Genomic DNA, 72,089 nt, shown 5'->3' on the forward strand with positions numbered 1-72,089 from the left:
GTAGTATCTTAGATAATACAAGTACACATATTATCAGTAGCAAAATTACCAGCATAGTTACTAGTACATAAAAAGCGAATGGTGACAGTATGTTAACATGCTGTAAATGAATAAGAGTTAGCAACACTTATAAGCAGCCGCGGGCCGTGGAGGGAGTTACGGTGGGGCAGGGAGGCGGGGAGGGGGAGGGGCAGGGTGGAGAGGGCTCCACCCTGCCCCTCCCCCTCCCCGCCTCCCTGCCCCACCGTAACTCCCTCCACGGCCCGCGGCTGCTTATATCTCACCCTCCCTAATACACATATTATATTATTTGCTAAGAAGGTCTCTTTGTGTTGGTTTAGGGCGTGCCCATACTTTAGTGTCTTAGATTTGAAGGAATCACATCAGCATACACCAGCTCTCTCTTCATGTGAACCGCATCAAGTGTTGTGTATGTGTGTTCGGCAAAGCAATATAAAACCCGCCTCATGCCCAGAATTGGCAGAAGCTGCACATATGTTATGAGTATGAAGTCGTGGAGATCAGACCTCATAACAATTCTGTATCGTGTTGTTCTTGAAACTTCAGCACTCGCTGTACAGATATAGTTTAACAAGTAAAGCAGATAGTAGAGCAATAACATATTATTCTCATGTAAATCACGATGAACTATTAGGTTGAAAGCTAAAGCAACAACTAAGTGTCGTGTGCAGAAGTTGCAAAAAAGGAAAAATGGCGTTTAAACCGGTAATGAGTCCATGCTAACTTAACACGGTGTAAAGATATATAGGATCTACATGACACCTCCCCATGATCCGGAAACGAACTGAATAAGATAATAGAAGTGCCATCTCATGAGAGCAGATTGCAACTTTATATGTGGACGGTCCGCAAGGTAAAACATTAAAAACTAGGAAAATTTAATGCTAAAGAAAAATAAAACAGCCAACTACTTTATCGAGGCTTAAGCCAATAGGCAAGCTAAATAATAAAAACTTGACAAATAAGTCAATGAATTGTCAATGAAATGCTAGTACTCAGCATATCAAACATGAAAAAGGTCTATGACATAACTGTGTATGCAAAATAAGCTGCAACAGCCTCTAATAGGAAGTCACCGTCTTCATCCGAAAAGAGTTCAGCCATCCAATTTAAAAGCGGAAAAGAACATACGTGCTCTCCCAGCACCGGATCCTCTATCACCATCAGAGGACAGCTCGGTGGGTTTTCAAGAAAGCTCTGTTCCAAGAAAGACTGTGTTGCCGCCAGTAAATTCCAGGGACCAATTAGTCCATGGATCAATGCCACAGCCATAATCCTTTCGCCAGGACAAACCAACTCGTGAGTAATGATAGGACTCATCAGCTGATTAAAGTCGACGTCAGGAGACACCGGTCCGCAGAGACACAAATCAATGGCCCAATCGAAATCACAGGTCAGGCAGTGAAATACAGGCTGGACACAGGTGAAGTAGGAGAATCGAAAAGATAATCCATATGCCGTGCTTAATATCGCCAACGGCATTGTGCCATAATATTCAAGCATGCGATTGCGGAACAGCGTGAGCAGCTGCAGGGCGGGAGCTTGCACAGGAGGGACATCCATATTTAAAAATGTAAAAAAGCACAAGAGCGTCCGCTGGTAATGCAAGTAAAAATGGGAATCCACCAAGCACAGTGGAAAAAATAGAATGAAAGAAAGCAGCGATGATTCCAAAGATTTTCTCAAATGAAGTCACGAGACCACTGGTAACAACTTTAAAAAAGTGTGCCAGGCCCTTTGTAGAGGACGCGTTAGAGATAGTCCGAACCATCTTGCTGAAATGGTAAGGCAAATCTGTATTTAAAAGGGTCTGCACCTCTGTACGGGTGTTCGCTATGTGAAGCACGAAAGTTTCACGGGCCGAAGTCAAGGCCACCTCTCTCTGAGACAAAAGAGCTCTTATTCTTGCCATGCCGTTGAAATGTGCTCCCAAGGTTGGTATTTGTGGCCAGATTGAAAACTCCCTATGTTCATGTGTGGGAGGAAATAGAACATTTGTGCAGCAAATAACCCGTTCACTTACTGTTATGATAAAAGGAATACTTTTAATTAACCCAGAACAATCTTCATTATTGAGCATCAAATAACTACCATTTTCCAACAACTTGAACGTGGGGATGATAGCAGGAACTGGCGTGCCTTGCAACACGCAAGCCATATTTGGTCGGTGTTTGTTGCATGAACCGTGTAACTGTATGTGCCTACACATTAGTGAATGATCTGGCGTCTCAGTGCATTCCTCTCCATTCAGATAAACTTCTTGATCATCTTTGAAAATCTGTATGTGTATGGAAGCGACCAGACCTCATGAAGAAAACCACTACCTAAAGGTTAATAACGACCTATTGGTATATATTTCATACAATTTGAAAACTTATATAAAGCAAAAGGCAGCGTTATTAAACCGTGGATAAGGCATGTTGCCAAAGCAGTCAACCTTTTGGATTTATACTGGAAATGCTAAAGGAAGAATTACGGAGTAGGGCCTGTAAATCTTTAATGGACAACGAGTAAAATTACTCCAAGCATTATATTCCTGTAACTCCGGGATAGTAGGGGTGTTTAATTTTTTAGAAGTAGCCAATCCAAAGCATTTGGTCTGGGAAATTGTTTCATTCACAAACAACATATGATTTGGGATGAGACATGCACGGTGCAAAGCCTCAGTGCCTTGTACCTGCCAGGTTCGTGAACCCCAAACTGATGTAGATCCTGGATATCTTTACTCTTTGTTAAGTTAGCATGGGCTCATTACTGGTTTAAACGCCATTTTTCCTTTTTTGCAACTTCTGCACACGACACTTAGTTGTTGCTTTAGCTTTCAGCCTACCTGCGTCAAGATCTATGCCTGCTTCAAGCAGGCGCAGGGTTTTGATGTAGCTTTGTCCTATCTGATTGTAAATGCGGCACACTGTGGGTGGCAGAGCAGCGGTGCATGTTAACTGGTGCATCCCTGGGGATGTGCTAGTTAATATAAATCTGCCCCTTTACATTTAATTATGTGCAGGGGACACAGAGTCGGTGAGGTTTATCCAAGGTTAAGAAGAGATGAGTCCTGTTCAGTGAAAAATTGGAGATAGGCTTCACCTCCTCTGCTCCTCAGCATCGTTGGACATGGTTAAATAATAGCTGCAAAATGTTACTCTTGTTAAACAATTTTACTATTATAATCTCTGAGAATTGTCTCTTACTGTGCAACATCTCATTGTTGTTATCTTTCTTTAAAGATAAAGACAACATCAACATGAGCGACAATCAGCAATCAGTTGATTTCGACCTCATCATTGAACTCGTAATTGAAACATCAGTGGATGTTGATCCCTTGGATGATTTCAATCCTGAGGATGAAGAAGAACGTGATGAGGATGCAGATTTGTCAGAATTGTATGACATAGGATGGGAAGCTGACTTGCTTGAGCCTATGGAACTATAAACATTTATTTTATAAATTTATAATAAATAAAAAGTAAATATGTAAACCGTTTAATTTAAAAATAAAGACACCTTCAAAAACAGGTTATGTGTAGTGTCTTCAATAAAATATTAAAATATGGTCATAAAATTAGATCAGATTCATATATAAAACAGGACAGGTAAAATGAATATAAATTCCATTTCTTTTCTGCTATTTCTGTATTCTAAATTTGCCATGTACAAAAAATTCTTCTATGTAAAAATGTTAAGTAGTGTGTTAAGTTTTTGATGACTGTTATTAATTTACTGTTGGGTAATAGTGGTTAATAACATTTTTTATTATATTTTACCACAGATTCAACTGCAGATTATTTCAAGATTTTAGGATGCCAAGCAAAGAAAGAGTGAGAAAGGCTGCAAAACGTCAAAGACAGCAGGTGAATGAAAAAAAGCAGCAGTCCTCTAACAAAAAGATTTGTCAAGTCACCAAGAAAGCACCGGGTAAGAGTACAAAAACATTCATAAGAAATATCTCTAGTAAAAAAAATATTACTACAGAAAATGTTTCAGTCCAGAAAAGGAGAAGCAATTCAAACGGTAAGGAAAGGCCAATGAGAAATGTTACTGCTAGAGTAAGAGATAACTCTATGCATGAAAGTAGAAGGAAACAACAGTTTAGGGACATTCGTAAACGAATGTTCCGCAACAGGATAATTGGCAATTTGTTAAAAAATATTAAGAAAGGTCAACAGAAAGTGGTTTTTTATAAGAGAAAAAAAATAGTTGAGAAAGTTATTGATCAGGCATTTGAAATTAAACGTAAGTTATTTATTTTGACAATCAATAGAATTAGGAAGCTAAACAAGGCAATTTATGATTTCAAAAGAAATAGTAGATGGAAGAGAATAGTTAATCGTAGTAATTTTTGTGAAGTTTTTTCTGGAGAATGGATGCATAGTTCAAGCTCTGAGGCATTTTTTAATGAGGAGAGTTATTTCCAGGATAATGATTTGGTGCATGCAGTTGACACCAGTGGTCGAGGTTATGAAGTGAAAGATGGTTGTCCAGTTGAAAAAGAAAAACTTGTGACAACAGAGATAGAAGAGGTGTTAGGTAATGAGGTTTTAGGGAGACGTCCTAAGGGTCCTGTGTACACCTGGAAGTGTAGTAGTATTTGCAGTGTACGACAGGATTCCATCAATTTGCTTTGTGATTTTATACGGTCATTTAATAAGAAAAGTTTGAAGCAGAAAATGAAGTTGTTGCAAGAATTAGATCCTTGCAGAGTGAGAGAAGTGATAGGTTTGCATGGTCATTCACTGGCTTGTCTTTCCAGGAGAGTATGCCAGAGTGTTTTTCATCATTTCAGGATGCTAGCAGTGCATCATAATAAAGTGAGGAAATTAGTTAGAATGTTGTATTATGCTAAGAGTCCAGCAATTATGCTTAAACAATTATGCGCTGCTCTTTTGCATGGTTCTGAAATAGATGTGAAGAATATATGTGAAGAAATTGAGTTTTGTTACTTTGGAAGTAAAGAGGAGAATGTTGAAATTGACCAAGAAGAAGAGAGTAATGTGGAAGATAGTGTACAGGTTTCCAGTACAGATAATTTCCAGAGGGAAATTGTGACGTTTGAGGTGAAATCAAGTGAGAGGCCAAATTTCACTTGTGTGTGTTGTCGACGCACTTATTATAAGAATCAGACTAAGTTAGTGGATTTATATGCAAAAAGTGAAAGGGAAAATAATAGTGAATGGAAGGATTTTACAACATACTTGATGGTAGAAAATTGTTTTGATTTGGGATTGGATCAACGTGTGTGTACTTATTGTTGTAACAAATTAAATCAAAACCAGATGCCTGCTAGAGCAGTTCATAATAATCTGGAATTGGTTGAGATTCCTTCTGAATTGAAGGATTTAAATACTTATGAATCTATTTTGATTCAAAGTATCCATCCCTTTCAGGCTATTGTAAGAATGGAGCCAAAGACAGGGAAATTGCCTCCATCAGATTTACAGAGAGGATTAAAGGGAAGAGTTGTTTATTTGCCTCTAGATTTGAAGAAAAACATTAACACAATTGGAGTAGAAAAAGTGGAAGAGGAACCTCTTGTTATCTTAGTTAATGGGGTTCCGACAAAGAATAAGAAAATATGGCAAGATTTAGTAGATGTTAGGAAAGTCAAAAGGGCAACATTGTATTTGAAAAAATATAATAAATACTATAAAAATGTATATGTTGCAGAAGAGGAAGTAAGTGAGGAAGAGGATAGCGATTTGTGTGCTGGTCAAATTGAGAAAGTAGAACCCTGTACTAGTGAAGAAATATATGAACATTATAGTGTTCATCCTTTGCATTCCAAGGAAGTCATGGGGAATGCTATTGAGTTGTTTCAAATGAAACAAGCGAAAGGGAGTCCCATTAGTGTTTGGGAGGAAAGTTTGGAAGCTCGGTGTTTCCCACAGCTTTTTCCAACAGGTCAGGGAGGAAGATATGATGAGCGACCTCATCAAATTCCTGCTTCTGAATACCGGACTTTGCGATTGTATGCAGGAGATCCTAGGTTTCGACAATGCATTCCTTATTTGTTTCATCTCCTGTTTGAAAGCGATCTGTCTGGACTGTCATATGCAGTGAACCACATCTCGAAAAGTGGTATACATATGCAAAACATCTCGGCAAGTGACTTTATGGATAAAGTCAATGTCCAAGACAGTATTTTGGATTCTCACCTGATTAATCTCATGGCGTGTCAGCGTGGTACTAATGAGTACTGGTACCGTCGTCATGGTGATTTAAAATGTATGCTGAGGAACTTAGGAACTCCCACATGGTTCCTCACTTTGAGCTGTGCTGAGTATGGCTGGGAAGACTTACTTGAATTTCTACGAGAGGCAAATGCTAACGTAGAAAACATCGAATTCAAGACACCCGGAGAACTGTGCTCTTTGGATCCAGTCAATGTATGTAGGTACTTCAATCATAGATTTGAAGGTATGATGTCTTTCATCATGAATAAGAAGAATCCACCTCTTGGAGAGGTGTTGGATTTCTTCTGGAGGAAGGAGTACCAAGCAAGAGGTGCCCCTCATATACATATGTTGCTGTGGATCAAGGATGCACCTAAATTTGGAACGGATGCAGAAGACTCAGTGATGAGTTTCATAGAACAGTATTCTACGTGTGCTGTTCCAAACGCAAAGGAGAAAAAAAGCCTAAGAGAAAAAGTTCTACGTTTCCAAAGCCATCGATGTGGAAAGTACTGTCGTCGTAAATTCCGGAACAAAGACAAGTTCTACACCAAATGTCGTTTCGGCTTTCCACGACCGGTGATTTCTAAAGGAAGAGTGAACAGTTTGATGTCTTCGCTGCGACATAATGTGATGAAGAAATCACCTAAAAACACATACAATTTGAAGAGGAACGAAGAGTCTAAGTACATCAACGACTACAACCCGGTGATTTTGTCCATGTGGAATGCTAACATGGATATACAGTTTGTGGCTGATAACTGTATGGCTGTGGCTCGGTATGTGACATCTTACATCACCAAAAAAGAGAAGACAGAATTGAAGGATATGTGGGAGGACATTTCCCATGAAAAGAGCCTCAGCAAGAAGTTGTACAGTTTCAGTCTGAAGATGTTGTCGCATCGAGAAATCGGAGCTTACGAATGTTCTGACCGGTTGTCTTCAGCAAGTCTCTATGCCAAGTCCAGGAGTATCGTTTGGGCGAGTGTTGGTCTTGCTGCAACGCGTAATCGAGTTCTGAAACCTGTGCGGGAAATTGAGTATTTGGCGGAAAAGGAGCCAAACAGTACCGACATTTTGAAGAGCAACATGTTGGATACATATTATCCAAATCGAAGCAGTCACCTCGAGAATGTTTGTCTGTATGAGGTTCTGCAAAATTACATATTCAAGAGGAACATCAAAGAAGATACTGAGAAAGGAGTGTATGCTGTAATAGGAAGTGAGGGATGTCTGGTCAAGCAAAGAAAATGCCACTTGATAAACCATCGAAAATTGAGTGGCGAATCTCGTGAAAAAAAGGAGTTTTTCTATTTAGCACTTTTGCAACTTTTTAAGCCTTGGCGTGCAGAAGAGGAACTGCTTGGAGATTTCCTTTGTTATGAAGACTCATTCAATGCTGCCAAGGAGACCATAGAATGTCCTGCTTTTCCCAAATATGTAGAAATGTTGAATGTGGAAATTGAGCAGGAAGCAACGATTGCAGCCGAGATTGCCAGAGACAGTTCTCAGGACAGTCAGAGTTCTGCTTCATTGAGTCAGGATCCACTAGGAGGACCTCTTATCGAAAATGAAGCTGCCACTGCTATGAATGAAGTGGAAAGAGCCATGGCACATGCTCAGGAGGATGCGGTTAACTTAGAAGAGTTGGAAAGACAACTCAACGTTGAGCAGAGGAAAATATATGACGAGATTACCATGCAAATTGATCATGGATTAAGTCATGACAAGAAAGAGTGCTCATGTACGTCGTTGAAGCCTGTCCGACTGTACGTGAGTGGAGAAGCGGGAACTGGAAAAAGTTTCCTTATTAAAGCAATTTCATGTTATTTGCAGGAAAGGACAGAGTCATCGCTGTCTTGTGTTGTCACCGCTCCAACTGGACTGGCAGCACATAACATTAAAGGGATTACTTTACATCGTTTACTGATGCTGCCAGTGGAGCATGACAACAAATTAGAATATCACAAGCTATCTGGAGATGCTTGTTTTGAAGTTTCAAGAGTCTTGAGGAAAATGAAACTTCTTATCATTGACGAAGTAAGCATGGTTTCCAATGTCATGCTTGCCTTTGTGCATTTGAGAATGCAAGAAGTTCTCAAAACAGAGTATGATGTGTTATTTGGTGGCAAACATATCATTGTTTTTGGAGATCTTCTGCAGCTGACACCAGTGAAAGGGCAACCTGTGTTCAAAATGCTCACGCATGAAGATACCAGGAAGTGCTTAGGGAGCATTGGCAACATCAATATATGGTTAAACTTCAATTATGCTGAACTGCATGAAAATATGCGTCAGGCAAAGGATGAAGTTTACAAGACTATTCTACAAGATGTTAGAATTGGAAAAGTGACCGAGCATGGGAAAGAAGCTTTACATGCACGATTACTGACAAATTTATATCCAGACGAAGTTGTTGTGCCTGAGAATATTTTTCAGAAAGTTACTGAGAAAAAATCTGGAATATGTTTGATGCCAACTCTTGCAGAATGTGCCAAATTCAATAACAAAATGTTGCATTTAGAAAAGCAAGAGATTGTGAAACTGGAAGCTATTGACAGAGTAGAGCATATGGGATCAACAATTATTTTGTCTGAGAATCTGAAAACAAAATTGGATTCATTAGAGAAGAGTATATCTAAAACTGCGGGTTTTGAAAAGACTCTGAATGTGTTCTTGAACTGCCGTATAATTTTAAGAAGGAATTTACATGTTGAAAGAGGTCTGGTAAATGGATCAATGGGTAATGTTGTTGATTTTGTGAAATACAGAAATAGAGATGGAATTGAATTTTTAAAAATTAAATTTGATGGCATTGAGGAAGTACAGCTAATTGGTCGTTGTTCTGCTAGATTTTTGCTTGTAAAAGACTTATATGTTCGTCGTAAGCAGTTTCCTGTTTGCTTGGCATATGCGGTGACAATCCATAAATCGCAAGGTTTAAGTGTAGACTGTGCATTGGTGAATATTGGCAGTTCTGTGTTCAAGGAGGGTATGGCATATGTGGCATTGTCACGAGTTAGAACTTTATCGGGATTGTACTTGATTGAGTGTGATGTCACAAACATTTGTGCGGATCTAGATTGTGTTAAGGAATACAATAGGTTAAGAAGAGAGTATGCGCCACATTTGCCTCAGTATCCTTTGTTTGAGAAACGTGTGGTAGGCCGGAAACGAAGAAATGTGACCAATACTGGGGAGGTTGTAGCAAAAAGACGAAAAGTTGATGAACCTGAAATTATAAGCAGAAACAAAAAGGATTCTGTTGAAGATGTTGTTGGTTTTCAATTTGAAAACAGTTCTGGTGTCAACTGCTATGCTAATGTAGTGGTTAATGTTTTGTTTTCTCTAGAAAATGTAAAAGAAGAGATTGTGGTCAATTCTGATCAAAGATTTTGCAGTTTGTTAAATTCTGTGTTAGAGAAATGTAGCACTGATAGAACAAACATAGAAAGTGTGTCTCAAATTCGAAATCTGTTAGACAGATGTTCAGGCCAAACACAATTCTCTCAAAATAGTCAGCAAGATTGTCAGGAGTTTTTAATGTATATGCTTGATGTATTTCATGATGAAGGTGTAGATGTAGATCACCTGTTTGGGCTTTCTTATCAATGGCAGCATGACTGCGAGAACTGTAGGGTATCAAGTACTACTAGTGTAGACTCAGAAAGATTTATATATTTAACTTTGCCAGACAGTAAATCAGTCTCTTTTAATAAGCTAGTAAAAGCAGCTGATCACAACATGGAGTGTAGCCAATGTAAATCTGAAATGATGTCCACATTATTTATACGAACATATGGCCAGTATGTCATTTTAATGTTCCAACGATGTAGGCCTGATGGAACAAAATTGACAACTTTAATTAAAAATTTTGTGGCTTCACAGTTGTCAATATCAGGAAGGACTTTTGTAACTGTAGCAATTATATATCATGATGGTCCTTCAATAACATCAGGACATTATACAGCTTATTTAAAGTGTAGAAATGGCTGGTCATTCTGCAATGATTCTGTTTTAATTTTCAAAAAAAAATTGCTGTATGACCTTAAAAACTCTTACCTGGTGTTTTTAAAACCAACATTTTAGGGAAAGAATCTCGGGATGTGCTCTGAGGAATTTCAAGAAGTTCTAATGGCTCCTACACGATTTGGCCTTGAGGATAAGTGTAGTATAGAGACATAACTTCTTATCATAACACTGGACGTCATGGAGAAATACGTGCACTTTGAATGAGTTCAGAAAAACTGTTTCTTTTTATAAGCTAATTGAAGCAGCCAATCAAAACATGGAGTAGAGGGAATGTAAGTCTGCAGTGCTGTCTACTGTTTTACATTGCTTTGTGATTAAAAGTGATGTAGAGAATTAAATAATTGTACTAGTCATAAAGGTAGTGTAAGTCTGCTTCATAGTAAGCACTATCAGTGTGATAGGAAATGTAGAACATGATTGAGCAAGAAGGGGAAGATATTACTAGTCCAGGATTGTGAAAATGATCTTCAACATTTTAATTGTGAAAGTTGCGGAAATACAACATGACGGGATTGGTTTAAAAGAATTCTAAGAGTTATAAATGGCTCAGACACGATTTGGCCTTGTGGAAACGTGTGGTAGAGAGCGAGAAGTCATTTATTGTATGTAACATGTTTTTGAAAACGATGGAGGTTTTCTTTCAGAAAGTGGCGGGTTGAAAGTAATAACAGCACAACAGAGTGTAAGCTGTTCATAGGACATCCTTGGCCGTCATGGAAAGTAAGTTAACTTTAAGGAGTTCTGAATTCTGATTTGTTATGTTGTATGGGTTTTTTAAACACAATCATTTTGATTGTGTTTTTTTTTCCCCGCTGTTATATGATGAATACCTTCAAGTCACTGTTTTAGTGAAATTTGATACATTCTGAGAACAGCAAAAATAAACCATTTAACATGTATAATTAATTCTGTTCTGTTTGCATTTATGATGTACATGTAGAACTGTGTAGGAGGCATGGAGAAGGTGAGGCTTCTGTAAGTGTCAAAGTTGTTGCATACAGTGCTTATATTGTACGTAGTCTTTTGTATTTCATTACTTTCACTGTTTCTGACTGATCTAAAACATTTTTTTTTAAAAGAACAGTAAGTATAAGGGAAGGAAACAGACAGTTATGTTAAAAGAAACACAGCTATAGGGAATAAACTAGGGATACTGTTACCCGCAATCCTCTGCTGATGATGTCATTGAGCATGTCATGAATGATGTAATATGTGACATCATCAGCAGTGGATTACGGGTAATAGTATCTCTAGTTTACTCCCCTATAGCTGTCTTTCTTTTAACATAACTGTCTGTTTCCTTCCCTTATACTTACTGTTCTTTTTTTTTTTTTTAATTTTTGGGTTCGCTTCCGGTTCGCGTACCGGGGAGCGAACTGGGAAGCGAACTAAGAGAAATAGAGGTTGGCACAGTTCCAAATATTGTACCAATTTTTTAATAACGGGGAGGTAGTTCTGAAAAGAACTTTTTTTTTTATTGTTTTTGTTGTTTTATATTTTTTTAATTATTTTTCTGAACATTTTTTTACTTTTTTTGAATTTTTCTGAACAGTTTTATATTTTTTTTGTTTTTTTTCGGAGGGGGCAATGAAAACGATTCATTGTAAAGGGCTCAACAGGAGCAACAAAACAAAAAAAAAGAATTTATTATTTGGGGCGTTTCGTACAAACTTGCATATGATAGTCAATAGCTCTGTTGATCAGAGTGATGCTTCTTTCTCCGTAGCAAATGAATCCACTGCAATGTACGCAGACTTGTTTTACTTCACGAAATCTTGTTTGTATATTTGGCACCATCTCCCTGCCCTCTGGTCCAGTTACTTCCGGTACAACAGATCTTCTGGCCATAATAGGGAGATTATCTAGGTCGTTACGAAACTGTGCAGCACTGTAGTTGTTAGGATGCCACCTAGTCATATGGCGATGCATTGTGTAGTTTCCGAAACTGTATTTTTTGTCGGTCCCTCTGGACAGTCTATCTTGACATATAAGGCAAGTTACGTATCTTGCATTTACTTTTTTCTGACCTTTGGGAATTTTAAAAAATTGCCAAATGAAGTTTTCTTTCCGGTGAGACGTCCTGGGCTCCTCAGGCAAAAAGTGCCTCTCTTCGTGCTCGTCGTCCTGTTCCTCTTCTTCCTCTTCTTGCTGAATTATAACTTGAGCAGGTGGTCCACTCTTCCTTGTATGTGGTGGAGGTGGTGGGGAAGCACCAGCTGAAGCTACTAAAGAAGCCATTGCTCACTGGTAACAAAGGGTCTTTCTCTCACAATGATGAAAGTCAGAGTGAGGAAAGAAGGAGGGATTTTCATCATTTGGGAAAAACAATAGTTCTCAACCAATGAAAAGTGTTCATTTTAGATTATATGACCTAGTCTTACATCATCAGGAAACCAAAAGTGAAATGAACCAATGAAAAGTGTTATTACCAAGTCACATGACCTGCTGTGTTTACGTTACGCGCTTTGCAGGGCCTCCCGGTTTGCTTCCAGAAACCTGTGCTTTGCGACTCGGTAAGCGTACCAGTTCGCTAACGTAGCACGTCATATGACGTATCACGCGACAACGCGAAACGTCATGCGGACGGGAGGCGTGATGATGTTGTTTTCTAACGCGGCAGTTGCGGTAAAGAAACGTTTACCGGCTCGCGGTCTATTTCGCGGCATCAAGGTCAGCTAACGGGAAGCTTCCCGATTCGCGAAGCGGGAACGAAGAAAAAAATATATAAAAAAAAAAGTTATTAATAAACATATAAAATATATTTTTGGATTTAAAGAAGAATACATTTTACAGCTACAGATATTAGCTGTTAAAAAACCAATGAAATTCACTGAAAAAACCATAGGTTATAGACCATATATAGTTAGGAATTAGCATTTACAAAACCTTGAAAATTCACTGAAAAAACCATAGGTTATAGACCATATATAGTTAGGAATTAGCATTTACAAAACCTTGAAAATTCACTGAAAAAACCATAGGTTATAGACCATATATAGTTAGGAATTAGCATTTAAAAAACCTTATTTTACTCACACAAAACCATTGAAATTCCATATATAGTTAGTTGCACTAACTATATATCGCGCACCCGCAATCCACTGCTGATCATGTCACATATTACATCATTCATGACATGGTCAGTGACATCACTGATGACATCACTGATGACATCTCAAATGACATCACTGATGACATCTCATTTGACATCATTCTTGTGCTAATACGATAAACCTCTTCAGACTCTAATATAACCTTAGATACACTCAGTGTATACAGACACTCACACACTGTCACTCATCCATGGAGTTACTCACACACCTAGTCAGTCATGCAAATAAACAATCTCACCTCCATTTCTTCAACTATACAGTTATACACACCTTACTTATTCAAACATATACTAACACATATTTACTCTCTTATACAATCCCTGATACAAGTTCACAATGATCCATACAACCACTCACACATTCAGGGGCTCTCATGCACAGTTATTTATATATGCCAACTCTCACATGTACTGTGTTTTACATATGTACTTACTATGACATGTAGCATTGAGATATCCATTCACTCATCAATACACTCATGCACACAGTCAACTGCCCATGTAGCTGTTTCCACATGCACTCTTGAACTCATACACCTAGTGAATCAACTGCTCACACATCTATGCACAGAGTCACACACCTCCCAGCCACCCCTATACAAACTCAATCTCCCATACAAATATTTGGGCAACCAATCAATAACACATATAGCCTCTCGTATAGCTAATGATCAACACATGCAGCAGTTTACATCACAACAGACATTATGATGCACAAATTAAGACAGTTTAGTCACTAACCCATGCATTCAGTGAGACACATTTATTCACTCACTCATACAGTCAGTCACGCACCTACTAAATCCTTCATCCAGACACTTATACATCCACTCATTCTTCAATATATCTAACATATTTAAACTTTACAGAAACACACAGTCACTGGATGATGTCATCAGTGATGAAATCAGTGATGTCATCAGTGATGTCACTGACCATGTCATGAATGATGTAATATGTGACATGATCAGCAGTGGATTGCGGGTGCGCGATATATAGTTAGTGCAACTAACTATATATGGAATTTCAATGGTTTTGTGTGAGTAAAATAAGGTTTTTTAAATGCTAATTCCTAACTATATATGGTCTATAACCTATGGTTTTTTAAGTGAATTTTCAAGGTTTTGTAAATGCTAATTCCTAACTATATATGGTCTATAACCTATGGTTTTTTCAGTGAATATATATATATATATATATATATATATATATATATATATATATATATATATATATATATATATATATATATATATCTAAGAATCCAACCCGTTTTCAGAGTGCGTTGTTGCACAGATAGGTACGCAGACAACAAATAATTGATAGCCGAAGCCAGACTTCTTCCATCGGTTGCTTTTATTTCATTAAATTATTGGTGCATATCATCAGACGCGTTTCGGGCACGTCCGTGCCCTTGCTCACTAACATCCTAACTATAACGATTGTGAAACCTATGGTTTTTTCAGTGAATTTCAAAGGTTTTTTAAAAGCTAATTCTTTGCTATATCGAGTTTGTAACCTCCGATTTTTAAAGTGAATTAACAATTTTTTTAGCAGCTGTTTTTTATAACTATTAATTATTATTATTATTATTATTTTTTTCTAAAATAAATTTTTCAATGTATTTTTCATGTTGTTTTTTTATTTTATCATTTTGTCTTGGAGCGCTCAGGGTGCGCGCACCGGTGAGCTCACCCGAGAGCGCAGTGAGAGCGCTATTCCCGCGTGCGGAAAAAAAAGTTTGTATTTAAAGTAAAAAATAATGCAAGACATTTAGTGGCATACTTATAAAAGTAGTATGTTTGATTTTAAATACCCGTATTTTAATTTTAAACGTATTTCCAAAAAGCTAGCAAAGCGTAATTTAGGCGCACCGCGTAAGCGCCCCCGGAAGCGCCTACGTTCGTGCCGCGTAAGTGCACCCGCAAGCGCTCCGGTGCGCGCAGCGTAAGCGCGTCAAGTCATGTGACCTTAAAATAACACTTTTCATTGGTTGTTAACAGTTTTTTTTTACAATTAATGAAAACCCACCCATTTCCTTCACTACCTCTTTCACTTTGGAGAGAGCAAGACCTATTCTCTTCTGCTCTTCAATTCAGTGGAAAGAATGGCTGCAAGAGCACCAAGCAGCAGTGAGGACTCTGATGAGTTTCTTCAAGAGGACCCTCCTCAGCCAAAGGTGAAGGAGCACTTTATTTGGAAATTTTTACTATTCCACCAGGAGAGAAAAAGGTAAATATTCCAAAGGTGGAGTGCAAAATTTGCCAAACTGTTCTTTCACGGGGTGACCCTAGAATAAAATATAGTTTTGGAAATTCAACGATGATAAGGCATGTGCAAAGGAGGCATCCCCAGAACTATGCCCAGGAGAGTGTCAGGGACCTGGCACGTAATCCCCCCACAGATGGTGCCTCAACTTCCACCGGAGGACCAACAACATCCGTGAGAGGAAGACCAGTTGAGTTAATTCAACCTGTTTTTGCGGACATCACAATTAAGTGTAAGCAGTGTGATGAACTGCTTTGTTACGGAGAGCAGAGTATTCTGCTAATTGTACGTAAAAGGGAAGATTATCGCTGCCCTCCTCAGCCCTAATTTTTCACCTTTTTTTTGCTCCTGTTGAGCAGTTTGGCATTCCCTATTTTTTTTTGTTCTGAAAAAAATACCCCAAAAATTTAAAAACGTTCGGAAATAGTAAAAAAAAAAATAAAACCTAAAAAAGAAGAAAAAAAACAGTTATTTTTAGAACTACCTCCAATTCTCCAAAAAGAGCTATATTCTTTACAAATTCAAAAGGAGTGAGTGAAGTGGAGTGCAGTGAGAGAGGAAAGGAAAATGAGTGAGGGTGCAAAGAAAGAGACGAGAGGGGAAGGGAAGTGAAGTAGGGGGACTGAAAGAAGGTGAATGTGGGAGGTGAGTGAGGGGAAGGGGAGTAAATATGGGGAATGAGGATAAGTGAGGAAAGCAGAGTAAGGGAACGGGGGTGAGGAAGGGTAAGAGAAGAGCAGTGAGGTTGAAGAAAGAGTGGTGATAGAGAGTGGATAAAGGCAAGTGAGCGTGAGACAAGGGGAGTGAGGGAGTGAGGAGACAGAGGAAGTGAAGGAAAGAGTGAGAGAAGAGGACTGAGTGAAGGAGCAAAGAAAGATAAGTGAGGGAGTGTGGCTGAGTTATAGGGAGTGAGTGTAACAGAGGAGGAGTGAGAGACTAAGAGGGCGGAGAGAATGGGGGTAACAGAGAGAGAGTGACGGAAGGGGAGTGAGTAAGTAAGGGACATAGGGATTGAGAGAAGGAGTTTTTGAAGTGGAGTAAGGAGAGTAACAGAGGGGAAAAGAGTGAAGGAGCGAAGGAAGGTAAGTAAAACAGGAGAGCTGAAAGAAAGTGAGTGTGGGAGTGTGGCTGAGTTTTAGGGAGTGAGCGTGACAGAAGAGGAGTGAGAGACTAAGAGGACGGAGAGAATGACGCTAACAGAGAGAGAATGAGGGAAGGGGAGTGTAGAAGTAAGAGTACAAAGGGAGTAAGAGAAGAGTTAATGAAGTGGAGTAAGGAGAGTAAGGGAAGGGAAAAGAGTGAAGGAGAGAAGGAAAGAAAGAGAAAGGAAGAGAAATGAAGGAGAAGGTCTGAAAGAAGGTGAGTGTGGGAGGGCAGTGAAGAAAAGGGGAGTAAACATGGGGATTGAGAATAAGTGAGGGAAGCGCAGTAAGGGTACGGGGGTGTGGGTGGGTGAGAGAAGAGTACTGAGGTTAAGGAAAAGAGTGTTGAGAAACTAAATTTTGTACGTCAAACTTACCTTATAAGTAATGTAAACTTACTTATATATTTTCAGTAAATTTAATATCTGTGGAAGAGAAAAAAAAGTAAGTTATAATATTTATAATATATATTTTACAATACAAGAGAGAAAGTAGGAGATTAAAAGTCATAAAAGGGTAGTAAGAGATAAAGTAGGAGTGCAGAACTCAGAAAGGAAAACAAATGAATGGTGAAGGTTAGAGAGAGTGAAAAAGAAATAGAGGGAGAGCATAATGACATGGATACATTCAGTGACAGAGAACAGGAGAAGGAGAGAGAAATGAAGTGTAAGTGAGTAAGATACTAAAGGAATGTGCATTAGGAAAACTAAAGAAAGAAAGGGAGTAAAGAAAGGAGAGTGAGTGACAGGGAAGTAGGAGTGAGTGATGGTGGATTCATGACATTGAGGGATGGAAGGTGAGTGAGGGTGAATGTAGGGTCATAAGACAGTGAGGGGACAATGGGAGTGAGGGTAACAGAGAGGGAGTGAGGGAAGACAAGTGAGAATATGAGAGAATAGAGGGAGTGAGAAAAAGAGTGAGTAAAGGGGAGTTAGGTGAGTGAGGGAAGGGGAATGACTGAGAGAGCAAAGGAAGGAAATAAGGGGAATAGAAGTGAAGCAAAGGGACTGGGAAAAGGTGAGTGCTTGAGGAGAGAAAGAGGAAGGGGAGTTAAGGATGATGAATGAGGATAACTGAGGGAACCGGAGTTAGGGAACAAAGGTGAGGGAGCGTGAGTGAAGAGCAGTGAGGTTGAGGAAAGAGGGAAGATAAAGGGAGGATGAAGGAAAGTGAGCATGAGACAAGGGGAGTGAAGGAGTGAGGACATAGAGGTAGTGAAAGAAAGAGAGACAGAAAGGGACTGAGTGAGAGAGCAAAGAAAGTTAAGTGAGAGAGTGTGGGTGAGTTATAGGGAGTGAGCGAGACAAAAGAGAAGTGAGAGACTCAAGGGACGGAGAAAGTAAGGCTAAAAGAGAGGGACTGAGGGAAGGGGACTGAGGAAGTGAGAGGACAGAGGGAGTGACTTAAGGAGTAAGAGAATTTGAGTAAGGTGAGTAAAGGAAGAAGAATGAGTGAGGGAGCAAAGGAAAGAAAGAGAGGGGAAGGGAAGTGAAGAAGGGAGACTGAAAGAAGTTGAGTGTTGGAGGGGAGTTAGGGAAAGGGCAGTAAACATGAGGAATGAAAATAACTGAGGGAAGTGGAGTAAGGGAACAAGGGTGAAGTAGACTGAAAGAAGGGCAGTGAGGTTGAGGAAAGAGGAGTGATAGAGGGTGGATAAAGGCGAGTGATTATAAGACAAGGGGACTGAGGAAGTGAGGACATAGAGGTAGTGAAGGAAAGAGTGAGAGAAAAGAACTGAGTAAAGGAGCAAAGAAAGGTAAGTGAGGGAGTGTGGGTGAGTTATAGGGAGTGAGCGTGATGGAAGAGGAGTGAGAGAGTGAGGGGACCGAGAGAGTGAGGCTAAGAGAGAGGGAGTGAGGGAAGGGGAGTGAGGATGTGAGAGGACAGAGGGAGTGAAAGAAGGAGTGAGTGAAGTGGAGTAAGGTTAGTGAGAGAACGGGAATTATTCAGGGAGCAAAGAAAGGAAAGAAGGGGAGGGGGAGTGAAGTAGAGTGACTGAGAGCTGGAAAGTGGTGGATGGAAGAGAGGGAAAAGGCAGTGAAGAAATGGAGAATGAGGATAAGTGAGGGAAGTGGAATAAGGAAAGGGAGGTGAGGGAGAGTGAGAAAAGGCCAGTGAGGGTGAGTTAAGAGGAGTGATAAAGGGTGGAAAAAGGCGAGTGAGCATAAGACAAGGGGAGAATAATATATATTTGATAACACAAAATACTAAATAATTTGTATAACATGTTATATGGTTTATTTTTGCTGTTCTCAGAATATATTGAATTTCACTTAAAACAGTGACTTCAATACTACTCATCATATGACAGCGGGCAAAAAAACACAATCAAAATGATTGTGTTTAAAAAACCCATACAACGTTTCAATAAATAATGTAAAATTTAGAAAAAACTTATCTTAAGTCACTTTTGATCCACGTACTTTTCCACGAGGCCAAATAATATATGGAAAGTCCTTTTCTTTGGAAATTTCTCAAGAGTATTCTTAATGTCCCATTTACCCGAGTTTCTGAAAGAAAAGCTCCAACATCACTTACATTATGAAACAATAGTTTTATTTCCAACTCCTCGCTTACTTTTCATTAATATTTCCTACAATACTCACATCACACACTACGTGATACACTTATACTACCTCTATGACAACTACATGTTTTTTATTATCTTCATCACTCTCACTCGGAAAGTAATTTTGAACAACAAACTAAATTTTATTTTATACTGCTCCAATTTTCATAGGCCAATTACCTTCTCTAAAATTTCGGTTGTAAGAACACTAGGTAAGAATTTTGTAAGTCAGAAGGCAAACGTTGTTTGAAAGTCAATTGAGTATCATTACAGTTACTCCAGCCTTTTTGACATTTTAAATAAGCTGTGTAATATCCTGATGTTGTTGAAGGACCATCATGGTAAATAATTGCTGCAGTTGCAAAGGTTCGTCCTGAAATTGATAATTGAGAAGCCACAAAATTTTTAATTAAAGTTGTCAATTTAGTTCTATCAGGTCTACATCGTTGGAACATTAAAATTACATACTGTCCATATCTTTGTATAAATAATGTTGACAGCATTGCAGATGTACATCGAGTATAGACCATGTTTTGATTTGCTTCTCTAACTAGATTATTAAAAGACACTGATTTGCAGTCTGGTAAAGTCAAATATATAAAATTTTCAGTGTCTATTGTAGTACTACCTGAAAAGGAGCAATTGTCTCAGTCATGTTGCCATTTATAAGAAATGCCAAAAAGATTTTCTACATCTACACCTTCTTGCAATACAACAAGCATATACATTAGAAATTCCTGACAATCTTGCTGAATATTCTGTGAAAATTGATTTAGACCACAACATATGTCTAAAACATTTCGAATTTCAGAAACACTTCGTATTTTTGTTGTATCACTGCTACATTTCTCAAACACAGAATTCAACAAACAACAAAATCTTTGATCTCGATTTTCAGCAATCTGTTCTTGTACAGTTTGGAGAAAAAAACAACATTAACCACTACATTAGCATAGCAGTTGACACCAGAACTGTTTTTTTCTTTTTGCTACAACTTCACTACAATTTTTCTCATTTCTTCTTTTTCGGCCTACCACACGCTTTTCAAATAGAGGATATTGAGGTAAATTTGGAGCATACTCTCTTCTTAACCTATTATATTCTTTTACACAATTTAGATCTGCACTTATCTTTGTCTCATCAAAATCAATCAAGAACAATCCAGATAAAGTTCTTACTCGAGATAAAGCAACATATGCCATACCCTCCTTGAACACAGAACTTCCAATATTCACCACAGCACTATCTACAGTTAAACCTTGAGATCTATGAATAGTCACTGCATATGCCAAAGAAACAGGAAACTGTTTTCTACGGACATATAAATCTTTCACAAGCAAAAATTGGGCAGAACAACAACTGATTTGTTGTACTTCTTCAATACCATCAAATTTAATTTTTATAAATTCAATTCCATCTCTATTTCGGTAATTCACAAAATCAACAACATGACCCATTGCTCCATTTACTAAACCTCTTTCCACATGTAAATTACGTCATAAAATTATACGACAATTTAAAGATGCATACAGAGTCTTTTCCAAACCAGCAGTTTTAGATATTGTCTTCTCTAAAGAATCCAATTTTGATTTCAACTTTTCTGACAAAATAATAGTTGCTCCTTCATGTTCTATTTTATCAATAGCTTCCAGTTTCACAATCTCTTGATTTTCCAACTTTAACATTTTGTTGTTGAAGATTGAACATTCTTGCAGAGTTGGCATCAAGCATATGACAGATTTGTTTTCAGGAATTTTCATAAAAATATTCTCTGGGAGAATATTTTCATTTGGAAACAAATTTGAAATTAATCGTCCATGTAAAGCTTCTTTGCCATGCTCAGTTAGTTTTCCAATTCTTACATCTTGTAGAATATTTTTATAATCTTCATCCTTTGCCTGTCGCATATTTTGAAGCAGTTCTGCATATTTGAAATTTAACCATATGTTAACATTTCCAATGCTTCCTAAGCACTTCCTGGTATCTTTATGCGTAAGCATTTTAAACACTGGTTGTCCTTTCACTGGAGTTAGCGGCAGTAGATCTCCAAAAACAATGATGTGTTTGCCTCCAAATAACACATCATACTCTGTTTTAAGAATTTCTTGCATTCTTAAATGCACAAAAGCAAGCATTACATTTGATACCATGCTTACTTCATCAATGATAAGAAGTTTCATTTTCTTTAGGACTCTTGAAACTTCACAACAAGCTTCTCCAGATAGCTTGTGGTATTCTAATTTATTATCATGCTCTACTGGCAGCATCAATAAGTGATGTAAAGTAATCCCTTTAATGTTGTGTGCTGCCAACCCAGTTGGAGCGCTAACAACACAAGACAGCGATGACTCCGTTCTTTTCTGCAGATACGTTGCAATTGCTTTAATCAGGAACCTTTTTCCAGTTCCTGCTTCTCCACTCACGTACAGTCAGACAGGTATAAATGATGTACATGAGCACTCTTTTTTTCTCATGAGATAAACGATGCTCAATGTATTCTGTAACTTCGTCATATATTTGTCTCTGCTCAATGTTTAGTTCTTTTTCCAAATCTTCTAAGTTAACTACATCCTCCTGAGTTTGTTCCATTGCTCTTTCAACTTCATCCATGGCAGTGGCAGCTTCATTTTGTATAATTGGTCCTCCTAGTGGATCCTGATCCTGAAGCAGAACTGACTGTCTTGAGAACTGTCTCTAGCAATCTCTGCTGCAATTGTAGCTTCTTGCTGTATTTCCTCGTTCAACATTTGCAGATAATTTGAAAAAACAGGACATTCTATCATATCCTTGGTTGCATTGAACAAATCTCCATAAGTAAGAAAATCTCCAAGTAGTTCCTCTTCTGTACGCCAAGGCTTAAAGAGTTGGAAAAGAGCTAAGTAATAAAATTCCCTTTTGTCTGGAGATTCACAACTCAATTTTCGATGATTAATCAAATGGCCTTTTCTTTGTTTCACCAGACAGCCTTCACATCCAATTACAGCATATACACCTTTATTGATGTCGTCTGTGACGTTCCTCTTAAAAGTATAGGTTTGCAGAACTTCATAGAGACAAACGTTCTCAAGATGACTACTTCTATTTGGATAGTATGTATCCAACATGTTTATCTTCAAAATATCTGTACTGTCTGGTTCTTTCTCCGCCAAATACTCTATTTCTTGTACAGATTTCAAAACTCGGTTTCGTGTTGCAGCAAGACCTAGACTCACCCAAATGATGGTTCTAGATTTGGCATATAGACTTGCTGATGATAACCGATCAGAACATTCATATGCTCTAATTTCTTGATGCAACAACATCGTCAGACTGTAACTGCATCATTTCTTGCTTAGACTCTTTTCATTTGAAATTTCATCCCACATTTCCTTCAGTTCCGTCTTTTCTGATTTTGTGATGTAAGACGTCACATATCGAGCCACAGCAATAGAGTTGTCAGCCACATATTGAATATCCATGTTAGCATTCCACATGGACAAAATGACTGCGTTGTAGTCATTTTTGTATTTGGACTCCTCATTTCTTCTTAGGGTGTATGTATTTTTAGGTGATATTCTTGTCACAGTATGTCGCAGAGAAGACATAAAATTGTTCTTTCGTCCTTTCGATGTTACTGGACGTGGAAATGCAAAACGACATTTCGTGCAGAACTTGTCCTTGGATTTGTATTTTCGACGTCAGTATTTTGAACAACGATGGGTTTGAAAGCGTAAAACTTGATGTCTTAAATTGTTTTCTTCTGTACTTTTCGGAACAGCACATGTAGAATACTGCTCAATGAAACTTATCACTTTCTCATCTGAATCTGTTCCAAATTTTGGTGCATCTTTAATCCATAGCAGCATATGTATCTGAGGAGCACCTCTTGCTTGATACTCCTTTCTCCAAAAGAAATCCAACACCTCTACAAGCGGAGGATTTTTTTTGTTTGTAATAAAAGACATCATAGCTTCAAACCTATGATTGAAATACCTGCATACATTAACTGGATCCAAAGAGCACAGTTCTCCAGGTGTCTTGTATTCAATATTTTCAATGTTTTTATTTGCCTCTCGTAGAATTTCAAGTAAGTCTTCCCAAGCATACTCAGCACAGCTAAGAGTGAGGAGCCATGTAGGAGTTCCTAAGTTTCTTAGCATACATTTCAATTCCCCGTGACGACGGTACCAATACTCATTAGTACCACGCTGACATGCCATGAGATTAATTAGCTTAGATTCCAAAACACTGTCTTGCAGTTTCACTTTATCCATAAAGTCCTTTGCCGAAACATTTTGTAGATGTGCTCCACTTTTCAGTATATGGTTCACTGCATAAGAAAGTCCAGACAACTCACTCTCAAACAGTAGATGGAACAAATATGGAATGCATTGACGAAACCTTGGCTCTTCTGCATATAATCTTGAAGTCCGGTATTCAGATGCAGGAATTTGAATAGGTCGGTCGTCATATCGTCCACCTTTACCTGTTGGAAATAACTGTGGAAAACAACGAGCTTCCAAACTTTTTTCCCATACACTAATGGGACTTCCTTTTGCTTCTTTCATTTGAAACAAGTCAATAGCATTCCCCATTACTTCTTTGGAATGCAATGGATGAACACTATAATGTTCATAAATATCTTCACTTCTAGAGACATCAACTTTTTCAATTTGCCCAGCTGAGAAATCACTGTCCTCTTCTACAGTTGTTTTCTCTTCTCCCACATACACATTTTTATAGTACTGATTATTTTTTACCAGATACAACGTTGCCTTTTTGACTTTCCTAACATCCACTAATTCTTGCCAGATTTTCTTACTCTTTGTTGGAACACCATTAACTTCCTCCTCTACTTTTTCTACACCAATTGTATCAATATTTTTCTTAAAATCTAAAGGCAAATAAACAACTCTTCCCTTTAATCGTCTCTGTAAATCTGAAGGAGGCAATTTCCCTGTCTTAGGCTCCATGCGAACAATAGCCTGAAAAGGATGCACACATTGAATCAGAATAGACTCATAGGTATTTAAATCCTTCAATTCAGAAGGAATGTCTATCAACTCCAGATTATTATGAACAGCTCGAGCAGGCATTCTGTTTTCATTTAATTTATTATAACAATATTTACAACTACGTTGATCAGAACCCAAATCAAAACAATTTTCTACCAACAAATAAGTTACAAAATCCTTCCACTCATTATTATTTACCTTTTCGCTTTTTACATATAAATCAACTAATCTAGTCTGATGCTTATAATGAGTTTGTCACAACACACACAAGTAAAATTAGGCCTTTCACTTGAATTGACCTTAAACTTTGTAATTACATGTTCAAATGTTTCTGTACTTGAAATCTCTACATTCTCTTCTACATTACATTCTATTACTGTATCAATTTCTGCACTGTACTCTTTTTCACCAAAGTAACAAAACTGCATGCACCAAATCATTATCCTGAAAGTAACTTTCTTCAATAAAAAATGGCTCACAACTTGAACTATGCTTCCATTCTCCAGAAAAAACATCACAAAAATTAGTCCGATTAATTACTCTTTTCCACTTACATTTTGATTTGAACACATTGATTACCTTATCTAATGTACGAATTCTATTCATTACTAATCCATATAACTTATTTTTCACTTTAAATGCTTCAAACACAATCTTAACTATGCTTTTCTTTTCTTGTAAAAAGCGGTCTTATTTTGATACCTCTACATTTTTTAATAAATTGGATACTATTCTGTTATGAAACATTCGTCTACGAATTTCAATACATTGATTTCTCCTTCTATTGCTATAGACAATATCATCTCCTTCTACAGGTCTATCATTTTTTGAAGGGCACAATTTCTTCTTTCTAATTAGAGGTGTCTCATTTTTCTTTGAAACAACATCTTTTTTTTGACATTTCAATAACTTCCTGAGAAAAATCTTAGTTTGTTTACCAGGAGCATTATTTTTTTTCACTGAAGATTTTGTTTTGGATGAGTCTTGTATTTCTTTTTTCTTGGACCTTAAATCTTTTTTGTATTTTATTTTACATCTTTCCTTTGATGGCATATTCTTTTGTCTTTCTATAGATGATTATAATCTGTGGTAAAGAACAAATAACATATTATAGACCACTACAAACATATTACATAGCAATTACAATAAGTAAACAATATAAACATTAGTTTACAACATAAGCCTGATTTACATTACATGTGCTGTGCTTCATGTCAAAAATGATTTAATATGTAAAATGTTTTCTGGTAAAATGTCTGGCTTTAAAGTTTTTGTCAAGGATCACACTGAGTGTCTGTGTGAAATAAGGAATTACATTTTCACATTTTTCAATAATGTCACCTGTGCCTTCTAACAGTTTGTCGCTCTTAGCTTAAAAGGTACTCTGTGTCTGTGTCTCATGTCACTTTGCACGTGCATAATCACTCTTTTTATGTGTGTCATTTCTCTCTTTGTATGTGTGTCTTGACATGTGTCTCATGTGCCTAAGATCACACTGTTATTCAAGCTTAATTTTAAATGGATCTGGGTGAATAATATGCTTAGTTGATGTCTTTAAAAATATGGAAATACATATATTTTTTAAGTCATTTAGGCTTTACCATATGTACTACTAGGGGATCTTAGGCAGCATATCTGTTAGGCCTCTTACTTCAGAAATAGGCTCTAAGCTGTGCAATCAAGATCCAGGGTGTGCCTTTGAAATGAAAAAGGAATGTTATGTCTTGCTTATATATATGTGGTCTGTTTTTTGCCAGTAGAGACAGTGAAATAGTATGAGAAGACAGACATATATTGCATGCAGAGACAGACATGGTAGATTACATGTAACATCATGGTCAAGTGCCTTAGATCACACTGTGAGTCAAGCTTGATTTTAAATGAATCTGGGTGAATAATTTGCTTAGTTGATGTGTTTAAAGTATGGAAATACATGTATGTTTAAAGTCAGTTAGGCTTTAGCATATGTACTAGTAGGGAATCTTAGGCAGCATGTCTGTTAGGCCTCTTACTTCACAAATAGGCTCACCCTGGATCTTGATTGCACAGCTTAGAGCCTATTTCTGAAGTAAGAGGCCTAACAGACATGCTGCCTAAGATTCCCTACTAGTACATATACTAAAGCCTAACTGACTTTAAAAAAACATGTACTTCCATATTTTTAAAGACATCAACTAAGCATATTATTCACCCATATCCATTTAAAATCAAGCATGACTCACAGTGTGATCTTAGGCACATGACCAGGATGCTAAATGTAATCTACCATGTCTGTCTCTGCATGCAATATGTGTGTTTGTGCTAATAGTAACTCGCCATCTCTACTGGCAAAAACAGACCACATATATATAAGCAAGACATAACATTCCTTTTTCACTTCAAAGGCACACCCTGGATCTTGATTGCACAGCTTAGAGCCTATTTCTGAAGTAAGAGGCCTAACACACATGCTGCCTAAGATTCCCTACTAGAACATATACTAAAGCCTAACTGACTTTAAAAAAACATGTACTTCCATATTTTTAAAGACATCAACTAAGCATATTATTCACCCAGATCCATTTCAAATCAAGCTTGACTCACAGTGTGATCTTAGGCACATGACCAGGATGTTACATGTAATCTACCATGTCTGTCTCTGCATGCAATATGTGTGTTTGTGCTAATACTATATCACTGTCTCTACTGGCAAAAAACAGACCACATATATATAAGCAAGACATAACATTCCTTTTTACATTTTAAAGGCACACCCTGGATCTTGATTGCACAGCTTAGAGCCTATTTCTGAAGTAGGAGGCCTAACGGAGATGCTGTCTAAGATTCCCTACTAGTACATATACTAAAGCCTAACTGACTGTTGAAAAGTCAGCCCACATCGCACCCGATGCCCAGGCTGCTGGTGCAGTGCGACTCTTAGTTCCTATCTTGAATAATTACCAAATAAAGAGACGGGCACTGGAAGTAGGAAAACAAGAACAGAGTTTATTACTCATGAGGAGAGCATGTCATTTGGGACACTCGCATAGTGTCTTCGGGAGGTGCTCTAACAAGTTTCTCTGAGGCTTCGTCTTTTATACACAGGTTTAAGGCACACACACATCCTTCATTACAATCAAGACATTGTGAAGTATGAAGATATTCCAACACGTGGCTACAGTAGGGGCCCTTATCCTCCATGCAATGGGAGGGGGCTGTCACGCAGCTGAGTGTTCTGCTGATTCCATTGGAGTGTGTGTGCCTGATCGAATCTCAGGGGGTGGGGTGGTCATGATCAATAGTGGCTCCTTTCAAGAGAGGCGAGTGCATACAGTAGTGGGCAATAAACTGTATCCTCGGGCTAAGGGATGACCAGCGGTCCGTGCAGACATTCAGGCTCAGAGGTCGGGGTCATCAAAGGAGGGGTATTCATGGCAGGAAAGGAGGTGTTGGTCAGGCGCGGGGTGTGATCCCTAGAGACAGAGTCATGCGGGAGGGGAGGTGCTCATGACTTGTACATGTGAGAGCGGGGGCAGTCAGGGTGCATGGGGGAAGCTTGCAGGGTCAGGGAAGGGGCTGATGATCGATCGTGAACAAGGAGACCATGATACCTAAAATGGCTGTCGTGTACGTGTGTGCATGAGTCTATGCTAGCGGGATAACACAGTCAGTGTTTTAGCGATCTTCGTTCTGCTTACGACAAGGGGTACTGTGAACACAAATGAACGCCGCTTATGTACATACACATTGCTATTTTCAACAGTCGCCGCTTTTTTACATAAGCGAGTTCAATTTCTACACAGTCGATGCGATAGGCAGAATGCACTACATGTCAGTTTACATTTGTTGGGTTCTTCATACAAGCCTAGAGATCGGCATAATATTTAGTCGGAGTCAAGAAAAGTGGTTCCGAAACATTACAGAATCAAGTTCAGACTTTTTCTCTGATGACATTAATTAAGAGTAATCTGATACCTTCGGGTCTTATCAGTACTTTGGGAAGCTAGATACATGGGTGACCGACGAAACATTTTTATAAGCAATAAAAATTGAGGGAGGAATGCAATTCGATGTAAACAACTAGTCAAGGGGTGGGTAGAAAGTTCAGGAAGGGGGGGTCTTAGTGAAAAATGTCTTTTTCAACGACGAGCCACCACTGGTAGACTCTGGTAGTCCGTTTTCTTTTCGTTGGCGCTTTTGAGCACCGGCGGTGGAGCTATAAGTCCAGCTCGGAATCATCCTTACGCGTTGCAGGGTGCGATCAGTCCTCTGCTGTTAGATCACAGTCCTGTTTCCTAACTCATCTTCTTAGGGGTGCCTCATGCTGGGCACCTGCGTGTCTTTCTTTTTCCGTGGCAAAATCCCATTCCATAGTCAAAAGTTTATATGAAAGAGTTTGTTGAATAATCGAGGGAAGAGAGGGCGGAGCGGGGCCAGATCTTTGAACACACCAAGGGACCAAGGGAGCAAAGGACAACGAGCAGGCAAGCCCAACAGTCGGACTCAAAAGGGGACGGGGGACTTCAGGCACAAGTGGGTCAGCGAGTCGAAGGCTTCAAGGCAGCCCTTTATTCCTCCATCTGCTGAGTTTGAAAGTTATGCCTCGTCCCGCGTCTCGTTGCTCTGCGGCTCCACCTTTGGTCGTCACACGTGCTCCGTGATCTGTGGCCAGGCTGTGCGTTACGTCCAGCTCCTCTCCACCGGTGATTGTATCTTTGAATGGGTAGAAAACAAGTTTTAGAAAAACTGGCAGGAGAAGAAATTTATACATCTCAATTCCGTCCCCAATCCTATGTAGGTGGGGGATAAGTTCACCGGTCACAGTCAGAAGTCGTCATTTATGGAGTCTGTAGGAGTGCATTGCTATGGAATTCATAACCCTGTTGGCGCTCATTCGTGACGTACGTGGAGAGAAATTGGACTTTTATACACAGTGTATTATAGCAAACTGAAAGTCGAGTCCTTATGTAGAGACTCGCCCTTCCCTTTAACCCAAGCATCGACAATCTTACATCTCCCTTCGGGATCGGCTAACTCTTGTAAGTGGGGCGTTATCGTCATGAAGAAGGGGGAGGGGTGGACGTAAAACATGCTCTTCTTGGGGAGTGAACGTTAATCAAGGTCCTCAATTTCGCTTTCGAGGGTAGATGACATGAAGCTGGGGTTAATCGGGGGAAACGGGGACGCTTTGGACAGGGAGCTGGGGTCGATCAGGAGAAGTGGGGTACTCTGGACATCCACACTTAAGTGCAGAGGAGCGAAGTAATCTGTGCATTGGGAATTGCATTTTTAGCGAACTGAGAAACAGGAGGCCATTGACGTTATAGTCCCCCTATAAAGGCCAGATTAGGGGACGTTAGTCGTCTGACCCGTCCTTTCTTTCATGACCAACTCGGGTCCTATTGTTTTGCAGAAAGGAGAGGTAGTAACATGACAAGTTACAGTCGTTTTAGTTCCTGTCAATTTTTCCAAACACCTTTGTGTTCGAGGAAACCCAATTAGGTGTTGTGCCGGGAGGGGCACAACGTTACCATACAAGGAAAGAAGGAACAGGGGGGTTTTAGAGAGTGAGAGAGAGAGAGAGAGAGAGAGAGAGGGAGAGAGAGAGAGAGAGAGAGAGAGAGAAAGAGAGAGAGAGAGAGAGAGAGAGAGAGAGAGAGAGAGAGAGAGAGAGAGAGAGAGAGAGAGAGAGAGAGAGAGAGAGAGAGAGAGAGAGAGACCGCACTCGAAGTGGTCCATTCAGTACACGTGTGACATGGAGAGAGAAAGAGAGGGGGAGAGAGGGACGTGTACAATAATGGGCCATCCAGTGCACACAGAACAACAGGGATTAAGTACTACGGAAATACAGACAGAGGGATGACGTAGATCCATGCATCACGTATACACAAACTCAGGCGGAGAAGACAGTACATGTATTATGTACGAAAATCCAAGACAAAACATAAAACAGTTATTGGCCAAAATTATCCCTTTCTGTATGCTGTGCATTCTTAGCATCCTAAGCTCTTTTTACCTTTTTCTTCTCTTTTAACCGTCGGCTGCCCTTACTGGTGGCTTTGATTGTACACACTTATGCCTTTGGCAATTGGTCATGAACTAACCTGGTCGGGCTAATGCTCACGGTGGTTTATTCGAGTCATTTTTAGCAAATGCGTTTCCAGGCTGAGACAACGGTTGGTGTCAGTTGGAGAACAATGGGGCAGCTTGGAGTTTACATGTCTAGGAGGGTGCGAAGAAGGATGCAGTAGATTTTAAATGTACCTCACCCCAAAATATTCCTTAAACTTTCCCTATTTAATTAATTGTGGGGTGCTTATTCATTGGCGCACGTCATTTTAGCTGTACTATTCAGGGTGCCAAGCGAAGTTACATTTTGTGGTTTCCCCTTCAGGCTGCCCTCCCAGGCGCTAAGTTCAGAGAGAGAAAATAGTCATGGTTTGCTTGTTGCGGTTAGGTACCATAATCAAACCCTTTTTCCCGTCTCTTCGTCCGTTAGATCACCGTTTTCATACATGGATCGATATTCCGATGTGACCTGCAGAGAGAGGGAAAAAGAAGGGGGCAGGGGCTACATTGATAGACACATTTAGCGTGCATAAACCCAGAAAGGCTTTTACTTACTGCATACTCGGCCTATCTCCACGGGATGCAGTCCCTGCCAACTGGGCGTTTTAAGCCCCGGTGGACCGTTAGTGTGACTTTTCTTCTATACAGGTAGCACATATAGTATAGGCTAAACACCAGGATTTTTAGCGGTTGCTTTTTGGCTGCACAAAAAGAAAAAATGCACACAACGAAAACTTGGACCCTTCTTTTTTGCAATATTTCTACGTACTATACTTTTTAATCCTTTAAACAGTGGTCATTTATTCGAAAATTACCAATTCACACGTGACAACTACGTTTGCTTTTTCCAAAAATCTTTAATAAGAATGTTGGTGCATAAATATGGGCCTACAACCCCGTGGGCCGGCCACGGAGCAGGCTGGAACTGTTATATGTGGGGATACTTATTAGCGGAGAACTTTAATGGAGTCGGTGGTCGTTTATTTCATAATCTAAAAGTGCGACAAGTGCAACAAAATCATGTCGAGACTTCAGTGTGAGCGAGTGTCATGAGTGTTGGGCTTCCAACTTTCAATAATCATGATGCGCCAAACTTAACAACAATTCATTGTCCGAATGTTCCATTAATACCCATCTGATGTCAATTTACCGTCCGAACACATAATCAGTACCCACCCAATATCAATTCATTGTCCAAACATATAGCCAGTACCCATCCCATATCAATTCATTTCCCGAACTGACAGTACACATCCTGAATCAATTAATTGTCCGAACATATAATTAGTACACATCCTATATCAATTCATGTGGTTAAAAAACCCTTCATACATATCTCATGACACCAGGGCTGAACAATCGGGGTACAACAAGGAGTTGAAAGTTTCATTTGCATCGGCGCCATTTTGGGTGCGGTCAGGCAGAACCAGGCATAGTCTAAATTTCTAATAACTCGTGGTTGGCCCAGAGCTTCTTTTGGCAGTCCAAAAGTTCCGTTTCTAATAACTCGTGGTTGGCCCAGAGCTTCTTTTGGCAGTCCAAAAGTTCCGTTAAAGGGCAAAAGAAAGGATCGGTGGTCTGAACCATCAATCAAAAGGGGAGGGAGGCAACAATGTTCCTACCGGGTCATACTGTGCTTTCACCGGAACTGATCTGAACTGTAGTCTGCAGGATTCTAGTCATTCAAACTGAGGCTGGCGACAGCATGGAAGCGCCGACGTCCTGCGGCTACATTTCCATTGTTCCGTGGGCAATCATGGCAGTCATTCCCCATCGGGGGTATCTGCGGGGGTCGGGGACTCCCGCGGCTCCTCTAGAATCTTCAAGGTCGTGGAGAACTATGATGGTGGAGTCAACAAGTGACCGGGCCATTCCTTCATGCTGGGCCCGCTCTTGCCAGGTCGATCGCCATTTTGAGAGTTCGGCAGCTACCGGCGATCGCAGCATCGCCACAGTGGAAGAACCCTTTTCCGGGCGCCTGGAGCGCTGAGGGTGCAGCTGGGAAGCCTCCACCTGGGGAGGCGGGAGAGACTTGTTCGCACCGTCTCTCCCTCCCAGTGCATCCCACGGCGTCTCGCTTGACATTTGTTATGGCCAGACCAGGCGATGAGGACGAGGGGGGGGGGTCGGAGGCATGTGCAAGACATCCCCCCCCAGGGTTGTCGCAGCCATTATTGAAGAAAGAAGTGGCGCCTGGCATGTTTTCGGGCCGGCCCTCCGGTGGATGGCGGCCGGACGCTCTTCGCCCTGGCCCCAGGAACGGGTTCCTTGGTTCATCCGGTGGGGTAAGCCTTGGCGTGTGACGCCTCTCCTGGGCCTTTCGTGCAGTGGCCTCTCCACTCCCAGGCCCTCCATGGATGCTGGTCCAGACTGGGAGAGAGAGGGGAGGGTCGAGGACATAGACATTCCCCCCCCCTGCAACTCTCCAGGGTTGTCGTAGCAGTCCCCTTGGCCGGGTCCCTTCGGCCTCGGCCTCTCCTCCGGCTACACCCTATGTGATGATCTCCGGCCGACGGTTGGCAGCAGGACCCGCCCTATATGTGTTGCTTCCGGCTGGGCGTAGCCGCAACCCTGTTGCACTTTGGAAGTTTCCAGAATGGGGCGGATGTCTGTTGCTTTGTATCTTTTCTCAGGTTGCCGTTATTGGGCGTGGCAGGTGGTGGGACAGACATGTTTGGGGCAGTGAGGGGCGATGAAACCTCGTTGCCTTGTGGCCGTTGCAATGCCACGCTTGGTTTCTCTTACTGTTCTCAGGTTTCTTATTACGGGCTTATTTCTAACGTTTCTTGTTTCTAGGACAATAATAGATTTTATCATTAAGTATTGTTATCGTTTTCTTGTTCGTTATTTAATAAAAAGTTCATCAGTGGCCTACTGATTTCGTTCTCCTATTCCTTTCTTTCCAGGTTGTTTCATGCTAAAGTTTCTGTTAACAGGATACAGTGATCACTTCGTTATTATTGTATATGTCCTTTTCACTAGGGGTGCTCTCTGGTCGGGCCAGATGACCTACCTCTAGTAAATGGTCCGGGTGAAACTGGCGTATCAATAAGCATGAGCGCAAAATCCGCTCCGATCGCGGATTTTGCGGATTTTCGGTAAATCCGCGATCCGCGAACTCTCGGGAATTTACCGAGAATCCGCAATCCGCGATCGGAGCGGATTTTGCGGTCAAAAGTTCAAGCCTAATGCATAATTTACGATGGCGCCGGCAAGCTGCCAGCGCCATCCTCAAATGGTTACTTAATTAGCTTCGACAGGAAGCTCTAACAGATTATTTTATCAGTTGGAGCTTCCTGTTGAAGCTAATTAAGTAACTTTTGCAGGATGGCGCTGGCAGCTTGCCGGCGCCATCGTAAATTATTTACATGGTGTCTTCTGGCAGGGTTCATTCTGGCACGACGGTCCTGGCACAAAAAATAAACCTCAACAGGAAACACTTGCAGATATCAATAACGCATGTGCCCTAGTTGAAGCTTAAATTCAGTGACTCATTCATCAGCCCAAAAATAATCGTGAGCGTTGTGGAGGCTGGGCAGGTGTGCCTTGTTCCCAAATATACCATCGAAAATCCGCTGTGATGCTGGTCTCTGACCTTTTATACACACAAGAGGCATGTGCGCTCGCATGGAAGCCCCGTCCGTTTGGCCCCGCCCACACACTCGAGGTGTGCACCGTCTTCCCGCCATTTACCAACTATGATGGACATTTCACTCAAGGGACCCCTGCGCACTTCGGCGCGATTGCATAGTAACACACACTTGGTCGCTGGAACTAGTTGAAGCGCAAATGCAGTGACTCATTCATCAGCCCAAAAAAAATCGTGAGCGTTGGGAGGCTGGGCAGATGTGCCTTCTTCCCAAATATACCATCGAAAATCCGCTGTGATGCTGGCCAGAGGCATTTGCATCTTTGACTTTTACGAGCGCAATCCCCGTGCTGTTCCTGTGACCAGGTGCTTCTGTCTCTTAATCTGCTGCTCTGATCCGTCTCTGACCTTTTAGACACACAAGAGGCATGTGCGCTCGCATGGAAGCCCCGTCCGTTTGGCCCCGCCCACACACTCGAGGAAGCCCCGCCCCCAAATCCGCAGATCCGCTAAATCCGCGGATTTTGCGGATCCACGATCCGTGAATCCGCAAATTCGTGAATCGTGGATCCGCAAAATCCGCCCATGCTTACGTATCAATCAGTGGGGAGTAGATAGGCATGACAGATTACAACGGGGGACAAAGGTCCGCATTACCTACCCTTTCACTACTTGCAAAGATTTTCCTACGTTTATTTGCAAACAGGGAATACCTCCAAAAAGAACCAATTTCCAAACAGTCAAATGTTCGGACAAACAATCAATCAATGAGGAACGAAATAGGTACGACGTGTTAAAGGTTTGCGTTACCTACCCTTCACTATCTGCAAAGGGAGAGAGAATATTCCTATTCTTCCCCGTTTGCAGGCAGAGAAGATCCTTAAGAGAACCAACTTCGAACAATTCAATGCTCGATTCAAACAATCAATCAATGGGGAGAAAAATAGGTATGACGGATTACAATGGGGACAAAAGTCTGCATTACCTATCCTTCACTATCTGCAAAGACTAAACAGAGTATGGCGACTCTGTGCTTGTTTGCAAATAGAGAATCTCTCAGAGACAATCAATAAGTAATACTACTATTTTCAAACAATCAATCAATCAATTTCGCAATTTGTCGTGCATCACGACCTTACCCGGACCGGACCATGTGGACAGTTTTTCGCCTTCCATTTTCCAGCGCCCGATCGTTCTCTTTTCTCCATGTTTTTACCGCAGCAGTCCTGTGGGATTCCAGTCAGGACAATAGGTCACTTGAGAGAGGTCCGTTCGGAATCGGTGAAGTTCATTCAATCGGCAGCCGGACTGTAGTGTAGTTCCTATCATCCCAATAGGCTCTGCGCATTGGAATAATACCTACAGCAGTAAAGGCCTAGACCAGACGTTAACTAGGTCTACTACTGTCAATACTAGACTTAAAGTTTTGGGTTTGCCAGCTTAGCTCAGAGTTCACTAGAAACTTTCTCGAATGTTCAGGAAAGAATTAACTCCCCTGATTAGACAAGAAGGGATTTAGTTTCTGACAACCATAGAACATGACAACTTTGCTCTCCCCTAATCAAGAGTATATCTCGAGAGTCGTGTGAACAAAAGGCAATTTATTTTACTCAGTCAGTACGTGCATTCTTAGTCTCATCAGAATGTAGAGAAAAGGAAGAGACGGGCGTGTTCAATAAAAAGGTGTTATTTATTGATCAGTCTCTTTTCTCATACAAGAGAAATGGATCGATATTATTGCAATACTTATAGCTAAGTAAAGTGCATACATTAAAAGCAATAGTATAAAATAATACTGTAAAAACATTGATATGGTTTCTAAGCCATAAGATGTTTTAAAATGAATAAAATATATTACATACACATATATACATTTGACTAAACATACTCAACTGGTGTTTCTAGATACTCCTACCCCGTGTACCTGACCTAAGTCTAATACGAGAGCGGGAATAGAAAGTTACAGTTTAAGTTAAGTTTGTTTTTGCCAAGTGAATAACTAAAGAATTCTCTGTGAGGGGTTATTCAGTTCTGTACCTGGAAGTTAGGGTGAATGAGGAATGGTATCTCTCTCTCTGGTCTCGATATTCCAGGCTGCCTGCGAGGGCTAACCAGAAACGCCGGGGCTGGATTTCTCGGCAGGAGAAGTCAGCGCGTCTCTCAGCGCGTCAGGAAGGCGGGGCTGCTGCCAGCGGGGTCTGCTCTGCTCTTGGCTTCGGCAAGTATGGCTGCTCCGTCTCGTCACCACGCGTGTGTTTGCATAGGGCAAGATCGGTAATATTTATACCTTTAAGGTGCCGAGATTGACGTAAGGATGGACATAGATACGTCAATAAGGATGTCATACGACTTGCTCGTTAGCACATTCTTTTACTGAAGTTCTCGGTGAAATCAAAACAATGGCCGCAGGGTTTTGCCCAGGTTGTCATAGGTTTGATTTGTTATGAGAACTCCGTATGCCTTATCAGGGGCTGGAGGAATATCGCTTGTCTAATTAGATCGCAAGCGTTATGACCTAATCAGATAACACGTTCCTGTGCCGTAGTGTGACTGCGTCAGATAACGGTATCTGCATCATGGGGATTTTCTGCCTCATGGGCTGATTACTAGTTAACTTGTTAGTTTACTAACCAGAATAGGGTCAGGAATAGGGGGATCGATTCAGGACCTATAGGAATACATCACACCCACTCCACGCTAACTATGTACATATTTACTAATCTATGCATAGTATAACATAGTACAACATACTATAGAGTATAGTGTATACCTTACCACCCCAAAATACATAAATGCATTTTGAAATTTTTCAAATATACGGAAAAATTGCAGACATATGTATTCTATGCACTCAAGCTGTAGAAAAATGCCAAAGTAATCGCATTTGTATACATTATTGCTTATTTGGTATATGAGAATTACACATGAAATGGCTTCTTAATACAGAAAAAAAGTTCGAGACCATTCCATCACAGAATAAAATATTTATGAACGTATCAGCGGGCAGCTAATGTCTATAAGCTATCTAAAAATTAGAAACCTTAGTTCTTTAAGAATAGTTCTTACTTTAAGCAGAAGATAGTGTCCCGAAAAATATGCAAAAATATTTGGGGCTGCTGAAAAATTGCTGTCCGTGAACTGGAGGGAAAATCTGTTCATGTGACTTTATTTTTAAAGTTGAAAGCCGAATTCAGGGAACGCCGTGCGCGAGCTTGCTAAAAAGTCTCTATTTCTGTTCTGGAGAGAACATCATATCATTCAGGCTTTCGAAAAAACTGTCAACAGCTTCCTGGGAAAGTTCCACTAACTCGGAAATAGGTGTAATCATGCATTCTTGCGCTTGATTGTCTCCATTGACATTCTGATTTGTATTACTGACAGAAGGTCGTACCTGTTCGATGCTGCTTTCATCTTGAACTTCACTACCCATCAATCGTAGTGGTGAAGCTTCCACGAATGCCGTCATCAGGATTGGTAGCCTTTGAGGGCAGCACAAAGCATGAACCTTGATCGGCCCAACAATGTTTCTGCATCCATTGGCGCATCCGATTGTAGCGTCAGACAGGTGTCTAACACGCATTCTTCTCCGCATAGCAGACACCTCAATACAGGTAAAACACATCTTTGCCACATTGGTCGAAATGATAGAAACCAAGTCATGTTCAGGTCTCTAAGCCGGGAGAGTCCCAGGATTTTTGATATCCGGTCCCAGTATCCAATGGCTAGGATTGTTTCTTCCCTTGTCGCAAGAGTTTTGTCTGTGACATGGGTTGCCATAACGAAAAATAAGGACTAAGAATAGGATTCCTGCAATTAGTCCCAGGATCAGGGGAAGTCCGCCAAAAATCGAATGGACGAAATCTGGAAAAATACCCAGTATGGCTTTGAATGGTGTTAATGCCATCGAAAATACTGTCTTAAATACCTTTGAGACCCCATTGGTATCAGAAATATTTAAGATTTCATTCAGGATTTTCGCGAAATGTACGGGGGAATTAGTTGATAATAATGTATGTATCTCTGCAGTCGTCCTTGCGACTTGTAGATCATACGTTTCTTTTGATGACGAGAGCCTGGTAGGCGTCTGAAGAAGCACTGTTTTCATTCTGCTTAAAGTATCTATTCGAATAGAAGTAATTTTCAAATCGGGCCATGCCCTTGCCTCCCTGTCTGGGAAGGAGCTGGGGAACAATGAGCGTCCACAGCACTTGACCTTCGCAGTCGTAGTTACTAGATAAGGAGTCCCGGGCATAAGACTACAACATTTGCGGTCTACAATAAGAATGTAACTCCCATTATAGAGTCTTTGAAAGAATGGTTCTATTTCTGTTGCAGGTGCGCCTTGCTGGTGACATGAAAGGTTGTATGAATTCCCTTCACAGGCTCCATGCAAACTAATTCCGTTACACAGAAGCGTGCCGCTTAGTGACATCGCACAATTATTGCCACTAAGAAACACTTTCTGTCCTTTATTACTGACACATGCATGTGAATAGGGCAGGTTCCATGTTGTTTTAAGGTATCCTTTTCCCAATTTCTCGTACATGCCAGCCTGTATATATTTTTGGCAGTATTGAAACCTGAAGGTTGAGATTGGAATATTTATTATCCCATGTATTATCCATTCACTGACAGGTCAATCTGACATTGTCACTGGTAATCTCTCAAGTTTCTCAATGCTCAGGATTGTATAATCAGCACCCTTTTGTGCCATACTGATTTGTCTATCAGTAAGGTTAAAGATTTGGAATAGTGACGTTGTGTTGATTAAACGCCAAGGCACATAGCCTGAACGCAGATTTTGTAACGTCCAGCCAAGCTGTACAATAGAACGCAATTGTGACTGACCGTGTTGTAATAACAGTAAGTCCTGCGATAATATGTCGATTGCTGAAGACACAATGCTGTCCAAAGAAAAAATTCTGGAGGACAGAGTCATTAACCCATTGTCCACTACAGAAAGTGATTTTTCCAAATTAATACGGTCAATTTCCCGTATTCTCTCTGCTGTTTCAATTTGAGTAACCTTCCAGGCCTCATTGTATGCTGCATATACAGAGGCTGCTATGAAACGCTTTTGACGCTGTTTGCGTGGTCCCAAAGTGAAATCACGCAAGTCAGCACCATCAGTAAGTAAAGTTAGGTGTTGCTTAATCTCTGTCAGTGTGGAAGTTTGTAGCCATTGAAGGCATAATTTGCCCACACTGTAGGTTGTTATTATCCCTGGGTGATGTCTTTGAGGATATCTAGGGTCTGGCCTGGTCATTTTGAACCCCTGTGTTTTGTTCAGGAATCTGTCTTGACAGTTATTAGTATCTGTGGGCCAGATCAACCACTGTTTCCAATCAGGATGTGTTCTGTTTTTGTTTAATATATGGTTTACGTCTATCTCTTCATCTGTAGAAGTGTTGCTAAACATTGTTGGCTTTTGAATAGACGGTTTATTTAAATCTTTGATTTTGGCTAGGCCAAGACAGGTGGTTTGTTGAACAGTGTCATTTAAAAATATCATTTGTTCTGGGATCATGCAGGCTCTAAACAAAGATTCTATACCCTGTACTTGCCATTCTTTTGTACCCCAAACACTTTTCAATTCAACATTTTTGTCCCAATAATCAAAACCAAAAGTATTCATTTTTTCAAAGAATGAGTCTGAATATAACAATTTTGTGTTGGTTATCATGGTCTTGGTCCCTGTTTTGTTTGACAATTTAAAATAAAATGTTTCAGCATTACTTGTGTTAAAACCTGAAAAATATGAATATTTGTCGTAAACGGTTCTTGAGCTCCCTTTTGGAGGTGTTGCACAATGTTCCCATTGATTATAATTTAAAACATTTCTAGGTTGTGCAGATCTATGTAAAAAATGGTTACCATAGTGGTTATAACAGTACATACTATCATAATTTGTAGAACCCTGCAAATAATCATGTTTGGTAAATTTAGCAGACATTACTAAGTCAGACATCATATTATTAATGCTTTCGAAGTCCCAATCATCAGCAAATGAGTTTGGTTTTACAAAGTCACTCAAGGAGTTCTTAATTTGGTGTGGATATTTCAGGATCTCGACCGGACCATAAATTTCATAGTCAGTGTTGTCCCAAGCTACCCCACCAGGTATCGGATTGGCTGTGAAGTTGGCTGAAGAAAGTTCTCTTTTCTCGACGTGTGAAGATGTGTGTGGTTTGAGGATCAAGTTGATTTTCTGACTTGCTGTGTCCATTTTAGCGTATTTTCCCTCAATGAAGCGTCCCAATGTTAGTATCATGATGAGCCAAAGTATGAAGATAAATGCACCAAAACCCACCCAAAATTCAATCCATGGAGAAATCAGATATGTTTCTTTCAGTTGTTTCAAAAGTTCCTTAGCTTTATCTTTAAAGGTTTTTGATGATGGCTGTGTCTTTGATTCACTGAAGCCTTCAGAGGAATCATCGAAGTTTATGAAGTAGCCGGATGCAGTTCTGTCAATTGTTCCAATTGCTTCAGGATTTCTGTTTCTTGCATTTTCGTTTGGTACTTCATTATAGATTGGTGTGTCTCTGCTAAATGTTTTTATTTGGGTTTTCAGAGGTCTTAGTTCTATTGCATTGTTGCATAGTCCATGTTGTTCTTCTGTAGGCGTTTCGAATGTGATGAGCCTCTTTGTTAGGACCTCTGTACTGGTAGCAAACCTTGGTGTTCTGCTACTTATTGGGAGTCCACTTGGCCTACTGTTTGTTATCGGCCACATGATTGTGGTTTTACCAGGTCGATGGATACAACTCGGTTCTCCTTTTTACCAGCAAGTGGCGGTAGTACAACTGATCTTGTCCCGTTGACAGACAAGACAGGAACTGCTTTTCTGTAAGAAGGCCCAAATTCCTTCTTTACCGCGATCTTCTCCCTGACTAGATCCCCGACTTTTGGAATCCAGACAGGTCTTGCTGGGACAGGTGGTGGTTCTTCAGTGGTTGTTGGCTGTTGTTTCAACTTTATGTTGCTCAGGTCTTTTCTTGTTTTGTTTAAGTCCTGCAAAATAGCCAAACGGTCTTTGATATCAAAGCTTTTTTCTTTCACCACTGAAGTCTGACTATCAATGTCAGAGATCATCATCCTAGTTCCAAATAATAATTCGTACGCACTGAATCCCTTCAGAGAATTTCTTGGCAAGTTATTGAGACTACGTTGGACACTTATTAGATGTTTGACCCACCCAGCTCCCGAACCTAATATCCTTTCCGCTATAGATTGCTTTATGCCTTGGTTTTTTCTTTACACTATCCCGTACCCTCAGGAAGGAAATGAGAAGATTCCCGCTGGGCTATGCTCATTTGGTCATGTTTCCCCTCAGGCTTGAGGGCTAGAGTGGAGACAATGGTCAAACGTAGCATGCTCTTAGCGTATATGCCATTTAGACTCGCAAATCTTTGTATAACAGTCCGGACGTCAGCCGAGTGCTGGTGATCTACATTATAAGTGGAACTAGCCTGTATATGTTAATCGCAACCCTTCCTTTTTACTCCTGATTTTTTCTGGAGTAGAACGACGAGGTATTAAACTGTTTCTCTCCCCACTGCGATCTCTGTTGCAGTTTGGGCAGTTTTTTACAAACATGGTGTGACGCAGGCTCATGCCTGGCCACCAGTACCTTGATTGTAATTTTTCCAGAGAATTTTTTAGTTTGAGGTGTCTGAGACCCTCGCCCATATGTGCGTCTGCGATTAACAAGTTTCTCCTGTCCATGTTTGGAATCACTCTATCCCCCACTCCAGGGATTCGAGCAAAAGGGACGGAGTTTGCATCGATTATGTATGTATAATTGAGTGGATAGTTGATCGGTAACGCTGAGCAGTCGCCTTTTGATGACGTTTTCACCGCCAGCACTGTTTCACCGTCAATGTATTTTAATGTACGCTTTTTTCGAACTACGGGAGCCGATTTAGTGGCTGCCGCTGCGGCCGTTTCAGCCAATGAATTCCCTGCAACGTGAACGCCATCACGCTGATGACTCAGTGAGTGAGTCACGTGAGTCTTTGGTAGTTCTTTTTGTAAAAGAGCTATTTGTTCCCAGAGCAGTTTCTGCTTTATTGGTGCATCTGTGTTATCTTTGTAACCGTTTTGAATCCATGTCTGCAAATCCTTGTTATATGATTTGACGCAGTAATATGAATCTGACACTATAAGTGTCGGGAATTCGCGATCCGCATTATCTAGCGCCATTTTCAGAGCTAATATTTCAGTTTGTTGTTCTGAATTAGTTTCTACTGAGTGTGTCTTTGTTAATAGAGGTTTTAGTTTACCTCCGCGCCACACTTCTTTTGTAATCTCACATGTGGGGTTGTATGCTTGTTCTCCCCAAACGGAGGGTTGAGCATGTCCGTCTGTATAGATTACACAGGCGTAATGTCGTAAAGGCAGAATTTCGATTGGCAGAGGGTATGTTTTTTCATATTCTAGATTTTCCATTTCTTCTAGTTCTGGATCAAAGTAGTAGTATACTTTGTCCGTTGTGATTGAATTCACCCATTGTATCCATTCCGGATTCAATGTTGTTGTTGGTAAATTACACGGTGTTGTTAATGCCTCAAAGGCTGATTCAGCTGTTCTGACTGTGATATGTCTACCGTCTGCTTGATCTTTTTCTCTAGCTATTGCGGTTTGAACTGCATGAACAATTTTTTCTTTGTTGCTGAATTTCTGTTCAGCTTTTGTGTATAAGTGTGATTTGAATGCAATTGGTACCTTTTCTCCCTCATTAGAGGTCAGGTATGTGAATCCGCATCTTCCTGGGATGACTCGAATCACAAGATTGCGTGTGTTATCACGTGTTTCTAATTTTGTTTTAATTAGCATGTCTGTTTGTAGGGATCTCAAAATTTCTGTGTGTATTTGAGTCCAATTGGATCTTTTAAAATCTGGTTTTATCAGATCATAAAGGGGTTTGACCCTTTCTGCGTAATTTGCAATGTATGTTCTTCCGAAGTTTAGGAAGCCTAGAATCGACTGTAAGTTTTTTAGTGTTCTAGGTGCTTGGAGTACGGCACATTTCTCTAGGAAATTGTCAGCCAGGCTTTTGCCTTCACTTGATAACTCATATCCTAAGAACAGGACTGTCATTTGGGCAATTCTGGATTTTTTAAAGTTGAATTTGTAACCCTCTGCAGCGAACCCAAGTATTATGGTGTTCACTCTTTTCAAGTGAGTCTCCAAGTCATCATCTGTTAAGTAAATGTCATCGACATAAGATAATGCTTCATCATCATATAGTTGTAGTAATTCTGTTACTCTCGCTGAGAATACCCCCGGGCCGTTCTTGTACCCCTGGGCTAACCGACAGAATTGTTTTTGAGTGCCATTTATTGAGAACGCAGTTAAATATCTGCTCTCTGGTGCTATGTTTTGACAAAAGAATCCATTAGAAATGTCTAATGTTGTTTTGTATTTTTTGCGCACTATGTTATTCATTAGTGCAGCACTATGTGAGTTTTGCACTGCAAAGGTTTTGCAACATGTGTTAAGGTGTCGGTAATCCAAAACTAGACGGTATGAATTGTCTGGTTTGGAGACCGGAAACAAAGGGTTGTTCATTTGTGAGGTGCACGTTTCAATCACCCCCTGGTATTCTAGCTGATCTAGTATTTCATTTACCTGTTTTTTAGCTTCTTGCTTAATTAGGTACTGCCTTTGTGCAGTAGGTTGTGATTTTAACTGGATTTTGTGAGGAGGAGAATCCTCATCCCATCCCACGTGATTTTTATATAAAGCAGGAGCTAGAGCCACTGCCCACTTTCTAGCAAGTGTGTATTTTTTATGAATTGGAATTTGATTTGAGAAGGCAGGCATAATTATTTCTTCGCCATGAGGGCACTCCCTGACAAACTCTGGTGGCCAGTCTTTTTCAGCTAGAAGGATGTCATAGCCCTTGGAGAGATTATCCCAAAATAGTCCCCTTATTTTCCTAGTCTTATCTCCCTCTATATGCAATGTTATTTCGTATATTTTGTGAGGTTTGCTAACTCTGGTGTCCGCAGTTTCCACTTGAAGATATTCATTCGTGTCCACTGTCTCCAGATGATTCATAAGGACTTTGCGAGCTATGCTCACTTCTGCTGCGCTGTCTAGCATTGTCTGAGCCCACTCTCCGTTTTTCAGTTGTGTCCTCAGTATTCTCGGCATTGTTAACTACCTTGATACTGGCTACCTTCTTTTTTGGAAATTGTAATTTCTTTTTTAGTTGAGCAGGTTCCTTGTCTTTGGACTTGGCGTGCTCTTCTCTTTGTTCTGATCGTCCTCTTCTTTCCGATTTCTGCGAGGAAGTCTGAAAAGATTGAGAGGGACGTGTATCAATGTCTTGATATCTATCAGGCTTCTTTATATTATCCCTATTTCTAAGGTTATATCTATTCCCAGAGGGGTCACTCTGGGGTGACCTGTGTCTTTGGTTCGGAGATTTTTCTCTTCGCCTAGGAGACCTTCCTCGGGACTGGAATTTCTTTTCTTTAGGATTGGATTGTTTGTTTCCATCCCAGTTCTTTTTTGGTGATGTAGATTTATTATTAAAAAATATTTTTTCTGGACTTTCAATCAGTTGTGGTTTTACTGGTATTCCACCTAAACTATCTCTACCTAGTTCCTCATAGGATTTTTCTATGATTCTGGCAATTTCCGCTGGTTGGTCTGCTATATCTGTCTCTTTTAACCTCTGGCGGATCGCCACGTTTGCTGCTTCACCTTTTATGTTGGCTAATAATATAGCCGAGACCTGCTTGAAGTCTTTCAGTAATTTTATACCAAGAGTTAAAGCAGGTTCAGGACCATATTCATCTTGAATTTGTTTTAGCACATCTGGTATTACCGAAATGGATGGAACACCGTGCGTTTTTGTGTAGATGGAAGCAAAGACTGTACCCCAAGTGTCACAGTCCTCAATGTGTGGTGCGATTCCCATTGGAAGACAGATAGTCAGAATCCTGTGTTTTTCTAATGGGGTGGTGTCAGGAAACACCGCCTCTATTTGGGTGATTTTCTGTGCCAACCAGAATGGTATTTGTTCCCGTTTAGCCGGTACTTTACCTAGGCAGGACTGGATGTTCTGTGGTGTAATTTTATTTGTGTTCCCCTGGTGAGGGGTCAGCTGTGGGAGTTTAATCGCTGGCTGAATTGTTGAAGTCCGCATCACATACTGGACTAATTGTCTATGTATTTTTATTAATTGTTTTAGCTGTGTTAACAGCTCTGCTGCTGGCATCTCATTGATGTCTGGATGTGGTGTGTATCCGGCTAGGACCGGCCACGTTGCTCCTGGTCTACCTAAAGGACCGAGCCTGGTGATGTGATTATTATGTTTTAGGGCGCCATCAAATAAGAGCAAATGCTCTTGAAATTTGAGTGGTACTTCCACCTCCTCGAAAGGAGTGTACTCATTAGGAGGTTCCTCTATTTTGTAATAGTGGAAGTACTTTGTTACAGCATTTGCTGCTGGAAAATGTATCCATGAATAGTATACCTCTGTCTGCCGATATTCGTGTGCCTCAATTACGAATATGACTGTGCCACCTCTAGGTGTCAGTCCATTTTCTATAAGTTTTAAAGTTATAGATCTCCTTTTGATGACCGGGATGAGTATTATATCCTCGTCTGCTGCCTGCATGGTAGCGTCAGCTGCTGCGAGTTCAGTTGCTAATCTAACTGCCTCTCTTTCATCCTCATTTTCTGACATTTTACTGTCCAAAAGGTTATTTTGTTTGTTTGCAGATCAGGTTTCTTGTGGAAACAAAGGTTAGATGCACAATATTTTGGAATTGTGTATCCTTCAACGTTGACTATACCAAGAACCATACATAGGAGTTCCCTCCTGCAAGGTCTGGCGGATATAACCTTTCACCCACTCCAGACGTCTTTGGAGTATTGTGGGAAAAGGGGTCTGAGTGAGAAAGCACGACTGAGTTACTCTAAATGTCTTACGTTAGTTTTATCGCCCTTTCCAAACGCGTTGGGCGCCATGTAGTGTAGTTCCTATCATCCCAATAGGCTCTGCTCATTGGAATAATACCTACAGCAGTAAAGGCCTAGACCAGACGTTAACTAGGTCTACTACTGTCGATACTAGACTTAAAGTTTTGGGTTTGCCAGCTTAGCTCAGAGTTCACTAGAAACTTTCTCGAATGTTCAGGAAAGAATTAACTCCCCTGATTAGACAAGAAGGGATTTAGTTTCTGACAACCATAGAACATGACAACTTTGCTCTCCCCTAATCAAGAGTATATCTCGAGAGTCGTGTGAACAAAAGGCAATTTATTTTACTCAGTCAGTACGTGCATTCTTAGTCTCATAAGAATGTAGAGAAAAGGAAGAGACGGGCGTGTTCAATAAAAAGGTGTTATTTATTGATCAGTCTCTTTTCTCATACAAGAGAAATGGATCGATATTATTGCAATACTTATAGCTAAGTAAAGTGCATACATTAAAAGCAATAGTATAAAATAATACTGTAAAAACATTGATATGGTTTCTAAGCCATAAGATGTTTTAAAATGAATAAAATATATTACATACACATATATACATTTGACTAAACGTACTCAACTGGTGTTTCTAGATACTCCTACCCCGTGTACCTGACCTAAGTCTAATACGAGAGCGGGAATAGAAAGTTACAGTTTAAGTTAAGTTTGTTTTTGCCAAGTGAATAACTAAAGAATTCTCTGTGAGGGGTTATTCAGTTCTGTACCTGGAAGTTAGGGTGAATGAGGAATGGTATCTCTCTCTCTGGTCTCGATATTCCAGGCTGCCTGCGAGGGCTACCCAGAAACGCCGGGGCTGGATTTCTCGGCAGGAGAAGTCAGCGCGTCTCTCAGCGCGTCAGGAAGGCGGGGCTGCTGCCAGCGGGGTCTGCTCTGCTCTTGGCTTCGGCAAGTATGGCTGCTCCGTCTCGTCACCACGCGTGTGTTTGCATAGGGCAAGATCGGTAATATTTATACCTTTAAGGTGCCGAGATTGACGTAAGGATGGACATAGATACGTCAATAAGGATGTCATACGACTTGCTCGTTAGCACATTCTTTTACTGAAGTTCTCGGTGAAATCAAAACAATGGCCGCAGGGTTTTGCCCAGGTTGTCATAGGTTTGATTTGTTATGAGAACTCCGAATGCCTTATCAGGGGCTGGAGGAATATCGCTTGTCTAATTAGATCGCAAGCGTTATGACCTAATCAGATAACACGTTCCTGTGCCGTAGTGTGACTGCGTCAGATAACGGTATCTGCATCATGGGGATTTTCTGCCTCATGGGCTGATTACTAGTTAACTTGTTAGTTTACTAACCAGAATAGGGTCAGGAATAGGGGGATCGATTCAGGACCTATAGGAATACATCACAGGACGAGGGCCCTCTCAAGGCAGGTATACTCCAATCATTTAGATGTTCACCTCATCGTCTGGACCTCTCTTACCGGACCTTATGTCGCTGATGGACCCCGCGTTGGGACGCCAATTGTTGAAAAGTCAGCCCACATCGCACCCGATGCCCAGGCTGCTGGTGCAGGGCGACTCTTAGTTCCTATCTTGAATAATTACCAAATAAAGAGACGGGCACTGGAAGTAGGAAAACAAGAACAGAGTTTATTACTCATGAGGAGAGCATGTCATTTGGGACACTCGCATAGTGTCTTCGGGAGGTGCTCTAACAAGTTTCTCTGAGGCTTCGTCTTTTATACACAGGTTTAAGGCACACACACATCCTTCATTACAATCAAGACATTGTGAAGTATGAAGATATTCCAACACGTGGCTACAGTAGGGGCCCTTATCCTCCATGCAATAGGAGGGGGCTGTCACGCAGCTGAGTGTTCTGCTGATTCCATTGGAGTGTGTGTGCCTGATCGAATCTCAGGGGGTGGGGTGGTCATGATCAATAGTGGCTCCTTTCAAGAGAGGCGAGTGCATACAGTAGTGGGCAATAAACTGTATCCTCGGGCTAAGGGATGACCAGCGGTCCGTGCAGACATTCAGGCTCAGAGGTCGGGGTCATCAAAGGAGGGGTATTCATGGCAGGAAAGGAGGTGTTGGTCAGGCGCGGGGTGTGATCCCTAGAGACAGAGTCATGCGGGAGGGGAGGTGCTCATGACTTGTACATGTGAGAGCAGGGGCAGTCAGGGTGCATGGGGGAAGCTTGCAGGGTCAGGGAAGGGGCTGATGATCGATCGTGAACAAGGAGACCATGATACCTAAAATGGCTGTCGTGTACGTGTGTGCATGAGTCTATGCTAGCGGGATAACACAGTCAGTGTTTTAGCGATCTTCGTTCTGCTTACGACAAGGGGTACTGTGAACACAAATGAACGCCGCTTATGTACATACACATTGCTATTTTCAACATGACTTTAAAAAACATGTACTTCCATATATTTAAAGACGTCAACTAAGCATATTATTCACCCAGATCCATTTAAAGTCAAGCTTGACTCACAGTGTGATCTTAGGCACATGACCAGGATGTAACATGTAATCTACCATGTATGTCTCTGCATGCAATATGTGTGTTTGTGCTAATACTATCTCACTGTCTCTACTGGCAAAAACAGACCACATATATATAAGCAAGACATAACATTCCTTTTTCATTACAAAGGCACACCCTGGATCTTGATTGCACAGCTTAGAGCCTATTTCTGAAGTAAGGGGCCTAACAGACATGCTGCCTATGATTCCCTAGTAGTACATATGGTAAAGCCTAAATGACTTTAAAAATATATGTATTTCTATATTTGTAAAGACATCAACTAAGCATATTATTCACCCAGATCCATTTAAAATTAAGCTTGACTCAGTGTGTGATCTTAGGCACATGATACACATGTCATGACACACACACAAAGAGAGAAATGACACACAGAAAAATATAGATTATGCACGTGCAAAGTGACATGAGACACAGACACAGTGTTCCCTTTAAGCTAAGAGAGGCAAACTGTTAGAAGGCACAGGTGACATCATTGAAAAATTTAAAAATGTAATTCCTTATTTCAAACAGACACACAGTGTGAACCTTGACCAAAATTTAAAAGCCAGACATTTTACCAGAAAACATTCTCCATAGTAAATCGTTTTTGACACAAAACACAGCCCATTTAAATGACCACTACAAAAACAAAGCAGAAACCTAACTCATTTCCAAAATACATTTCTAATATGCACCATTCCATTTTTAAACAGCATTACAAAAAAACATGACACACAATGCAAGAATAAAGAAGCACAATATGCTTCTTAATCTTCCCCATAGTACATACAGCAGTCTATCTTTATTAAAAGAATCATTACTCACCTTTAAAAATGATTTGGAAGATGTAGAACAGTGTCAGTCACACACACCAGATTTCCGTAAGCAGAATCTCTGAATAATGCTTCTGTCACTGCAGCCTTACAATAATTGCACAGATTCCCTCTCATTTCAGACCCATATTCTTGTACATAACCAATCAAAATTCTTCCCACACAAATTCAAAACCAAACTGTACATTTTAATTGGTTCTACATTTCAACACTTTGAAACTCACATAATATTCACCCATTCCCCCAGTGCTCATACACTCAGTGAAATTGCTCTCCCACCCTCGCAGCTCCACCATTAAGTGAGGTGCCCCTGCCCCTGCACTCTTGAGTGTTGGTGATCGAGGCCCTCCTCCACCCGCAGGTTTCCCTGCGCCTCATCCCTGGTGGTCCAGTGGACCTCTGTTCTGTCTCCTTTCTCTCACTCTGCTCCTTCACTCGGTTTTCTACTCTTTCTATCTTTCACCTTTCTGCACCTTTCTGCATCTCTGCTCTTTTGTGCCTTATTTCTGCCCATTTTCCCTTTCTCTCCCTCTGCTCCTTCACTCGTTTTCTCTCGTTTTTCTACCCTTTCTATCTTTCACCTTTCTGCATCTCTGCTCTTTTGTGCCTTATTTCTGCTTATTTTCCCTTTTTCTTTATCCCTTCTTTCCTCCCTTTACCTTTCCCCGCCGCTGCTGCCCCCGCGGCCCCTCCCCCCAGCACGACCGGCCCAATCCAGCTCCCCTCCCCGCTCCCGCCTCCCAGCTGTCCAGCCCTCCCCGACCCCTACTTAATGGCGGCCACTGCGGGGACAGGCGAGCAAGACCACTGACTCATTGTCAGTGAAATTGCTCTCGCACCCTCGCAGCTCCACCATTAAGTGAGGTGCCCCTGCCGCTGCACTCTTGAGTGTTGGTGATCGAGGCCCTCCTCCACCCGCAGGTTTCCCTGCGCCTCATCCCTGGTGGTCCAGTGGACCTCTGTTCTGTCTCCTTTCTCTCACTCTGCTCCTTCACTCGGTTTTCTACTCTTTCTATCTTCACCTTTCTGCACCTTTCTCCATCTCTGCTCTTTTGTGCCTTATTTCTGCCCATTTTTTTCCCTTTCTCTCCCTCTGCTCCTTCACTCGTTTTCTCTTGTTTTTCTACCCTTTCTATCTTTCACCTTTCTGCACCTCTGCTCTTTTGTGCCTTATTTCTGCCCATTTTCCCTTTCTCTCCCTCTGCTCCTTCACTCGTTTTTCTACCCTTTCTATCTTTCACCTTTCTGCTCTTTTCTGCATCTCTGCTCTTTTGTGCCTTATTTCTGCTTATTTTCCCATTTTCTTTATCCCTTCTTTCCTCCCTTTACCTTTCCCTACCTCTGCTGCCCCTGCGGCCCCTCCCCCCAGCGCGACCGGCCCAATCCAGCTCCCCTCCCCGCTCCCGCCTCCCAGCTGTCCAGCCCTCCCCGACCCCTACTTAATGGCGGCCACTGCGGGGACAGGCGAGCAAGACCACTGACTCATTGTCAGTGAAATTGCTCTCCCACCCTCGCAGCTCCACCATTAGGTGAGGTGCCCCTGCCCCTGCACTCTTGAGTGTTGGTGATTGAGGCCCTCCTCCACCCGCAGGTTTCCCTGCGCCTCATCCCTGGTGGTCCAGAGGACCTCTGTTCTGTCTCCTTTCTCACACTCTGCTCCTTCACTCGGTTTTCTACTCTTTCTATCTTTCACCTTCCTGCACCTTTCTGCATCTCTTCTCTTTTGTGCCTTATTTCTGCCCATTTTCCCTTTCTCTCCCTCTGCTCCTTCACTTGTTTTCTCTCGTTTTTCTACCCTTTCTATCTTTCACCTTTCTGCACCTCTGCTCTTTTGTGCCTTATTTCTGCCCATGTTCCCTTTCTCTCCCTCTGCTCCTTCACTCGTTTTTCTACCCTTTCTACCTTTCACCTTTCTGCTCTTTTCTGCATCTCTGCTCTTTTGTGCCAAGCCTAATAGGCGAGTTTGCATTGTATTATAAGCTGCCAGTTGCTCCACCTTTTGCCTGTCAAAAATCTTCATTCTTTCTATTCTTCTCCTGACTCGGTACAGGCTTGTGCCCAGTCTTCTTGATTCATGTTTTATTACTCTATTTTCAAAAAAAAATTCACAAATAAATCCTTGTCCGGCTGGACATGTGAAATCACGCCATAGTTCTTATTCAAGTCTATGTTTGACATTGCTTTGAAAGTATTTGATAAGCCCAGGACCTTTGTTCTTGTTAAAATACGATTTACCCGAGCTCCTTGGCTATTAACACGGGTTCCCTTGTTCAATATATTGCTGGTGCACCGAAGGCGCGTCAAAGGCAAGCACGTCTGCGACCCGTCTGCGACCCGTCCGCGACCAGCACCAGGAACCCTGGACCTCCGCCCCGCCAACGCTACGACCCAGCAGCACTCCACGCACTCAACCCAGGCTGCAACAACAACTGCAAGCTAGCATCACCAGCCGACACCCATGGACCCTTCAGCTGTCACCGCTGCCGGCACACGTGCAGCACCGCCAAGAACACGAATCCAGCACAACCCGCCCACAAGAACACAACCGAACCGAAGACCCTGCAACGCATCCTCCTCAATGTCCGATCCCTCCACAAACACGCCACGGAAATCTGGGACCTACTTGACAGCACCACCCCAGACGTAGCATTCTTCACCGAAACCTGGACCAACACCACCTCGGGACCGGACATCGCCATCGCCTTCCCCCAAGGATACAAGATCTCCAGGAAGGACCGCCCCACCCACCCAGGAGGAGGAATCGCCATCGTCCACAAATCCAGCCTCCGCCTGAACACACTCCCTGACGAGTCCACAGAACTGATGGAACACCTTCACTTCAAGATACTGGCCAGCCCCACCGCCGCCCTCCGAGGAACCCTCATCTACCGACCCCCTGGACCCCGGGGACCCTTCGCCAACTCCATCACGGACATTATCTCCCCGCAGGCCATCGCATCCACCAACTACACCCTGCTGGGAGACCTCAACTTCCACCTCGACAATCAACTGGACCCCAACACCACATGCCTCCTGGACAACCTCCACAACATTGGACTCTGCCAGATCGTGACCGAGCCCACGCACTCAGCAGGACACACCCTCGACCCCCTCTTCACTACAGGAAACTCCATCACCTTCAGCCACACCACCGAACTCCCATGGACCGACCATCGTTGCGTCCACTTCACCTTCAGAACACCCACCATCCACAGACACCAGCACCTGCTTCCACAAAGAAACTGGACCAAAATCACCCACGACCAGCTCACCTCCTCACTCAACAACTCCACCCCAACCATCGTGGAAAACAACGACCCCAAAACCGCAGCCTGAACCCTGCATAGATGGATCTCGGACAGCACCAACACCATAGCCCCCCTCAAGAAAAACAACAATACCCGTGCCAAGAAAGCCAGATGGTTTACCGCCGAACTTCGAGAATCCAGGCGCACATGCCGCCGCCTCGAAAAGGCCTGGAGAAACACCAAATCCACAGAAGCCTACAACAATTTCAAAGCCGCCACCAACGCCCACCATCAACTCATCAGAGAAACGAGGAAAAAAGCGATTGAAGACAGAATCTCCACCCACGCACACAACAGCAAGGAACTCTTCAGCATCATCAAGGAGTTCGCCCAACCCACCAGCGAGTCTACCGACATCCCTCCCTCACAAGACCTCTGCGACAAACTCAGCACCTTTTTCCACCACAAAATCAAGAGCATCTACGACAACTTCGACTAAGACAACCAACACACTGAACCCTCACCAACCACCCCCGACTCCCGGAAACCAGCGATTGATGACTGGACAGCCCTCACCACCGAAGACACACTGAAGACAATGAAGTCAATCCACTCAGGGGCCCCACGGACCCCTGCCCCCACCACTTCTTCAACAGAGCCGCTGACACCATCGCACCCATGCTCCGCCACACCATCAACCGCTCCCTGACGACTGCCTCGTTCCCCGACGACTGGAAACACGCTGAGGTGAACCCCCTCCTAAAGAAACCCTCAGCGGACCCCAAAAACTACAGACCCATCTCCCTGCTCCCGTTCCCAGCAAAAGTCATCGAGAAAGCCATCAACAGCCAACTCGCCACATTCATTGAAGAACACAACATCCTCGACTCCTCCCAATCCGGCTTCAGAAAAAACCACAGTACGGAAACCGCCCTCCTCACCGCAACAGACGACATCCGCACCCTACTGGACAAAGGAGAAACAGTAGCCCTCATCCTCCTCGACCTATCAGCGGCGTTCGACACAGTCTCCCACCGCACCCTAATACGCAGACTCTATGACGCAGGAATCCAGGACAAGGCCCTCGACTGGATCTGCTCCTTCCTCTCTGGCAGGATGCAGCGGGTCAGACTCCCCCCTTTCCCCTCGGACCCCACACCTACCACTGCGGAGTCCCCCAGGGCTCCTCCCTCAGCCCGACGCTCTTCAACGTCTACATGGCTCCACTTGCCCCCATCGTCAGAACCTACGGACTCAACATCGTGTCATACGCAGACGACACCCAGCTCATCCTCTCCCTATCCGACGAGCCCAACACCGCCAGACGCAACTTTCGAGAAGGCATGGAAGCCGTCGCCAAATGGATGAAAAACAGCTGCCTATAACAAAACAGAAGTACTCATCATGGGCCCAAACCCCGACGCCTGGAGCGACACCTGGTGGCCCACCGCCCTCGGAAACCCGCTAACCCCCACAGACAAAGCACGCAACCTGGGAATCATCCTGGACTCCGAGCTCAAAATGGACCACCAGATCAACTCTGTCTCATCTTCCTGCTTCTACACCCTCCGCCTCCCTCGCAAGACCTTCAAATGGATCCCCCTCGAACACCGAAAGACAGTAACTCACGCCCTGGTCACCAGCAGACTCGACTACGGCAACGCACTCTACGCCGGAATAAACAAAAACCTCATCCGCACGCTACAGAACATCCAGAACGCCGCCGCAAGACTGGTCCTCAACCTGCCAAAACACTGCCACATCTCCCAGCACCTGCGCACACTCCACTGGCTCCCCGTCGAGGCGAGAATCACCTTTAAGATGCTCACCCACGCACACAAGGCCCTTCACGGCACCGGACCAGCATACCTGAACAGCCGACTCAAATTCCACGCACCCCAAAGGACCCTACAATCAGCCCAGCTCTCCTACGCCGTGGTCCCCCGCACCAGAAAGACCAGATCGGGAGGCCGCTCCTTCTCCTTCCTCGCTGCCAAAGCATGGAACGCCCTTCCGCTCCACCTCAGACAGACAACATCGCTCCCCATCTTCGCAAGAAACCTCAAAACCTGGCTCTTCGACAGACCCATTCCATGACGGACTGGAACCTGCACCCCCCCACCCCTGGCGCCTTGAGACCCTTACGGGTGAGTAGTCGCGCTTTAACAAACCCCTGATTGATTGATTGATTGATTACCATCGTAACTCCCACCTAACCCAGCACACACTTCTAAAGTTCATCATTGTATGTTTCAAAAGAATCCAGCAAGGGTGTTTGACCTCTCAATGTACTAGCTAATCATGTGCAATGTTTCTTTAAATGACCTTTTCTCAACCATTAAAATGACTTCTTTAAAAAAAAAAAAGCATGCACCCTAATTTTCAGTGGTGAATTTTAAGAAAGCACCAATCATTTCTTGTTTTCAAGTGCATTGAATCTCAACCACTTTTTTCATAATTCCTACTTTCAAACTGCCATTTCATTTCCACAACTCATCTGAATAGAAGCACATCTACCTTCAAGATGCCAAAAGTCTGGTTTGTGGGTCATAGCTTTGTCTACTGGAGTGAAAAATTTGCAAGTAACAGAGGTTTTTACAACCTTGATTTACCAAATGTGGACATTGTGTGGATTGGACAGAGAGGATTAAGAGGTCACCAATTGATACCATTAATAAAATCCTTTATGCATCTACTACACCCTGACCTCATAATTGTGCACTGTGGTGGCAATGACTTGGGCACTTTGACTGGGGTTGGTCTGGAAATGCTTTTAAAGGACATCTTTGGGCAATTGATGTCACTTTTTCCAAAAACTGCCTTGGTATTTTCTAATATATGTCAAAGGCAAAAATGGAACTGGTCCAACCAATTTTGTCCACAGATTGAGAAAGCAAGGAAACATGTGAATAAAACAGTTTCTGCTTTCCTCAGAGACTATGGTATGGGTTCCATATACCACAACAACTTGCATTACAACATGCAAGACATCTATAGGAGAGATGGTGTACATTTTACAAATGAGGTGAATAGAGTCTTCCTCTAGAATTGCACTTGTAGGTACAAAAAACACCCACATAACACAACAGCTCTTTTCAGAGCTACCCTACCTCTAAGCACTCTAAATTATTTTTTAACTCTAATTTTTTACACTGTTTTTCCCCGTGGTGCGCTCAGGGTGCGCGTACCGGTGAGTGTACACGGGAACGCACCCAGCGCTCACCCCGTGAAAATTTTAAAAAAATAAATCTTTTTTTGCCCTTCAGGGTCCTTCTAGGCCCCCCTCAGAAAACCTATGAGGTCAGGAGGTGTCTACCCTGGCCCCTTTTAATCATTTCTCCCTTTTTATTTTCATCTCTTATGTCTCGATTCTACCGAGACACAAGATGGCGGACTTTCCGGACTGTTTAGAATGTTGACAGACACGCGACAGCCAATCAGCTTTCCGCTCGCGCACTCCCGTAGCGTGCCGGGTGCGCTCCCCGGTACGCGTACCGGTGAGCGCTCGGAGCGCGCCTATACATATATATGTGTTTTTTAAGTTAATTTTTGAAAAAACCACTGGAGCAATTTTCAGCAAATATAGCAAAGGCACTACAATTTTTCAAAGTTTGGCGTAATTCCGTTCAGCGGTTCGGGCTGTAGCCTTGTCAGATCGACCTATGGAAATTAACATGGGGAAAACACGTTTTGGGACCCCCTTTTTTCTTGGCCCCCACTTCACGAATCCCCCCGAAACTTGCAGGGAAGGAGCGGAGCGGAGCTGGCCAAAATTTTAGAAAATTACACGCAAATTCCTCAACCGGCGCCAAAGTTATTCCCAAAAAGAATGTTGCGGATTTCCTATGGTAGCTAGGTCCTAACTATAACTACCTACTGGCGACCGCCAGTAGGTAATATATATATATATATATATATATATATATATATATATATATATATATATATATATATCAACCAGTAACTCTCCGGACCACCTCCAGCTCTGCAGAACCAGCGAAGAAGGAGAACAGACCACTGAAATACGGCAAGATGTTATCTTCTTTATTGCCAAGTAATACAAATGATGCGTTTCGGGCGCAAAAGCCCTTGATCACACAACGGTCACAGTAAACTGTTCATTTTTAAATATTTTAAGTGCCCTCCCACCGACACCACGTACCTTGGTCATGTGACCATAGAAAGTGAGAACATACTATGAACCTTCCCAAAGTACGACTTTCTACCTCTATATATTTACATATTTGCCAAATAAATATATTTAAATATAGCAGCAATGTTGTAACATGTACAATCCCTGTTTAAATACAGGTTTATTTATAATGAGAAAGGGACATGAATTTAGATAAAATATGTGCAAAATATAGACACTCCATCTACTACCTCATACCAAGCAAGATAGTATATGGCTGTTTAAATACATATTGTCATTTATTGCAAATCATTTCATATTACTTAGTATTTTTTGGAACAAATGCCACAGATGCAGTGTTTATTGCTGTATAAATACATGAAATCTAATAACACTCATATGATCTTTGTAATCTAATACTTCATAGAGGTTGTTTAATATCTGTGGAGTTCATGTGCAAAATATGGCAAAAAACTACAAAGTTACTGTGCAAAATCTGTGCAAATAGCCTATGAAAAGTGCAAACCATATGAAAAATAACATCTATCAATATCATCAACAATAATGAACCAAATTCTTGGATAAAATTGTTAAAAATATATAAATAGCATTTTAAAACATTATCATATCGGTAAAATACGCGCAAAAAGGAGGTAATATGTATATAAATAATCAAATCATATTTGCTGTCCAATCTGTATAGAAATTGTTGCCATTGGAAACACATCATAATTCACATTCTTTTCTCATTTTGTTTGAAGCTATGATATTAGTGAACCTATATATCAAGCAGAGAAATTCAGAATAACTGAAAATACCAGCACTGCATTTAACTTTGTGCATGCTCCTACTCTTGGGGACTGAGATTAGTAACATCTCCTCAAATAGATACCAGGGAACCTTAATATCTACAAGAAATTATGCAATTCCTCAGTGTTATTTAACCCGTTGGGCCATTTGCTGTCAAACTCTAATATCATCTTAGTTTCGAGTTGACGCAGCTGGCGCTCACGATTCGCACCCCTCCGTGGTTTAGGAATAGCTCCTACCACAAAGTACTTTAGGCAGGGCCACATCATTGTTATGACTTCTCTTAAAATGGCGTGCCACTGGGTAGGCTGGGTCAATATGCAGAATGGCTTGAAGATGCTGCAAAATCCTGATATGCACCTGTAGCTTGGTGCTCCCAATATAGTTAAATCCACAGGAGCACGTCAGGACATACACAGCATACTCTGTTCTGCAATCATAGCTTACAGAAATTTCCACATCTTGAGTACTGTATGGGGCACGAAAATGGATGGTGTTGACCCCAAACTTGCACACTCTGCAGCTAGAACATTTTCGAAACCCTTGTGCAGGTTTGAGCAAAATGCTGTTTGAGGTAGTCTAAGGACTGGTTTTGTCTAGAACTGTCCCCATATTCCTTACTCTTCTAAAAGTAATAGTAGGGCTGCTAGACAGTCTTGAACCAAGCACATTGTCAGTTAACAAGATCAGCCAATTTTTTTAACAATGGCTCTGATCTTTTTCTCTTCATTGCTGAAGGATGTTATTAGTCTTAGACTCTTAGTTTTGACAATCTCTCCCTCTGTGGCCCCTTTGGATTCTAAAGCTACAGCCATAGGTTCTCTGTCCTCAAACAGGCTCTCTCTAGATCTTTTTCTGCCTTTTTAACTGCCTTCTGTTTAAGCATGTCAGAATAACCTCATGCTCTTAGTCTCTCAATCATATCACTGAGGCAACATTTAAAATCCATTTCAGTACTGCATATACATTTTAATCTTAAGATCTCTCCATGGGGGATGCTGGCAATTAAGTGTTTAGGGTGCAGACTAGTGGCGTGGAGAGTAGCATTTCCAGCCATGGATTTCCTAAATAAGGTGGTTTCTATTTTCTCATTTTTAATGTAGATTTTCACATCTAAAAATTCCATAGTAGTCTTATCAATGTGGGAAGTGAATTTGAGATTGAGAGAATTTTGATTGATCTCATCCATAAAGTCACGGGCTTCTGATTCTTGTCCTTGCCATAAGATAAAAATATCATCAATGTATCGGAGATAGGAAATAATTTTTTCTTGAACCCATGTCTTGTGCTGTATTTTTAGGACCTGTTCCTCCCACCAGCCCACGTGTAAACACACGTAGCTGGGGGAGAAACAAGAACCCATCACCACTCCTCTCAATTGCTTATACAACTCCTTCCCGAACAGGAATATTTTACATTCTATTTACATTCTATTTCCAATGACTTTGCGTTGGTTGATGAATCTTTGCGAAATTTTCAAAACTGGTGGGAGCGCCAGTCTGCTCCTATCCTGAAAGTTTCGGGGTGCTTCGGCAAGTGGGGGCCGTGAAAAAGAGGGGGGTCCTAAAACGTGTTTTCCACATACAATTTTCCATAGGAAACTTTAGACACGGCTACAGCCCGAACTGCTGACCAAAATTACCCCAAATTTGGCAAAGAGGTAGCCCTTGGTTCAGAAAGAGGCCTTTTTGTTAAATGGTGTAAATCCGTTATGTACTTGCTGAGAAAATCAAAAGTAAAAACACATGTATATCTATGCCCACGGAGGTTCCGCACACCCTACAGATTAGGATCCGCGCACCCTACAGATTAGGTTCCGTGCACCCGGCCGATCACGAGCTGCATTGTAATTGGTTTTGAATACTCTAAACAAGGAACTGTTGGCAGCCATCTTGTGCCTCAGCAGAAGCGAGGCACAAGATGGCAGTAAAATGAAGGCGTAAAACTAGAAGAGGGAGCAGGGTTGAAACACCCTGACCCCGTAGATCTGCTAAGGGTGTTCCACAAGGACCGTGAGGGCCAAAAAAGCATTTTTGTTTTAAAAAGCCGTGAAAATGAAAAAAACGAAGCTCGGGCACCAGCGCTTTGTTTAATTAAACCCCCGGGTGGGCCAGGTCTCAGGGGTATGCGAAAAAAAATGTGGGGACCTAATACCCCCCACACTGCCCTGGGGACTGCCACCCCCCAGGGCTTTTAAAAAATATGTGTGGGGGGCTCACAGCCCCGTCAGCCCCAAGGATCCCCCTGGAGCTTAAAAAAAAATGGGTGGCAGAAACATGTGGTTAATTTATGTCTTTGCTGACATATAACTGCTTAAAAACCTATCCTGTTGTCAAGTTTCAGTAGTATCAGAACCCAGTCATTGCTTATGCATTCACAGAATGAGTCAGGCATTCACACTAGAGTGCAGTAGTGAAATGTGTAGAATGTATGCAGTCACCTTACCCCTTCCAGAGTAGTGAGTTTCTCTTGCTAAAGTCCAGGGAATAGTCTTGCTTGTCTAGAATCACACTGTGAGTCTATGTATACTTCTGCAACCATTGTGACAAAAGCATGTGGTTACTTCATGTCTTTTCTGGCACATAACTGCTTAAAAACCTATCCTGTTGTCAAGTTTCAGTAGTATTAGAACCCGGTCATTGCTTATGCATTCGCAGAATAAGTTAGTCATTCACACTAGAGTGCAGTAGTGAAATGTGTAGAATGTATGCAGTCACCTTACCCCTTTCAGAGTAGTGAGTTTCTCCTGCTAAAGTCCAGGGAATTGTTTTCCTTGTCTAGAATCACACTGTGAGTCTGTGTCCACTTATGCAACCATTGTGACAGAAGCATGTGGTTACTTCATGAAAAAAACGAAGCTCGGGCTCCCGGGCTTTGGTTAATTAAAGCTCCCGGGTGGGCCAGGTCTCGGAGGTATACGAAAGAAAATGTGGGGGGCCTAATACCCCCCCACACTGCCCCAGGGACCGCCACCCCCCCAGGGCTTTTATAAAATATGTGCAGGGGGCTCACAGCCCCCCAGCCCCGAGGACCTCCACTGGGGCTTAAAAAAAATGAGTGGCAGAAGCACGTGGTTACTTCATGTCTTTGCTGACACTAAACTGCTTAAAAAGCTATCCTGTTGTCAAGTTTCAGTAGTATTAAAACCCACTCATTGCTTATGCATTCGCAGAATAAGTCAGTCATTCACACTACAAGTGCTGTAGTTGAAAATGTAGACTGTATGCAGTCACCTAACCCCTTCCAGATTAGTGAGTCTCTCCTGCTAAAGTCCAGGGAATAGTTTTGCTTGTCTAGAATCACACTGAGAGTCGGTGTACACTTGTGCAGCTATTGTAACAGAAGCATGTGGTACTTCATGTTTTTGCTGACACATAACTGCTTAAAAACCTATCCTGTTGTCAAGTTTCAGTAGTATTAGAACCCGGTCATTGCTTATGCATTCGCTGAATAAGTTAGTCATTCACACTAGAGTGCAGCAGTGAAATGTGTAGAATGTATGCAGTCGCCTTACCCCTTCCAGAGTAGTGAGTTTCTCCTGCTAAAGTCCAGGGAATAGTTTTCCTTGTCTAGAATCACACTGTGATTCTGTGTCCACTTGTGCAAGTATTGTGACAGAAGCATATGTTACTTCATGTTTTGCTGACACATAACTGCTTAACAACCTATCCAGTAGTCACGTTTCAGTAGTATTAGAACCCAGTCATTGATTATGCATTCACAGAATGATTCAGGCATTCACACTAGTAGTGCTGTTGTGAAATGTGTAGAATGTATGCAGTCACCTTACCCCTTCCAGACTATTGAGTCTTTTCTGCTAAAGTCCAGAGAATAGTCTAGAATAGAGCTAACCAGACTCCTGAGGCGTGAGCCGGGAGCTTTTGCATCGCGTTTTTAACTGAATCCTTATCTCTGCCACAAATTGAATTATTGTGTGTGGGGGATCTTTATTTTATTATTACTGCTATTTTCGCCGCTTTTTTAAAAAAAACTAACCGCATTGCTGCTGCCACCTTATAGGATACATTACACGGGACAAGAGAGGGAGGTTGTGCGCCATCTTGGGGGAGGATTGTCGAGCCTGCAGACTAGTGGTTGCAGACCCACCTACCTGGCCACTTCCTGGGTCACTATAAATGACCTCACTTAGGCGCCCGCGCCGCTGCCCATCTGCGCCTGTACGCGCCAGGTCGACGCAGAACGCCGAGACCCCTGCACCCTCCACTGGTGAAATTCTCCGATATTCCCGTGAGGAACTGATGGGGCTGGCCTCTGAGTGCTTAGCGGCACCGTGGGCCTTCCACAAGCCGAATTTTGTGTGTGATATTTGCACCTTCAAGGTTAACGGGTTGGAACAGTCTCTATGTACTCCTAGTCAAACTGTATACAAGTTTCTCAGTTTAAATTGCCGCTCTATGGTGAGTCACTATGCACAAATATTTGATCTTCTTATGGCTGAGGCCCCTGATGCCCTCTTTCTTACAGAAACTTGGCTGACCCATGACACAGTAGCGGACCCTGGGCTTGCCCTTCCGGATGGTTTCACTCTATATAACATCAATAGAGAAGGGGGAAGAGGGGGCGGTATTGCGGTAATAGCCAAAGCTATGTTTGCCGTCAGCCTGTCGAAGGAAGAAATAGCAGGCTGTGAGAGTGCTCTATTCAAAATTGAGCTTAATTGCAATCTGACCATGTCTGGCCTTTTAATCTATAGACCCCCGGGGCAGTCTGAGAATTTTCGTGAGGACATTGTGAATAAAATTGGACCTATAGCTAGTAAAGTAGCAAACTTTACTGTCTTGGGAGATCTTAATCTCCACCTTGAGCTGGAAGGAAAGGCCGAGATCTCCAATTTCTTAGCGTACTTAGAAGCTTTTCAGTTACCGCAACTGGTCTTGGAGGGCACACATGTGGCCGGGCATCTACTTGACCCCATCTTTTCCAACATAGAATGTCTAAAAATCCTTTCTCCGGTTCCACTGACTTGGACGGACCACTCAGTTATTCTATTCTCTCTGCGGTGGCAGGGCAGAGCCGAAGTGGTCCATCCTGTAGTTGTGGCCAAACGGCCTTGGTATAAGTTAGATCAGGAGTCACTTGCCACTCGGTTGGCAGAGCTGAGACCTCAGCTCCCTGTTGATATCGAGGAGGCACAAGAGTGCTTTCATGACTGGCTGGTAGCTGGCTTGGATAGCTGCATTCCAGCAAAACGGGGAGGTAAGAGACGTGGGCCATCTAATCCTTGGTTCACAGATATACTAACGCAGGCAAAGAAGGGTTGTAAGCAACTGGAACGTGCCTGGCGCCGCTCTTATGAGCCTTCGGCCAAAGTAGCATATCGAGAGGCAGTGAAAGATTACCACAAGCTCATCCACAAAACGCGGGCTGAGTTTGTGGCCAATAAAATCCTGAACAGCGCTAACCCGACTAAGACCATCTTCATGCTGCTTAAAAACATGAAGAGCGTAGGCTTGCCTAACACTTCCCCCGTGACTTTGTGGAGAAAGTGGAGCGGATCTATCAGGGCATCTCTACAGGGAATACGCTTAGTGAGGATGCTCTGTTGGAAGGGTTAGATGCCGGGCCGAGTGGGGGCCTGCTGTGTTTTCCATTGCTGTCGCTTCAGGAGTTCGAGATGTTAAGTGCAAAAATCAAGTCGGGTTCGCCAGCGGATCCAATGGCGGCGTCCTATTTTCACCAGTCCATATCATCTATTGCCCCCGTGGCCATCGAACTGGCCAACTTGTCATTGAAAGAAGCCTCTGTCCCAAGGGCGTGGAAACATGCTAAAATCATCCCACTATTAAAGAAGCCCTCACTTGATCCGGACGATCCTGGTAACTATCGCCCCATTTCCCAACTTCCGTTCATGGCAAAGGTGGTGGAGGCACATGTTAATTCCATCCTGTCCAGATATATAGAGGAACACAATATCTTTGACCCTTCCCAACACGGGTTTCGCCCCCGTCATAGCACCAAATCAGCTCTTCTTGCTGTTATAGAGACTATCCGAAGTCGGTTGGATGAGGGCAACTCCGCGGCCTTGGTCCTGTTGGATCTAAGCTCCGCTTTTGATACGGTGTCCCATACGATTCTTCTCCAACGGCTCTGGACAATTGGAGTCAGAGGTGAGGCTCTGGCCTGGATTTGATCGTTTCTGGAAGGGCGGTCGTTCCAAATATCAGTGCCCCCTTTCCATTCGCAGGACCATGCCCTGTGCAGAGGAGTACCCCAGGGCTCTATACTAAGCCCACTGTTATTCAATCTATATATGGGACCCCTAGCGGAGGTGGCCAGAGGCAGGGGTCTGTCCCTAGTGTCGTGTGCAGACGACACCCAGTTGGTGATTGCTTTCTCTAAAAAAAGTTGTGCCAACTTGGAGTCCTTTAAAGAGGATCTGACTACTATCTTAGACTGGATGAAGGCTAATTGCCTTCAACTAAATGCCAGTAAGTCCGAGATTCTTCTATATGGGAAGGACCAGGAGCTCTGGTCTGAGCAGTGGTGCCTGAACATCTGAAACCTGCCCCGCTTCCGAAGGAGGCGGTAAAGAACCTGGGTGTTTGGTTCGACTCCGGATTAACATTTGAGAAGCAGACCAGAGCTGTTCCTGCTGTCTGCTTTGGGCTCCTGGGAGGACTGAGGCCTTTGCTTGGTCTCTTTCCGTCCAGCGTCCGCCAAACCATCATGCAAACCTCCATTCTTGCGAGGCTTGACTATGGCAACGCCCTATATCTAGGTGCCAACAAGGCAAGTATCAAACGCCTGCAGAGGGTCCAAAACGCGGCAGCTCGCATGCTAGTGGGACTCCCAAGATCCCAATCTGTTGCGCGAGTGCTTTTGAAACTGCATTGGTTGGCGATCGAAGCCCGTATTCAGTTTAAGGTGCTGTGCACTGCGCACAAAATTCTGAAATAGCAAGCCCTGATTGGACTATCAGGCCTGCTGAAGCCCTATTTGCCTAGGCGCGTCTTGCACTCCGCACACCATGGTCTGGTCTGTGTCCCTTGAGTGAGGAAAGCAAAGGCTGGGGGTGGCTCTTTTGGTTTTATGGCAGCCAAACTTTGGAATTCTCTTCCAGTTAGCATTCGAGCGATTCCTAATCTCCTGATATTTCGGAAATCATTAAAAACATGGTTGTTCCCCACTCTGTAACTTTTTGCGCTTGTTAGTCTCCCTGATCTCTCTGTTCGGTTTCTGGTTGCGGTGGGACGCCTCCTCGCTGGGGCAGTCATGCGCATAACAAATCTTGTATAAATAAATACGTCTTGCTTGTCTAGAATCACACTATCTCTTGTCTTTCAGACCTGCAATTCCCCAGTCAGTATCCTTATACTTCCAGCAAACACTCTGTCACTCACCTTGCAGTCCTCTAGTGACCCATTCAGAACCATTCACTGCGCCAAAACCCAACCCCTTATAAATTCACCCATGCACTCTCCTTGCAGTACTCTAATCATTCAGTCAGTACCCAAGTATTCATGCAGTGAGCCAGGCCTTAGCACATGGACTGTTTCAAACACCTATCCACTATGCATGCAGTCCTCTAATCACCTACACACTTGTCTTTCACACCTTCAATTCCCCAGTCAGTATCCATACACTTCCAGCAAACACCCTGTCACTCCCCTTGCACTCATCTAGTGACCCATTCAGTACCATGTACTAATCCATTCACTGCGCCAAAACCCAACCACTTATAACTTCACCAAGGTACTCTCTCTGCAGTACTCTAATCATTCAGTCAGTACCCAAGTACTCATGCAGTGAGCAATGCCTTAGCACATGAACTGCTTCAAACCCCTATCCACTAGGCATGCAGTCCTCTAGGCACCTACACACTTCTCTTTCACACCTTCAATTCCCCAGTCAGTATCCATACACTTCCAGCAACTACCCTGTCACTCCCCTTGCACTCCTCTAGTGACCCATTCAACACCATGTACTAATCCATTCACTGCACCAAAACCCATCCACTTATAAATTCACCCAGACACTCTCCTTGCAGTACTCTAATCATTCAGTCAGTACCCAAGTACTCTTACAATGTCCCAGGCCTTAACACATGTACTGGTACAAACCCTTGTCCATTACACATGTACAATTTCAATTAGTGATTACAAAATAAAGTGCTTAAATGGTTTTTATATACAATGTGTTTGTATAGTAATAGAAAAGTATAATTAATAGATTTCTTAAAATAAGTTTATATATATATATTTATTTTTTACAGATATTGTTTATCATCATTAAAATAAACTCATCATGCATAACAAATCAAGAAAGAAAAAGGACAGAAAAGGACTATTATTTGAAGAAAATTCAACAAGTATTGGATGACCAACATCATGAGGGGAAAATGAATAAGTCTTCCGGTAAGAGAACAAAAGAATTAATTAAAAAACTTTCAAAGCCTAGTAACAGTGTGCAGATTGTGCAAAGTACAAAGAATGTTTTGGCCAGAAAAAAGAATATGAATAAAAATAAAGGAAAAAATGGAGAATGACATTCAAAAGACACAATGTATGGTAAAAGAAGGAAAAATCAGTATAAAGAAATCAGAAATCATCACTCCCATTCACCCCCAGTCCGCACACCATACCAGAACAACTCGGATGCGCTCTTACCTTAACACCCTTAGCTCCCGGAGTGGCACTCCCACAAGTCACAGAGTGCAACTTGCTTCATCCACTCAAGACATGGGCAGGGGGGGCATATCTGCTCTTCGGTTCCTTTCTCATGGTGCTTTTTATGTAACCCTGTATGTTGTAGAGACTTGAGCACATGATTGACTGATGTATTTACCCCCCCTCCTTGAGGGGCGTATATTTGTAAAACCTAAATAAAAATATTCAAACAAAAAAAATAAAGAAATCAGAAAAAAGATTTTTTATAATAGAGTTGTTTTTACCTTGTTGAAAGATGTGAAAAAATATAAAAAAGAGCACTGTTTTATAAAAAGAATCCATTGTTTGAACTTCCTTCGACTTCCTGTAGTGGTTGGCGGTCTAGTCGTTTTCCCTCGAGACATTTGGAAGCCACCAACATGCATGTTTGAAGGTAGCGCTGTGCACCTCAACTGAGTGAAAACCCTGACTGGAGCGTTCTCTTATCGCGTTTCGTTTCTGAGGATAATTTTGAGGAGATTTTGAATCAGAGCTTCAGTTAGCCTTATTTAAGGGAAGTTAAAAAGGGCTTATTTATAATCTTTAGTGGCATAATTGTTTTAACCTTGACAATTGCCTCCGCAGAGAAACTTCGCCGCTACCAAGTCTGAGTTCAGGCTCCTGTCATAATTCATCATCGAGAGGGCGGCGTTCTGACATCCAAGGGAGTTGACTTCTGTGAAGAGAGGTCCTCCGAATTCTCAAGAGTTACCGAGTGTCCTGCTCCTTATTCAAGAACTTGAAGTAGAGTGACGAAGTTCATTCTTCTCTAGAACAGTACTGGAGTGCTGGGAGTCAACTTCTGTGAAGAGAAGTGGACTTTACTTCCAAGTTAGAGTGTTGAATATTTTCTAATGTAAATGTTTATTGTGACCAACTTTTGCGAGACTTAAGGACCAACTCTATAGACTTTTGCAAGTGAAAAGTTAATTTACCAGAAAAGAGGACAAGAACTTAGTTCTGTATTTAAAACTAAAAAGACTACAACTTATCTAATTGACAGAAAATATTATTGAACAATTTAATCTTTAGCCCACATTTAATTAGGAGTTTCTAATGTGGGTTATAAGTTCTGATGACAACCAAATAATACAATTCAAATAGCTTTGAACATCTACACAGCTTACATTGAGAGGAGCTAGTACTTAGCTAAGTTGAGGTATGATAAATCATAAGGTGAGAGATTAGAACTCAATGAGAAGGATAGTGTAGGGATAATTAATTGTTGTGCTTATTCTTTCAGGAAAAGATTTCCAGTGAAGACTGAAGTAAGAAGATTCTTGGCCAAGCAGTCTCTCTTGTTTGTCTTTCCACTTCCCTTTCCCCCTTGCTGAAGCCTGTGGCAGTTAGTGCTTACCTGACGCACTTTCGGTAGGTGGGATTTGGGGCAAGGTCATCTGCTTCCGAGGAGATCGCTAACCATAGTTTGACAGCAAGGTCATTCTCTGGGTTGTCTTTCTAGAAAAGTATGTCAAAGTGTTTTTCATCATTTCAGGATGTAAGCAGTACATCATTCTCAAATGCAGAAGTTAGTCAGAAGATTGTATTACGCAAAAAGTTCAGCATTAATGTTAAATGAGCTGAACAGTGCTCTTTTACGTGGGTGAGTATCAGATGTGAAGAAGGTTTGTGATGAGATTGAATATTGTTACTTTGCTCCTGGACAACAGAGTGCAGAAACTGACACATTATTAGAGGAAAATGTTGAGGAGAATGTGCAAAATAATACTACAATATAATTTGAAGAACAAATTACAAAGTTTAAGTTGATTTCAGGTGAAAGGCCAAATTATTATTGTATTTGTTGCCGGCGACCTCACCGTAAAAATCAGACTAGGACTGTTGATCTGATTTAAAAAGTGAAAGAGAAAATACTGATAAGTGGGAGGAATTTGCAAGTTATTTGTTGGTGGAGAATTGTTTTGATTTGGGTTCTGACCAGCGTATTTGCAAATATTGTTATAACAAATTAGATGACAATAAAATGCCCGCTTGTGCTGTCCATAATAATCTAGAGTTGGTAACTATTCCTCCAGAACTGATAGATTTAAATACGTATGAGTCTATTCTGATTCAATGTGTGCACCCATTTCAAGCTATTGTTTGTATGTAGCCTAAAATAGGTAAATTGCCTCCTACAGATTTACAGAGAGGATTAAAAGGAAGAGTTGTATATTTACCCCTAGATTTAAAGAAAAATATTTAAACTATTGGTGTAGAGAATGTAGAAAGTGAACCACTAGTGTTCTAGTTAATGGTGTTCCTACTAAGAGTAAGAAAATCTGGCAAGAATTTGTGGATGTTAGGAAAGTGCAAAAGGCAACACTATATCTTATAAAAAACAATGATTACTAAATGTGTATGTGGAAGAAGAAGAAATACTTTTAGGGGATGATACTGAAATGTCAACTGGTCTAATTGAAAAAGTGGACATGTCCAAAAGTGTAGAAATCTATGAACATTATAGTGTACATCCACTTCATTTGAAAGAAGTGATGGGGAATACTATTGAATTATTACAAATGAAAAAAGCAAAGGGTACTCCCATGAGTGTATTGGAGAAAAGTTTGGAAGCTCGTATTTTTCCGCAGCTGTTTCCAACTGGAAAAGGTGGATGATATGTTGAACGATCAGTGCAGATTCCGACATCTGATTATCGAACAAGATTGTATGCAGAAGATCCAGGATTTCGACAATGTATCCCATATATATTTCATCTTTTGTTTGAGAGTGACTTGAATGGACTTTCAAATGCAGTCAACAACATATTGAAAACATGAGTAAATCTTCATAATATTTCAGCAAAGGAATTTATGGATGAAGTACATCAGAGAGACGATCATTTAGAATCTCAGCTGATTCATTTGATGGCATGTCAGCGTGGTACTAATGAATATTGGTACCATCGTCATGGTGAACTTAAATGCATGCTAAGGAACTTAGGAACTCCTACGTGGCTTCTTACCCTAAGCTATGCTGAATACTCTTGAGTTGATTTACTTAAATTTCTTAGAGAGGCAAATTCGAATATTAAAAATATTGAATACAAGACACCTGGAGAATTATGCTCTTTGGATCCTCTTAATGTATGCAGATATTTCAATCATAAGTTTGAAGCTGTTATGTATTTTATCTGTAATAAAAATAATCCTCCTCTTTGAGAAGTTGTGGATTTCTTTTGGAGAAAGGAGTATCAAGCTAGAGGTGCTCCTCATATACATATGCTGTTATGGATGAAGGATGCACCCAAATTTGGAACTGATTCAGATGATACTGTTTTGTCTTTAATTGAAGAATATGCAACATGTGCTATACCAAAAAGAACAGAAGAAAACAACTTAGGTCAACAAGTCTTTCGATTCCAAAGTCATCGATGTGGAAAATAATGTCGACAAAAGTACAAGTCTAAGGAAATGTTTTATACCAAATGTCGTTTTGGATTTCCACGTCCTGTAATATCCAAAGGAAGAGTAAACAGTTTTATGTCATCTGTGAGACACACCATCACTAGAAAATCTCCGAAAATACATACAATTTGAGAAGAATTGAAGAATCAAAATATATCAATGATTTTGATCCAGTTATTCTCTCAATGTGGAATGCTAATATGGACATTCATTATGTTGCGGATAATTCCATTGTTGTTACCCGGTGTGTGACATCCTATATTACAAAATAGGAAAAGAAGGAATTGAAAGAAATGTGGGAAGAAATTTCCCACGAGAAGAGTCTTAGTAAAAAATTATACAGTTTTAGTTTGAAGAAGTTATCCCATCGAGAAGTTAGAGCGTAAGAATGCTCTGATTGGTTATCATCTGCATGTCTATACTCAAAATCTAGAAGAATCATTTGGGTGAGTCTAGGTCTTGCTGCAACACGAAATCGAGCACTTAAATCTGTAGAAGAAATCAAATATTTAGCAGAAAAAGATCCAAAAAGTACAGATATTGTTAAAACAAACATGTTGGACAAATATTATCCAAATAGAAGTCATCATCTTGAGAACATATGTCTCTATGAAGTGCTCCAATACTACACTTTTAAACGGAATACTACAGAAAACATAAATGATGGAAAATATGCAGTGATTGGTTCCAACAGATGTTTGGTGAAACAAAGGAAAGGAAATTTAATTAATCACAGAGTTGTGATACTCAAGATAAAAAGGAATTTTACTATTTAGCACTTTTGCAACTCTTCAAACCAAGGCGTACAGAATTGGAATTACTTGGAGATTTTCAGAGCTATGAAAATTCCTTCAATGCTTGTAAAGTTACCATAGAATGTATAGTTTTTGCATATTATCTAAAAATGTTGAATGATGAAATTGATCAAGAAACCACTGTTGCAGCTGAGATTGCTAGAGACAGTTCTCAAGACAGTCAAAGTTCTGCTGCGCTGAGTCAAGATCCACTAGGACAACCAATTCTTGAAAATGAAGCGGCAATCGCGATGAATTAAGTGGAAAAAGCAATGCATCAAGCTCAAGAAGATATTATGGACTTAGGAAACATGGAAAAACAACTAAATGTTGAACAGAAAGAAATATATCAGCAAGTGAGAGAACAGATTTATCATGGATTTCTTTATGAAAAGAAAGAATGCACATGCACATAATGTCAACATATCCGAATGTATGTCAGTGGTCAAGCTGGAACAGGAAAAAGTTTCTTTATTAAAGTTTTGACCAGTTATCTACAGAAAACAACTGATTCACATTTGTCTTGTGTTGTAACTGCTCTAACTGGGTTGGCAGCACACAACATTAAAGGAATTACATTGCATCGTTTACTTATTCTACCTGTAGAGCACTAAAACAAATTGGAGAAGCTTGTTATGAAGTTTCAAGAGTTGATGAGGTAAGCATGGTCCTAAACTTAATGCTTGCATTTAAGCATTTAAGAATTCAGCAAATTCTTAAAACAGATTACAATATCTTATTTGGAGGAAAACGTGTCATAGCTTTTGGAGATCTGCTGCAACTTACTCCTGTAAAAGGACAACCAGTATTTAAAACACTTGTGCATGAAGACACCAGAAAGTCTATGGGAATTGTTGGAAATGTTAACATTTGGTCATATTTTGAATACAAAGAACTCATTAAAAATAGGCGACAGGCAAATGATGCTGATTATGGAACAATTCTTCAAGATATAATATTTGGAGAATTGACAGAACATGGCAAACAAGCTTTACAAAGTTGACTACTTACAAACTTGTTTCCAAATGAAAATATAGTTCCTGAAAAAATATATAAGAAAATTGCAGAAAATAAATCTATAATCTGCTTAATGCCAACACTGCGCGAGTGTTCTATATTCAACTAACAACTTTTGAAGCTAGAAAATTAACAAATAATAAAATTGGAAGCCATTGATAAAATAGAGCATGAAGGAATCACTATTATTTTGACGGAAACATTTAAAACAACATTAGATTCTTTAGAAAAATCTATATCTAAAACTGCTGGTTTAGAAAAGAATCTATATGTATGTGTAAACTGTCGGGTACTTTTAAGGCGTAATTTGGATGTAGAAAAAGGTTTAGTAAATGGAGCAATGGGTAAAGTTGTTGGTTTTGTTAATTATCAAAACAGAGATGGAATTGAATTTTTAAAAATTTAATTTGATCAAATTGAAGAAGTAAAACAAATTGGTCATTGTTCAGTTTGTTTATTTGCTTGTTAAAAATGTATATGTCCGTAGAAAACAGTTTCCACTTTCTCTGGCATATGCAGTGACTATTCATAAAACAATTAGGTGTAGGCAGTGCTTTGGTGAACATTGGAAGTACCTTGTTTAAAGAGGGTATGGCATATGTTGCTTTGTCCAGAGTCCGAACTATGGGGCTCATTAGGATGGCGGACGGAAGAGCGACCGCAGCCCTGGAGTAAGCGGAAAATGCCTTTTCCGTGTCCGCCAGCCGCGGACACTCCGTCCGCCATATCAGGATAGGAAATAGTGCAAAAA

The sequence above is a fragment of the Lissotriton helveticus genome, chromosome 7, assembly GCF_964261635.1.
Source record: "Lissotriton helveticus chromosome 7, aLisHel1.1, whole genome shotgun sequence".
Lineage (NCBI taxonomy): Eukaryota > Metazoa > Chordata > Amphibia > Caudata > Salamandridae > Lissotriton > Lissotriton helveticus.